We start from the raw sequence: 57,137 nt of genomic DNA, 5'->3' as shown, positions 1-57,137 counted from the left end.
TTAAGTTTGGCTGCCCAAGGAAAAGAAGGAAGAAGGCTCACATTTACTGATCACACTTTGTGAACTAGGCATTTTTATGTATCTCATCTCAATTAACAGGAGGATTAACCTACCAGTATTTTTATTTTTATTTTTTTAAAGATTTTATTTTATTTATTTATTTGACAGAGAGAGAGAGATCACAAGTAGGCAGAGAGGCAGGCAGAGGGAGAGGAAGAAGCAGGTTCCCTGCTGAGCGGAGAGCACAATGCGGGATTCTATCCCAAACAGGCTCCATCCCAGGACCCTGGGATCATGACCTGAGCTGAAGGCAGAAGCTTTAACCCACTGAGCCACCCAGGCGCCCCTACCATAGTATTTTTAAAACATTAAGTCATGAAATCAGCTCAATGGAACATGACCAGTATTTCCTGGAAGAAGAATGAAAGTATAAGAGTGCAAGAGAAAAGGGGGTGAGGGGACAAAGAGATCCAGGAAGGTCTTGAAACACCTTGTCTCTAGGTATTCAAGTTGGAAAGGGCCTGCGCTGAAGCATTATACAAACGTTAATCTCCCCCTCTCAATGTTTAGGCAGGCATTTGATCAACATAAGCGTAGGTGACCAAAGTGGTTACCAAAGTTTTAGTTTCTCAGAAGTCCAATAACTCCAGACCTAAGAAACTGATATGGAGTGGCACCTGGGTGGCTCAGTCATTGGGCGTCTGCCTTCCACTTAGATCATGATCCCAGGGTCCCGGAATCGAGCCCCGCATGGGGCTCCCTGCTCGGTGGGAATCCTGCTTCTGCCTCTCCCACTCCTCCTGCTTGTGTTCCCTCTCTCGCTGTCTCTCTCTCTGTCAAATAAATAAATAAATCTTAAAAAAAAAAAAAAAAGAAAGAAAGAAAGGAAGAAATTGATATGGAAATTCTGAAGGCAACTCTTTGCCCCTACCCCATGCCCATTTAAACACACACACACACACACAAACACACACACTTCAAAGCTTCCATGTTTCTTTGTGTAGCTCTAGATATAAAAGCCTGAATTTGCCTTTGACATTTGGAAAAAAGACCTTGGGCTTTACAAATGTAAAACCAAGATTTCATTCTGGAATAGGGAAGGAGTTAAACAATTCTGCTTGAGGGGACACTAGAAAGGCAAACTTTGTTAAGGAGCTTAGACTGAATCCTAATGGAAGGAGGAATCCTTGAAGTCTTTAAGAAAAGAGGTGACATGATCAGATCAATCTTTTCAAAGATCATTCCAGTGAACTGGGTTGAGGATTTCTTTTTTTTAAAGATTTTATTTATTTATTTGAAAGAAAGAAAGAGAGCAGGCATGCACATGCACACACTCACACACACACACACACACACACTTAAGCAGTAGGGAGAGGCAGAGGGAAAAGAAAACTAAAGCCCAATCCCAGTACCCTGGGATCACGACCTGAGCCAAAGGCAGACACTTAACTGACCAAGACTAACCAAGCCACCCAGGCGCCCGGGGTTGAAGATTTCTATGAGAGGCTATCCATGGCCATGGGTGAACCTGCTTACAGGCAGCAGCCTCAGGAAAAAGACCTCTGCTCCCAGGTATCCTCTACCTGCCACACTAAAGATCTATCATGTCACATTATGCATATTTGAGAGGAGTATCACAAAAGATTGGAATTCTTGTTTAGGCTATGATTTAAATGTAATATTGTTCTGGCAGTAAACCATGTAGTCTTAGAATCATCAATTATAAAGATAATGCTCTTGGGGCACCTGGCTAGCTCAGTCAACTCTTGATCTTGGGGTCATGAGTTCAAGCCCCACATTGGATGTAACACGCAGGTTAAAAAGTACAAATAGGGGCGCCTGGGTGGCTCAGTCAGTGAGTGTCTGTCTTTGGCTCAGGTCATGACCCCAGGGTCCTGGGATCGAGCCCCATATCAGACTCAGCCCCATATCAGCTCAGCAAGGAGTCTGCCCCCACCATCTGCCTGTCCCCCAGCTCATGCTCAATCTCTCTCTCTCAAATAAATAAATAAACTCTTCAAAAAATAAAAGTACAAATAAATAAATAAACCTTTTAAAAAGCCCTTTATAACTGAAAGACTGAAACAGAATTAAAATTTATTGTTATTTAATAAGTTTATTTTACACTTGACATCAGGAAAATGACATTATGAGACGCAGTGATATATTATGTTAGTTCTCGCAAGCTAATAAGAAAAGGATAAGGGCTGCCATGACAGGTGAATATGAATTTGTGTCAAATGAAGGCTACGTGACATCACGGCAAGCAATGCAAAAGCCAGTTTCACAGTGGTTTTCATGTCCCAAGTCCAATAAAAAATTGAAGTTTCTAAAGAAAACTGAATAATGGCCAATTATTTTTTTTATTTTGGCAGGGGTAGGGGCAGAGGGAGAGGGAGAGAGAGAGAGAATCTTCAGCAGACTCCACAGGGGCTCAATCTCAGGATACTGAGATCATGACCTGAACTGAAATCCAATCAAGAGTTGGATACATAAGTGACTGAGCCACCCAGGCGTTGCCCCCCACCTTTCTTATGGTTATTCATTTTTAAAGTTATGTGACTGAATCATTTGAACGTTTATTTATTTCCTTTAATAATCTAATACAAAGTTCTGGGCTAAAACAAGACATTTTTTTCTAACATCTGCAATATTGAACTTGAAGTCCAGATATGATTTCCTGTTACCAATTCTAGCAATAATTGTTATTTGTACATTTGATTCAGATTTAAGGTGACACTAAGTTAATCATAAGAAAACAAAATACTTTTATGAAAATATTAAGAGATATCTCATTAAATTGACTTTAGGAGCACACTCTCTGGCAAAGATTTGTAAAGTATTAAGTCTGATTATCCCAAACAAGTAAACAAACCTTAAAACTATTAATATCATTTTGCATTTTTTGCGTGGTAAGCTTACATGTACAGGCACATTCTGTATGTGTTAATACTACTGAAAATAAATTACACTAGGAGATTAATTAAAGAACCTAAACTGGGCCATATTTTTTCTACTTTTCTCCAACATTGGTGATTGTAGCTTAGCAAACATCACTCATCAATGTGAACTGTTTTGAGTTTATGGTTATTTAATTTATAAGTTTATTCTGATTTTATCTTATAAGCACTAGAAGCAAAAGAAGATTATAAACAATTTATGCATTGAAGTAACTTTGGATAAAAATAACATGTCATCATTGAGGAGGAGGTTTTTTCTGTGTAAAACAGGATGAACAAAATCAAAAGGTGGGACAAACATTAATCATTTTAAGAAATAGTGTTCTACCAAATGCTCAGTCTTGCTTAAAATAGATTCAGTTGGGTGTGTCACCCAAAGCCAGTAAAATCCTAATCAATATACTATCTCTAGAGTTGTAAGAAACAGATGCAAACCATACAGTTATGGTCTCAATACAAATGTGAGATATTGTCTACACAGAATAGATGCTTAAGAAGTGCTTCTACTTAGGTGGGAGATGGTGAAATAAGATAATAATACATAATGTTGTAATAGTTCCAAGATTGGCCCAATAGCCATGAGTAATGATTTTGAGTCTTTAAATCAAATTCTAGGGGCGCCGGGTGGCTCAATGGGTTAAGCCTCTGCCTTCGGCTGAGGTCATGATCTAAGGGTCCTGGAATCTAGCCCCGCATAAGGCTCTCTGCTCAGCAGGGAGCCTGCTTCTCCCACCCCCTGCCTGCCTCTCTGCCTACTTGTGATCTCTCTCTCTGTCAAATAAATAAATAAAAATCTTTAAATCAAATTCTAATTTCTAAAATGATGAGTACATCCTTACTGTATAATCTTCTGTACATAGAAGAACATATAGAAAAAGTGAAACTCTAGCATTCACTTGCCTCCTAATCTTACTCCCCAGCCCAAAAGACTGTTAATGGTTTGATGTCTGTTCATCCAGACCTTTTCCTGTGTATTTACAGATGTGTGCAGGTATTCCATTTTAGCTTGTTACATAGATGGGATTATACAGAGTGTATGCTACAGGTAGCTTTTGTTCTTCTTTATATATCTTGGACACATTTTTTTTTAAATTTTATTTACTTATTTGAGAGAGAGTGTGTGTGTACAAGCAGTGGGGAGGGACAGAGAGAGAGGGAAAAGCAGACCCTGGAATCATGACCTGAGCTGAAGGCAGACGCATACGACTGAGTCACCCAGGTGCCCCATTGCTATCCAGGCGCCCCATTGTTACTATTTTTTAACAGGACTTTGTTTTTCTCTCTCTTTTTCTTAACCTGCTCTCATTCTTCTGTCCTTTGGTGGTCAACAGTAAGAATGAGGATCTCTTAGTCCCAAAGCAGTACATCATATTTCAGGATATAAGTTTACAAACACAGCAACCAAATTAACAAAAATATTGATGGAAATGCTAAATTTCACTTAGGGGATTGTGAAAATAATGGTACTTTTTTCCCTATCTCTATTCGTTTCCTTGGTGTATTAGCTTGCTAGGATTGCCAAAATAACCACATCTGGGGGAGCTTAAACAATAGAAATGTATTTCCTTACAGTCCTGGAGGCTAGAAGTCTGAGATTAAGATGTCATCAGGACTGGTTCTTTCTGCAAGTTCTGGGTGAGAATCTGTTCCAGATCCCTTTCCGAGTTTCGGAGGGTTGCTCCCAGTCCTCAACTTCCAGCTGCATCACTCCAATCTTATCACATCATGCTCTCCCTGTGCATCTCTGTATCCAAATTTTCCTCTGTCTATAAGAACATCAGTCATAATGGATTTAGGGCCCACTCAAATCCAGTATGACCTCATCTTAATTATATCTGCAAAGACCTCATTTCCAAATTCATAGGTTCTAGGTAGACATAACGAGGGGGGACACTATTCAATCCAGTATACTATCTCAATTCACAGACTCCCTGGTTTAAGTAGAATCTGTACTAAGTCTGAAAGAGAGAAATGAAAAAAATAATAATAAAATAAAATGAGAGAAATGAAAAATGTTAATGGTTTCTGTGTGAAATTATGGATTTTTTCCTCCTTATCTCTATTGTCAGAATGTTCTAGAACATGATTTTATTACTTTTAGAATAAAAAATAAAGAAATAATAATATATTATTGACTTTAAGCATTGGCAACTTTTTAGGTAATAAAATTGCCTTTGAACTTGGCCTTGGATAATTTTATTGGCATAAAGGGAAAGGGACCCGGGGAAGTAAAAGGGGTGAGGCTCCTGGTTTATATACCTGTTAAGTTACAGATTAACCTGAAAAGTCTCTTTCAAGGAGAAACATACTGTCATGTTTAATTATTTTAGTGTAAAAAGAAAATGTACAAAGTCTCATAGACTTAAGGGATCCTTGGATAAATACAAACTCCAAATGCCATATAACAATGAAATTTAAAAACATCAGTGAAGATACCTCATTAAAAAGAGGTAGGGACCCCTTTATTTGTGTTCACTGAATTTTTGACAAGGATGTTAAGTACATTCAATGCAGAAATAGTCTTAACAAATGGTGCTTGGAAAACTGGATTTCCACAAGTTGGACTTCAACCTCAGACCTATATATAAAAATAAACCCCAAATGGATCACTGACCTAAATATAAGTTCGAAAACCACAACACTATTACAAGAAACAGAGATGAGTCTTCATGATCTTGGCTTTGGCAAGAGATTCTTAGATATGACACCAAAAACATAAGTAACAAAAGATAAAACAGATAAATTGGATCTCATCAAAATTTAAAACGTGTGCATCCAGGAAAGTCATCAAGAAAGTAAAAAGAAGGGGCGCCTGGGTGGCTCAGTCATTAAGCATCTGACTTCAGCTCAGGTCATGATACCGGAGTCCTGGGATTAAGCCCCATGTTGGGCTGCCTGGTCAACGGGGAGTCTGCTTCTCCCTCTCCCTCTGCTCTTCCCCCAACTTGTGCTCTTTCTCTCTCTCTCTCACACACACTCTCTCTCTCTCTCAAATAAACAAACTTTTTTTAAAAAGAAAGTAAAAAGACAACCTACAGAATTGGAGAAAATATTTGTAAAGCATGTATCTGAGGATATCATAAATATATTTTAATATATCATGAATATATAAAGAGCTCCTAAACTCAACTAAAAGACAACCCAATTGAAAAATGGGCAAAGGATCTCAACAGAAACTTCTCCAAAGAATGGTCGATAAGCACATGAAAAGATGCTTGACAACACTATGCTTAGGGAAATGCAAATAAAAAAACACATAAGATACCACTTCACATTCCTTAGGAGAGCTAAAATAAAAAAAGATGGACAATAGGGGCAGCTGGGTGGCTCTGTCAGTTAAGCCACAACTCTTGATTTCAGCTCAGGTCATGATCTGAGGGTCATGAGATCCAGCCCCACATTGAGCCCCATATCAGCTCCATGCTCAGTGGAAAGCCTGCTTGAGATTCTCTCTCTCTTTCCCTTTGCCCCTCCAACCTCCCCTGAGCAATCTCCTTCCTCTGCTCTCACATAAATAAATAAATAAACATTTAAAAAAGATGAATAGATAAAGATTTATAGGAATACTATGCAGCCATCAAAAGAAATGAAATCTTGCCATTTGCAATGACGTGGATAGAAATAGAGGGTATAAAATATTTTATTTTAAAAATAAAAATGTTTATTTTTAAATAAACATTTAAAAAAGGGTAGGTAGACAGGGGAGCCTGAGTGGCTCAGTAGATTAACCAACACCTTCAGCTCAGATCAGGATCTCAGGGTCCTGAGATCAAGCCCCAAGTCGGACTCCCCACTCAGCAGGGAATCTGCTTCTCCCTCTCCCTCTGCCCCTCCCCACCCCCAGCTCGTGATCTCACTCTCAAATAAATAAAATCTTCTTTTAAAAAGGTAGACAATAATCAATGTTGACATAGATCAATGGAACAGAATAGAGAGCCCACAAATAGACCCTCAACTCTATGTTTAATCTTTGACAAAGCAGGAAAGAATGTCCAATGGAAAAAAGACAGTCTCTTCAACAAATGGTGTTGGGAAAATTGGACACCCACATGCAGAAAAATGAAACTGGACCATTTTCTTAGGCCACTCACAAAAATAGACTTAAAATGGACAAAAGACCTCAATGTGAGACAGGAATCCATCAAAATCCTTGAGGACAACATAGGCAGCAACCTCTTCGACCTCAGCCACAGCCACTTCTTCCTAGAAACATCGCCAAAGGCAAGGGAAGCAAGGGCAAAAATGAACTATCAGGACTTCATCAAGAGCAAAAGCTTTTGCACAGCAAAGGAAACTTAACAAAACCAAAAGACAACTGACAGAATGGGAGAAGATATTTGCAAATGACATATCAGATAAAGGGCTAGTATCCAAAATCTATAAAGAACTTATCAAACTCAACACCCAAAGAAAAAATAATCCAACCAAGAAATGGCCAGAGGACATGAACAGACAATTCTACAAAGAAGACATCCAGGTGGCCAACACATGGCCATGAATAGTATACATAAAAAAGTGCTCCACATCACTCAGCATCAGGGAAATACAAATCAAAACCACAATGAGATACCACCCCCACACCAGTCAGAACAGCTAAAATTAACAAGTCAGGAAACGACAGATGCTGACGAGGATACGGAGAAAGGGGAACCCTCCTAACACTGTTGGTGGGAATGCAAGCTGGTGCAACCACTCTGGAAAACAGTATGGAGGTTCCTCAAAAAGTTGAAAATAGAGCTACCCTATGACCCAGCAATCACACTACTGGGTATTTACCCAAAAGATACAAATGTAGTGATCCGAAGGGGCACGTGCACCCGAATGTTTATAGCAGCAATGTCCACAATAGCCAAGCTATGGAAAGAACTTAGATGTCCATCAACAGATGAATAGATAAAGAAGATGTGGTATTTATTTATAGGAATACTATGCAGCCATCAAAAGAAATGAAATCTTGCCATTTGCAATGACGTGGATAGAAATAGAGGGTATTATGCTGAGTGAAATAAGTCAACTAGAGAAAGACAATTATCATAGGATCTCCCTGATACGAGGAATTTGAGAGGCAAAGTGGGGGGTTTGTGGGGTATGGAAGGAAAAAATGAAACAAGATAGGATCAGGAGGGAGACAAACCATAAGAGACTCTTAATCTCACAAAACAAACTGAGGGTTGCCGGGGGAGGGGCTTAGGGAGAGGTTAGTGGGGTTATACACCAACCCTGGTGTATATCCCCTATACACATAGGGGGAGGGTATGTGCTATGGTGAGTGCTGTGAAGTGTGTAAGCCTGATGAGTCTCAGACCTGTACCCCTGGGGCAAATAATACATATATATTAATAAAATAGTAAAAATTTTTAAAAAGAGGGATAGTTTTAAAGAAGTTTTTTAAAAAATCAGTGTTGACAAGAACATAAAGATATTAGAATCCTTACACTGCCAGTAGAATTATAAAATGGTACAGCCACATTGGAAAAGTTTGAGAGTTTCTCAAAGTGTTAAACATAGAGTTACCAGATGACTCAAATTTTACTCCTTGATATATACCTAAGAGACCTGAAAACATATGTCCACACAAAAAAATTGGTACATAAATATCCATAACAGCATTATTCATAATAGCCAAAAAATGTAAACACAAATGTCCATCAATGGATGGATGGAAAACCAAAATAAGGTATATCCATCGGTACAGTGGAATATTATTCAGCCATAAATAACAATGAAATACTAATACATGCTACATCATGAATGAAGCTTTAAAGCATTATGGGAAGTGAAAGAAGCCAAGCACAAAAAGCCACATATATAAGAGGCACCTGGCAGACTCAGTCGGTGGAGCATGTGACTCTTGATCTCACTGTTGTAAAGCCCCATGTTGGGTGTAGAGATTACTAAAAAATAAAAAAAATTTTTAAAAGCCATGTACTGTATGACTCTGTTTATATGAATGTCCAGAATAGACATATCCATAGTACCAAAATAGATTAGTGGTTACCAGGGACTGAGGGAAGGAAGGATCAGGGAATCACTGCTAATAACTATGGGGTATCTTTATGGAGTGATGAAATGTTCTGGAATTAGATAGTGATGAGGGCTGCATAACCCCATGAGTATACTAAAAACCACCCTATTAAAGGGTGATTTTTATGTTGCGTAAGTTACACATCAATAAAAAGCCCATAAGAAATCAAAATGTTTGATAAATGTGTACCCACTCAAAAACCTATTGTCATGTTTTACAGAAATTAAATTTCCAATAGAAACGTAAATCTAGTTGCTTGACACATTTTTGTACTTCGTGAAATAATTATACTAAGCAAACATAGTATGTTTCACTCATTCTCAAGAGGTCCTACGTAGTGTAAAAAACTTACCAGCAGAAACTTTTGTATATTCTCACATTGAACAAACCACACACATGGGGCACCTAGCTGGCTCAGTTGGAAGAGCATGGAACTCTTGATCTCAGGGATCGTGAGTTGGAGCCCTACACTAGGTGTAGAGATTACTAGAGAAAGTGAATTTTTAAAAACCCACGGGTGCCTGGATGGCTCAGTTGGTTGAGCGACTGCCTTTGGCTCAGGTCATGATCCCGGAGTCCTGGGATTGAGTACCAAACTGGGCTCCCTGCTCAGTGGGGAGTCTGCTTCTCCCTCTGATACTACCCCCTCTTGTGTACTCTCTCTCTCACACTTCCTCTCTCTCAAATAAATAAATAAAATAAAATAAAATAAAAACCCACACAGACAATAAAGACAGTCTGGTAGCTGGAGCTATCAGCAGAGCTCTCAGCTTCCCTGGGATAAACAAAATGAATAAACTGACCCTGGAGTGAGATTAGCATGCCAGAGGGTCTGGAAGTGCACTTGGGATCAACACCATGGAAAGGAGGGGAAGGAAGCATGATAGAGCAGGGGGAGAATGGCCCTTCAGCATTGTCCTAAATTGGGGCAAGAAGGCTGGGCCTTTTATATTATCACTTTTTTTTTTTAAGATTTTATTTATTAATTTGACAGAGAGAGAGATCACAAGTAGGCAGAGAGGCAGGCAGAGAGAGAGGGGGAAGCAGGCTCTCTGCTGAGCAGAGAGCCGAATGTGGGGCTCAATCCCAGGACCCTGGGATCATGACCCGAGCCTAAGGCAGACGCTCAACGACTGAGCCACCCAGGCGTCCCTGTATTACTATCTTGATTAGTCCCTGGATACAGGTGCCTTGGGGAAGGCAAATAGCTCCTTTCATTCTAGGAACTCCTAAAGGAACTGACAGCTGAGGGCTTCTTGCAGGTGGTACTCCCAATGACTGTAGGATATATTTAGTTCATTCCTAAAGGCAGCTCTCGATGGTGCATCACTGCCTCCACAACCTATTCGAGAATGCTTGGGAAGAAAACTAGCACTTACCAAGAACTACTATCAATCATTTGCATAGACATTATCCCATTTAATCTCATAACCAGAGGTTACTCAATCTCAAGGTCACATACCTAATGATGTTAGTGGGAGGAGGAGCCATACCTGACTCCAAAGCTCTTTCCTCCATATCACATTTGCCAAGGGACTCTGGAAATTAGATGTTTCAGAAATATTTATTGATCCATGCCTTAAAATTGGCATCTTTGGGGCGCCTAGGTAGCTCAGTTAGTTAAGCCTCTGCCTTTGGCTCAGGTCATGATTCCAGGGTCCTGGGATGGAGCCACACATTGGGCTCCCTGCTCCCCGGGGAGCCTGCTTCTCCTTTTCCCTCTGCCTGCCTCTCCCCCTGCTTGTGCTTTCTCTCTGTCAAATAAATAAAATCTTTAAAAAATTTTTTGACATCTTCCTGGAGTACCTGGCTGGCTCAGTGGGTGGAGTGGGCAACTTTTTTTTTTTTTTACTTATTTATTTATTTATTTATTTATCAGAGAGAGAGAAAGCAAGCACACAAGCAGGCAGAGTGGCAAGCAGAGGCAGAGAGAGAAGCAGGCTCCCTTGAGCAAGGAGCCCAATTCGGGACTTAATCCCAGGACCCTGGGATCATGACCTGAGCCAAAGGCAGTGGCTTAACCAACTGAGCCACCCAGGCGTCCCTGAGTGGGCAACTCTTGATCTCAGGGTTGTGAGTTTGAGCCCCATGCTGGGTGTAGAAATTATTTAAAAATAGAATCTTAAAAAAAAAGAAAAAACTGACATGTTCTTAACATCTATTATCTACCAGGCACTGGGAAGTTACAGAAAAAAGACAAAATTTCTGCCATAGAATTAACAGGCCACATGAAGTCAAGAATATAGAGACAAGTCAGCATGTCCCGAATTTCTCTTTAGCCATATTCAGCTGACTGGGTACAGGAGCAGAGTTGTGGAGAGTTGAACTCAACTGAGATTGAAGTTCCGCCAAATGAGTACTATAAGGCAAAAGAGGTTAAAGGAAAATTTGACAGGATATTCTTGAAAATGTATCATTTTTCGCTTATTTATTTTGTCTTTTATTATGACACTGTCAACTATACTCAGTATTAGAAAGAATATAATGAACTCCCATGAGTCCATCCCCCAAATCCAACAATTAAAAACATTTGCAACCTCCTTTCTTTTTTTTTTTTTTTTTAAGATTTTATTTATTTATCAGAGAGAGAGAGCGCGGGAGAGAGCGAGCACAGGCAGACAGAATGGCAGGCAGAGGCAGAGGGAGAAGCAGGCTCCCCGCTGAGCAAGGAGTCCGATGTGGGACTTGATCCCAGGACGCTGGGATCATGACCTGAGCCGAAGGCAGCTGCTTAACCAACTGAGCCACCCAGGCGTCCCGCAACCTCCTTTCACCTATTCCTCCACACACTTTCTCTTCAAGAACCTTTTTTTTTCTAAAAGATTTTATTTATTTATTTGACAGGCAGAGATCACAAGTAGGCAGAAAGGCAGGCAGAGAGAGAGGAGAAAGCAGGCTCCCCGCTGAGCAGGAAGCCAGACGTGGGGCTCAATCCCAGGACCCTGGGATCATGACCTAAGCCGAAGGCAGTGGCCTTAACCTACGGAGCCACCCAGGCACCCCTCAAGAACTTTTTTTAAAGGGTGGCTCAGAGGGTTAAGCCTCTGCCTTCAGCTCAGGTCATGATCTCAGGGTCCTGGGTTTGAGCTCCACATCGGTCTCCCTGCTTAGCAGGGAGCCTGCTCCCCGCCCACTCTCTGCCTGCCCTCTGCCTACTAGTGATCCTGTCAAATAAATAAATAATTTAAACAAACAACAAAAAAAGAACTTTTTAAAAAGATTTTATTTTTAAGAAATTTCTACAGCCAACATGAGGCTCAAACACACAACCTCGAGATCCAGAGTCATATGTTCCATCAACTGACCCAGCCAGGCACCCTTCTCTTCAAGAGTTTGAAAGCAAATCCCAGACATCCTACCAATTCACCCATAAATACTTTGAGACATATCACTCATAAGTCCTTTTTTTTTTTTTTTTTAAAGTGAGGACTTTTATTTTTTTTTCAAGATTTTATTTATTTGTTAGAGGGAGAGAGAGAGAGAGAGAGGGCGTGCACAGAGAGGCAGAGTGGCAGGCAAAGGCAGAGGGAGAGGGAGAAGCAGGCTCCCCACGGAGTAAGGAGCCCAATGTGGGACTCGATCCCATGACACTGGGACCGCGACCTGAATGGAAGGCAGCTGCTTAACCAACTGAGCCACCCAGGCGTCCCTGAAGTGAGGACTTTTAAAAACCATAATCAAAATGCCTTTATCACCTATGCCAAACTAACAATAATACTTCAATCTTAACTAATTCTCAGTCCATGTTCAAATTTTGCAAAGAAATGATGATAATGATTGGCAATGAACTTAAGCTGGCTAAGGAGAGAAGGAACAAGGGAGGCTCTGGAGTTAGGAATCCTGGAAAGGTGGCTGGATCAGGAGACTGAAGGTCCTAGGGGTGGGCACATTATTGCAGTTAGAAGCCCTCAGGGAGTGAGCTGGAGGGGTTGGAGGTGGTCCCACTTTCATCTGGGTCTGTGGTTCAGTCACAACAGTCTTCTTTTCCAATTGATTAGATGAGACCAACTCCTTCCAATCTAATAATCTCTTTCCCACAATCTCATCCATGTTAACTCCACCGCCTGACCGTCCCGGGACAATCTGCAGACGAAATGAGGTCCTCCTTGCACACACTTGGCACTCCTTCAGAGCCCTTCTAATCATAATCTCAAAACTATAGGAACACGTGTGTGTTTGAGATCTCACTCCGTTCAGACCCGTCTCCTTTGTTCACTGCTGTCACTGCCAACGCTTAGGACAACGTCAGCAGGGCACGCTCCATAAATACTTGTTGGACAAAGGAGGGAGGGTGTTCAATAACTGCAAATGCCACAGACTTCTAAACCCACCACGGTTTCTAAGAAAGCTTCTAAATTACTCTCAAGTGACATGACATGTCACTTGTAAAAGGATATAAGGTAGGAGGGCCATGTCAGTTAATTACTTTAAGACTAAATTTGGCCCCTCCTCCCTGTCGTCTTGGAGAAACAACGCTCTAAAAACCCCTTATCAGCCCCAATCCGCTCGTGCATAATGAAAACGATTCATGTGGGTTTAAACACTAGGGGCTCCCGTGGTGGTTTACCTCATTCTAAAAAGAGGGTTTACCTAGTTCTAAGATGGCCACGAAGGAGTAGGCCCCGCGGTCAGAGTCTCCGAGTCGCGTGGGCAAACGCGCGGGACCGCGCCTCGGGAGGAGGATCTTAACCACGCAGAACGGAAGTTCCTGAGCCTTCAAACCCGCGGGGAAGCAAGTCGGCAACGGACCAAGATGGCGACGCCCAGTGAGGGGCAAGCTTTTGCCGCGGGGGTTGAAAAGAATTGGGGTGTAGTTGTTCGCTCCCCAGAAGGGACGCCCCAAAAAGTCCGGCAGCTGATAGATGAGGGGATTGCCCCGGAAGAGGGGGGCGCGGAAGCGTGAGTTCGCGGGTCCATCGTGGCTCCGGCGCCGGCGGGTTGGACAGGGTTTGGGGAACGCAGGCCTGGCGGGGGATCCTCTGGGTGCTACTCGGTTGGCGGGGATGGCTACGTCCCGGACTGTGAAGGAGAATGGGTTTCCTACATTTACTCGGCTTTAATCTTCTCGGGATGTACTGCCTTCCGCACCACGCGCGGAATTTTGCCCCCAGACAGGTTTTGGAGGGAAGGAAATAAAAAAGAGGACCGCTAACTGAACATGCACCTGACGTCTCAGTTGGGTTTCTTCAGCTTTTCTTGAGCCTTAGATACCTTTGGCAGCCTGATAAAGCTTATGAATCCTTTCTCAGAATATTTTTAAGTGTATGAATTAATTTACATGGGATTATTAAAAAAAACAGTTACGTTGTAATGCAGTTATCAAGATAGTAGAATTTAAAAAGTGATGCAGTGGGGTGCCTGGGTGCCTCAGTCAGTTAAGCGCCTGCCTTCTCCTGGGGTGGTGGTCCCAGGGTCCTGGGATCAGGCCCCTCTTAGGGCTCGTTGCTGGGCAGGGAAGCTGCTTCTCCTTGTCCCTCTGCCCCTCCCCCCAGCTTGTGCGTGCTCTCTCTCAAATAAATAAAGTCTTTTTAAAAAATAAAACAAAATAATAAAAAGTGATGCAGTAACATGGTTCATTATTAAAGAGTTATCATCTAGGAATGTCTGCGAACTACCATAATTTTGAAGTAATCATAAGCATAAATGACATTTCCAACGTGCAACCTTAATGTGGTGACAAAATATCTGATTTCCATTGGTTACATACTCACAGTTACTGCTGATGGTACTATATTTTGTGGGTTTTTATTACTTTATTACTTTTTAGGAAATGCTAAATTTCAGTTTAGAGGTTAGTAACATAAATGTCACTTTTTTCTCATCCAAGTTTATGGATCCTCTCAATTTCTTTAAAGAACCACACCTCCCTGAGGCTCTCTGACTCTCCGTGAAAGTCTGAGTTTATTTCTTTTGAGTTATAGTAGTTGGTGTAACCCTTTTTTTATTAAAATAACTTGTCCTCAGTAGTTCCTCCCTCTGCCTCCCACATGCTGTTGAAATACCTTTCGCTGAAAATAAGATAATTGTTTTTTTTTTTTTTTTTTTTAAAGATTTTATTTATTTATTTGACAGAGATCACGAGTAGGCAGAGAGGCAGGCAGAGAGAGAGAGGAGGAAGCAGGCTCCTGCTGAGCAGACAGCCTGATGCGGGACTCGATCCCAGGACCCCGAGATCATGACCTGAGCCGAAGGCAGCGGCTTAACCCACTGAGCCACCCAGGCGCCCTAAGATAATTGTTTTGTTGGGGTTTTTCTCCTTGAATATTTTTCATAAAATTGCCTGATGATCTTTACTTTTTTTTTTTTTTTTAAGATTTTATTTAGTTATAGGACAGAGAGAGCACAAGTTGGGGCGTGGCAGGGAGAGGGAAAAGCGGGTTGCCCTCAGAGCAGAGAGCCCGATCCGGGGCTGGATCCCATGACATTTAACCAACTGAGCCAGCCAGACACTGCTAAACATCTTTACTTTGATTTGAGTTTTCAGATTAGTTCTTTTTTGGAAGAGTGAGTACGAAGAGTCAACCCAGGTAGAAATATCAAAATTATTCTTCCTGTGTTAAAAGACTTAAATTTCTAAGGTGGTTCAAATTGTATAATGTATAGACGCCTTGCGTCTAATTTTGTGTTTACTGAAATTATGTGAAATACTATTGGAGACCAGTGAGTGAGCTAGACCAGTTTGCTGGTATAGATTAGTAGGTATGGCCAAACTGTAAAGAGATTTGAATGCCAGACTGAACAATGTGGATTCTATTTAGTCAGTATTGTGAAGCCATTGATAATTTTAAGCAGAGGAATGACATAACTGAAATGATTTTTAGAAAGGTTAAAATCTAGTGTGGCGTGATTGATGCTATGATGTGCCTCAAAGTGAAGTACAAAACGTTTGGGCAAAGTGATGCTCTGGAAGGATTACCAAGAGTTCTGCCACTTTATTTTAGGAAGGACACATCTGCCACATTCCAGTCAGTTAATGGATCGCCCCAAGCAGAACAGCCTCCATTGGAATCTACAAGCAAAGAAGCCTTCTTCAGCAGAGTGGAAACATTTTCTATATCCTTTTTTCTTAGGTCATGTGAGCTGCACTTTCTCCCTGCTCCTGGAACGTTACTCCTCCCCTTACTCTGATGTTTTAAATTCAAAATTAAACTTGGTAGGGGGCAACTGGCTGGCCCAGTGGGTAGAGTGTACAATTCTCGATGTCAGGGTTGTGAGTTCAAGTCCCATTTGGGCATGGAGCCTAGCTAAAATATTGAAAAAAGATAACTTGATAGGAAATTTTATAGGAAAGGTAGCATCATAAAATGTTATTCCTCAAAGGAATATTTGAGATGACCTGACATCGCTTCTGGGTCTTTTGACAACAATCAAGTGTTGAGATGACCTGACCTGTTCACAGAAGAAAACACTAAGAACTTGAGAGCAGAAGAAATAATAATAACACTTTAATGTAACATGTTTTCACATATATTATCACATTTGATCGTCCCCTTAAGCTTGTGAAAATAGGTATTATTATTATTATTATTTTTTTAAAGATTTTATTTATTTATTTGAGAGACAGAGATCACAAGTAGGCAGAGAGGCAGGCAGAGAGAGAGGAGGAAGCAGGCTCTCTGCTCAGCAGAGAGCCCGATGCAGGGCTCGATCCCAGGACTCTGGGATCATGACCTGAGCCGAAGGCAGAGGCTTTAACCCACTGAGCCACCCAGGCGCCCCGGTATTATTATTTTTATACTTATTCACAGAAGAGGAAACAGTTTCGGGTAGGTTATGTTACTTGCCTCTGGTCAAGCTGCTGGCAAATGGCAGAGCCAGGGTTACAGCGTAAGGCTATTGGTACCTAAACCTAATGTTTGTTTGTTTGTTTGTTTTAAGATTTTATTTATTTATTTACAGAGATCACAAGTAGGCAGAGAGGCAGGCAGGGTGGTGTGGGGTAAGCAGGCTCCCCACCAAGCAGAGAGTCCAATATGGGGCTCGATCCCAGGACCGTGAGATCATGACCCAAGCCGAAGGCAGAGGCTTTAACCCACTGAGCCACCCAGGTGCCCCAAAACCTAATGTTTTTTGAGACTGCTTACTACACTTCCTGTCTCTTTTCGTATTTTCCTCTATATATTATCTATTATTACATAAAGAAATTACACTACAACTTAGTGGTTTAAAACAACCAACCACTTATATCACAATTTCTGTGGGTCAGGAATGTTGGTTGGATCCTCTAGTTTAGGGTCTCTCACAGGCTGCAGTCGAGATGACAGTTGACCTGTACTCATCTTCGAGCTCCACTAGGAAAAAATGCACTTCCAGGCTCACTCACGTGGCTGTTGGACTGAGGGCTTCAGGTCTATAGTGGCTGTTGGCTAGAGACCTCCCTACGTTCCTTGCAAAATGGGTCTCTCCACACAGACATTTCACAACTTGGCCGCTGGCTTCCATCAGAGCCAGCAAGGGAAAGCATGAAAGAAGCTAGACTCGTGACCTGATCTCAGAGGTGACATCCCATCACTTTTGCCCTTTATTCACTAGAGTGATTTTTTTCAAAAATACGAAACAATTACTGACTTGCAGACTTTGTTGCACAGGTTACAGAAAACTTCCTTTCTGAACTACTGGTAAGTTGCCAGAGTGATCCCTCACTACCCGCAAATGTTTTCCTACAAACAAGGACTTTTTCCTACAGAACTGCAACACAGCCATCAAAATCAGGAAGTTTCACTTAATAAATTACTACCATCTAACCCTCAGCCTCTAGTCATTTCAGCAGTTGTCTTAATAACATTCTTTATAACAAAAGGAACCAGTTGAGATTCCCGTTTTTCCTTGAGTTTCATGATTGTGATGCTTTTTGTAGATGACAGTCCCTTTGTTTTGTTGAGTGTCGCTCCCATCCGTCTGCTCTTTGCTTCCAGTTAAATTCAGGTAGTGTAGGAGCCTCCCAGAATGGCGCTGTGTCCTCATTGCATCTCATCACGTGGCACAATGATTTTGACTTTTCCCTTTCCTGGCAGTGATTCCTTTGAGCACTTGATTCAGGGACTGTCTCTCATCTTTTCCACTGTAAAGTAACTCTCTTCTTTCTTTGTAATTAAAAAGTGCTTTGTGCAGAGGTGCTTTGAAACTACACAAATAGGGACGCCAGGGTGGCTCAGTTGGTTAAGCAGCTGCCTTCGGCTCAGGTTATGATCCCAGCGTCCTGGGATCGAGTCCCACATCGGGCTCCTTGCTCCGCAGGGAACCTGCTTCTCCCTCTGACTCTGCCTTCCACTTTGTCTGCCTGTGCTCACTCTCGCTCGCTCTCTCTCTGACAAATAAATAAATAAAATCTTTAAAAAAAAAAAAAAGAAACTACACAAATATCCCTTTCCTCATCAAACTTTGTTAAGTAGTAATATTCATAGCAGCCTGGGCTGCTTTTTTTATTTAGTGGATTATAATCCATTATTCTCATGATATGTTTTGATACTCCAGTGATCCCTGATTTGCTAAGTGGGAGCCCCATGGGGATGGTCTTTCCACCCTACTTGGCTTCAACACCTCAAGGTGAGCAGCCCCTTTTACCCACCTTGGGAACTGACACCTGGCCCTGAGCTGCCTCCCCTCACCCCCCTGGCTGTCCTTCTTGCTCACCACTTGATGGCTTTATGAATAAATTGCTCAGGAAGAGGACGGTATTTTAAACATCCTTCTACTGCTGCTCCTTGGAATAATTCCTGATTTTTTAAATCATAATTTTTTAAAAGATTTTATTTATTTATTTGACAGAGAGAGAAAACAAGCACAAGCAGGGGTAGGGGCAGAGGGAGAGAGAGAAGCAGGCTCCAGGGGGCCCGACATGGGGTTCAATCCCAGGACCCTGAGATCATGACCTGAGCCAAAGGCAGACACTTAACTGACTGAGCCACTCAGGCACCCATAATTCCTGATTTTTGTTTGGTACTTAGAACCATTTTCTTTGGGTCTTTTTCGTTTTCAGCGGATATAAATTGATCACCACTTTAGATGTGACAGTCATTTATGTAACACAGCTGGTTAAGTAATTCTGTTACTTTTATTATATTTTAATTTTTTAAATTTATTTATTTACTTACTATTTCTTTAAGAAGATTCCCAGCTTGGAGCCCTTTAACGTTCATATCTAAATTCTGTTTTCTAGCCTTCTTTCTGTTTTCCAGCCCTCTTTTGCTGAAATTGAAACATTTTCAAATTCTTACATTTTGAACATATAAAATACACAGGGCTTTGTAGAGAAAAAATTCATAATTGTTCCCCTCTGGTCATTTTTCAAACAACTTTCATTATTCTGTGAAGTATGTGTGCTTTAAAAGTAGTTTTTTCACACTTTTCTTAGTGCTTTTCCTCTTAATCTGTTTATCCCCATATATACAAAAGAATGAGTTAAAGTTTTAATTTCTGATTTACTCATTTTAATATACCTGCAGCATGTTTTTCTTAACATGAATACTCTCTGAAATGGGCAGGTAAGCCCTCTGAGCTGTCTCCACTCGTCTGTGCGAAATACGGCTGGGTCACCGTGGAGTGTGACATGCTGAAGTGCTCCAGCTGCCAGGCTTTTCTCTGTGCCAGTTTACAACCAGCTTTTGATTTTGACCGATGTGAGTATAAAGCACAAATTATACTTTCCTCCATGTTCACAGATACTAGACGAATTTTTCCTGAAAGACCAGTCACCAAAAACAAAAACAAAAACAAAAAAAAAGTCACCTGTGTTGGATTGAAGAATGTGTACTGTCTCATAGATCAAGGTGAATTTGTGATTGTCTTCATCTTAATTATTAGCTTCGGTTACTAATTTTTTTTTTTTTTTTAAAAACGAAGCTACTTTAGAGTGTACCTGACTTTATGCATTCTGAGGAACTAACAGCAGGGTATGTTTACTTTATGGTTCCAAAATACATACTCAGACAAAGAGACAAGGCACTTTGATGAAGCCTGGTGCTTGGAAATACCCTGCCTTATAAGGTACATGCTGTCTCCTTTGTTCTTGATCTTAGGATCTTGCTCTAGAACTTGTTCTGTGAAAAATATTAAGATTATATAGTGCTAATATTTTCATATATTTTAACATTATCTTAGTCATTTTTGTTTTTAATTCTGTCTATATTCTTAAAAGTTCTTGGCCATTTGATTTTGAATCTATATAACGTTTTCTAATTCAGTACTCCCTTTGTGGGTTTCAGATAAGGACCGATGTGCTGAGCTGAAGAAAGCCTTGTGCACCGCCCATGAGAAGTTCTGTTTCTGGCCAGACAGCCCCTCCCCAGGTACTCATTTCCAGGATCTCCCATTTACCATGTCTTCTTGCTTATTGCATTTCTAGTATTGCCTGTATCTTTGTGAAAATCTAGTCTTTGAGGTTTCTTTTCTTTCTTTCTATTTGTGCTTTTCAAGAACTTAACATTCATCCACTTGTTATTACTAAGCTTTATTATAGGCAATCAGCATGCCTATAGCTCAGCCGTGTAGACATTATCCTACATAATTCTCACAGGGGCCCTGGGAGCTAGATTCTTAACCCAGTTTTGGGGGTGAAGAAACAGAATCAACTGGTGAGGAGGCAAAACTATGGTTTTATCTGATTTCAAACTGTCTGCTTTTCCCACCATAGCAAGCAATCATGTTCTCCCCTGGCTTCCTTTGGTGCACTAATGGTGGCAGTTAAAGGGGGTTCCGTAGCTAAAGCAGACCTACAGGAAGCCAGATGAGAGTGATTACAAACATAGTTTATCACAGTGAAATGACACATTGTGACAACAGCACTGAAGCTAAAGACTGCCTGTAGAAGGGCCTTGAAAGGCACACGCCCTTCAATCGGGTGACTTTGTGATTGTCTTCACTCTAATTATTAACTTCAGTCGTTCCTTTTTTTTTTTTCTTTTTAGAACTAAGCTACTTTAGAATGAACCTCCCCACTCCCTCTGCTTGTGTTCCCTCTCTCTCTCTCTGTCAAATAAATAAATAAAATCTTTTAAAAAAATAAAAAAGAGAGAGATTCAAAGTATCTATAGAGTGCCATTTACTGATAATGAAGGGAAGATAAAAAGGGACTATTAAGGAATAATGTTCTTAAAGTGAAGATGATGTGTAACAAGGAGATTCTGCTGTTGGCCTAGCTATTTCACTGTGTAGTAGGACTGACCTCAGTCCCATGAGGATGTAAATCCTCCCAGTATACCCAGTCCAGGTTTTTAGGATCTGCCCAGGACTCTGTTGGTGGTTCTCAACTCTTATTACTATACACTATGATTTCTTGGTCCACCTCCTTGCCAACCTCTAACTCCTATCCTGACTTTTTTTTTTTTTTTAATTTGACAGAGATCACAAGTAGGCAGAGAGGCAGGCAGAGAGAGGGGAGGAAGCAGGCTCCCCACAGAGCAGAGAGCCCCACACGGGCTCGATCCCAGGACCCTGGTATTATGACCTAAGCTGAAGGCAGAGGCTTTAACCCACTGAGCCACCCAGATGCCCCCTGACTTTTCTTTTGAGCTTGACTCATTTTCAACTATCTTCTAAACATTTTCATGTAATGACTTGTTGTAGGCACCTGGAACTCAATATATACAAAAGTGAAGTCTTCATTTTAGACCCAAACCTTACTTCTCATAGATTTTCTCCATCTTAAATGGTACTGACCCCGCTCCCCCAAGTTATCCTAGCTAGAAACCTGGACATCCCCTTAGATGCCCTTCTCTATCTATCATCACCACCCACTCCTGTGCATTCCACCTCCTAAATAGATCTCAAATGTGACCTTTCAATTATACCACCCTTGGTTTTTTTCTTTCCAGAAACTTTAGTGTGAAGAGAGGAAGACCTAAACTATTTTTACTTTAATGCTTGCATTTATTAAGCATATGTAATAAATATAATTTTGAAGTAATTTTTTTCTAACATTTACCAACCTAAATTAAATCCCTTTAAACATTTTAATTTATAATTACTAATTTACTGGACTGATTATTTTGAACACATCAAACACTGAAGTACTGAATACTCACATATGTTAATTATAAAACATAATTTTAACTTATGTTAAACATAAATTTAACTTATGTTAAAACATTTTCATGGTGGGTTTAAAATCTTCATTGCTCTTTTGCCTTCATCAGTTTTTACTAATATTTTCTTAGGATTGTAGGCATCAGACCAAACCGTAAATTGGAAAGTGACCAGAAAGATGTTGGTACCTGGTTTTTTCTCCAAAGTTTTGTCAAATCAGAGCCACTGGTCATCAGAACATGTTTCCTTCTTATTGTTAAACTTCACTTGATTTTTTGTTTTATTTTTAAATTTTTATTTATTTTTTTAAAGATTTTAGTTAGTTTGTTTATTTTTTTATTTATTTTGAGAGAGAGAGAGAGAGAAGACAGAGAGCAGGGGGAGGAGCAGAGGGAGAGGGAGGAGAAGGGGGAAAGAATCTCAAGCAGACTCTCCCGTGGAGCAGGGAGCCCAACCTGGGGCTTGGTCTCACAACCCTGAGATTATGACCTGAGCCAAAACCAAGAGCTGGACACTCGGGGTGCCTGAGTGGTTCAGTCATTAGTAGGTCATGATCCCAGGGTCCTGGGATTGAGCCCCGCATCAGGTTCCTTACCTGGCTAGAAGCCAGCTTCTCCTCCTCCCGCTCCACCCCTGCTTGTGTTCCATCTCTCACTGTGTCTCTCTCTGTCAAATAAATAATATCTAAAAAAAAAAAAAGAACAACAACAACAGTTGGACACTCAACGCACTAAGCCACCTTGGTGCCCCTTCAACTTGATTTTTTAAAATCCATATCTTTTTTGTTGGTTGTAGTTTTTTTATAATTGGACTTTCCTAGTAAAATGATACATCTTTTTAAATCGATGGCAAGTGTCTTGACATATTTGGTTACTTGCAACAGCTTTTAATAATTTGAGAATATTTGGGGCACCTGGGTGGCTCAGTCATTAAGCGTATGCCTGCGGCTCAGATTATGATCCCAGGGCCCTGGGATTGAGCCCCAAATTGGGCTCCCTGCTCTGCAGGAAGCCTGCTTCTCCGTCTCCCACTCCCCCAGCTTATGTTCTCTATCTCGCTATATCTCTTTCTGCCATATAAATAAATAAAATCTTTTAAAAAAATAGTTTCAGAATATTTAATAACATTAGAGACCAAAATCTGGTTGCTAATGATATAATAAATGGTGAATAAAAGTGCTATTTTTACTGCTTTTGTACCTATTAAGAACAAAAGTAGAAGAGATTTTTTCCTTTCTCTCTTTTTTTTTTTTTAACGCATACTTACAGTTGAGGGATAATTGACATAAAATAAACTGCACATATTTAGAGGTACAGTTTGGTAAGTTCTAACATATTTGTATGCTCGTGAAACTGTCACCACTAGATTTCTATTTAATATCATGAGTTTGTATTCATCTTCCCAATTTAATGCTGTATATTACTGTACCCTATTTTTCTTATAGTATGAGGTTTCATTGATCATTAAAAGTTTTTTTAGCAGATTCTAACTTTTTTTTAATTAATGAATAAATATCTTTATTTTTTTAAATTACTTTTTGAAAAAATTTTTATTTATTTATTTGAGAGAGAGAGAGATTACAAGTAGGCAGAGAGGCAGGCAGAGAGAGGGAGAAGCCGGCTCCCTGCCCAGCAGAGAGCCCGATGTGGGGCTCAATCCCAGGACCCTGAGATCATGACCTGGGCCAAAGGCAGAGACTTAACCCACTGAGTCACCCAGCCGCCCTGAACAAATATCTTTATTAACTAAAGTCAGTGGTAGATATTAGGATTCACTCTGTTGTACATTCAGTGAATTTTGACTATATATATATATATATATATATATATATATATATATATATAATGACCCGTATCCACCATGACATTATCGTATAGAACTGCCTCACTGCCCTGAAAATCCCCTGTGCTCTACCTCTTCATCACTCTCTCCTCCCCTCCTCCTGAATCCCTGGCAACCACAGATCATTTTACTGTCTTCATAATTTTACGGTTTCCAGAATGTCATATAGTTGGAATTCCACAGCATGCAGCTTTTCAGACTCTGCTTCTCTCTACATAGCACTATATATTTAAGGTTCCTCAGTGTCTTCTAGAATTCACTTTTTTTCATTGCTGGATAACATTACGTTGTATGGACATGCCACAGTTTAATGTTATTGCATTCTGTTTCGTTAAAATAACTGGTTTATAAATTAGGTAAATGATAAACTGATTTCAGAACCTAAGAAGGGGTCATAGCTATAGTTTTAAAGCTATTGCCTAAAATACAATATTAGGTTTTTGCTGGACACAAGGGTCTAGACAGCTTGATCCCTGTTTTAGGAGCTTAGATATTGTTGGGGAAAAAAGTCTATGTATATGAGATATTCAGTAACAAAAGGGTAACAACAAAACAAAAGTAAAGGAGCTATAAGAAACTAGGAATTTGGGGTGCCTGGGTGGCTCAGTGGGTTAAAGCTTCTGCCTTTGGCTCAGGTCATGATCCCAGGGTCCTGGGATCGAGCCCCGAGTCAGGCTCTCTGCTCAGCATGGAGCCTGCTTCCCTGCCTGCCTCTCTACCTACTTGTGACCTCTCTGTCAAATAAAAATAAAATCTTAAAAAAAACAATAAAAGAAACTAGGAATTCCCTAGTACTGTTGAAAACTAGAAAGAACTGGCAAGTGCTGTAATAGAAACTCTGTAAAAGCAGGAGCTTTTGGTCACTCACTGGTAATGAGACCTGGGTATGTTACTTTCATATTCCTTGGATTCCTTATCTGTAGAATTTGTATGATAATAATACTATTGCACTGGGTACTTTTAAAAAATTTAAATTCAATTAATTAACAAACAGTGAATCATTAGTTTCAGAGAGAGAGGTCAGTGATTTATCAGTTGCATTTAACACCCAGTGCTCATTCATCATGTGCCCCCTTACTGCCCATCATCCAGGTACCCATCCCCCACCTGCCCGGTCATTAAGAGCTTTGTAACATTGATGTTCCTTCTCTCCATCCTTCTGCCGCTGGTGTCTAACAGGGATTATTATTACCTTAAATCACTTTAATGTCTGCTAAGCTTATTTTTTTGCATCCCAACTGACGCCTTACAATCTCTACTCTAAACTAATGCATATTATCTATAATATCACTCTTTCAGGGGTGATGATCCCAGTGACCTGGAATCAAGTCCTGCATCGGCCTTCTTGCTCAGGGGGGAGCCTGCTTCTCCCTCTACCTGCCACTCCTCCTACTTGTGCACAGTCATGCTCTTGCTGACAAATATAGAAAATATTAAATAAATAAGCAAATAGAATATTTTTAAAAATTATGTGAAATTTTTAAAAAACTTTCAGTAATTTCTCATCATATATGTTAATAAAGTTGTGGTCTAGTTACTCTTTACACTTTAACCCCATCTTCTGCTCCTTTCTATAGGCACATTTTGTCCCAGCCCCGTGAAGCTGTGTAGAATTCCCCACCTGGGCCCTTCCTTTGAGCCTTAGCTTTTACACACTGTTGTTGGTCTTCAAATTCAGCTTAGCCTGACTGCTTCTGAGAAACCTTACTCGCCTTCAAATACTTTATCAATTTTATCGGTACCTGTCCCATATTGTTTTATATATATCTTTTATTTTTTACTATTTACACCAAATGATCTTCCAGTGTAATTTGTCTACAGATCGATTTGGGATGTTGCCATTGGATGAACCTGCTGTTCTTGTTAGTGAATTTCTAGATCGTTTTCAAAGCCTTTGTCACTTGGACCTCCAGCTTCCTTCCTTGAGGCCAGAGGACTTGAAAACTATGGTGAGTTTTTCTTGGCTAGCCTACAGTGGCCTTCAGTTGTCATTGCCAATTGCACATGAAGGATTTCTTTACATGACAGAGGATTTAGATTGCTATGAAGAGAACTAGTTGTTTGTACCTCAACTGACCTTTTCCAATCTCTACCAGAAGGGCAACTATGGAGAGATTAAGTAAATGAGATCCATTGAAACTTCTAGATAGGCTTCTTTAAATGGCATTACATTCAATTTTATCCTGATTTGCTACTTAAACTATTTAGCAGAAGATACTGAAATGTGACCTCGTATGGTTTATTGCATATCATTTCCCAAAGAAAATACTACAGGAGAAGTTACAAACTCCCTTCTCCCCTGTGAATAGAAATTAGAAATGCTCTGGCCCATGTGTACTTTGAAACTGAATATCTAGTGTCCCGTTTCCTCACCCTGTAGACACGCCAAAGACGAGCTTTACTATAGGAAATAGAAGCTATTATTTTGCTTCTTCAAGTTGAGAGGCTGTTTGGATTTTAACCAAAGTTTAACTTCTGTTATTTATTTATTTAAGATTTATTTCTTTATTTTAGACAGAGAGCATGGGAGGACGGGCAGGGGGAAGAGAGAGTGCCAAGCAGACTCCTTGCTGAGCACCAGGCTCGAACTCAAGACCCCAAGATCATGCCCCAAGCCAAAACCAAGAGTTGGGCACGCAACCAACTTAGCCACCCAGTTGCCCCAACTCTGTGCCTATTTTAAATGTCCCTTGTCCCTAGCCAAGGCAGCTTTTCTGTTCCCCTTGTCAGTTCTTTATTATTCTTAGAACAAAAATAAAGACCTTGGCAAGCTCTCTTGTTCTGTCAAGAAGTAAATCCAGCATCAGGTTAAGATATAAATAGTAATCTGTAGAAGTTTATAGGTTTCAGAGAAAATCTGCAATTGGTAAATTGAAAACAAATTAGAACTAAGAAAAGATTTGGTAGTTCTAGGACAACTGCTACCTTTCTCAGCTGATGCAGGGCAATTCAGAAAGCTTCTGTCTAAAACCTTTTCCCTGTCCTAAAAGTGAGCCTTCCGTAATGAAGAGAATTGTCTTTGTGTCTGGGATTTCCTTCATGATTTTTGCCTTATACCATCTAGATAATATCCTCATTTGTGATTTTTGTGGTTGGAAATTTCAGTTTGTTACCTTGGTTCCATTGTAGTGCTTGACAGAAGACAAGATCAGTCTTCTCCTACACCTGCTTGAAGATGAACTTGACCACCGAACTGATGAGAAAAAAACTGCAAGCAAATTAGGCTCAGACATCCAAGTCCACGTCACTGCCTGTGTCCTCTCTCTGTGTGGCTGGGCGTGTAGGTTAGTCCGTGACTTTGCAGGGTACATGAGCTCTGACAACATCATACACTGGCATACATCAGTCACTAATAGTATTAGAGGTTCCATGATGTATCCTGTCAGAAAAACAGACAAAACCTGAGCAAGTGGCGAGGGGACAGTAAGAATCACTAACAGAATTCAAACTCGGGAATTTTTGGATACACCTGAACTTTGGGTTGTTTTTTTTTTTTTTTTTTCACTGTCCCAGCTGAGAATCTGTGCTCTTGGAAACAGTGAAGCTCCTTTCTGTCTATAGAAAGGAAGAAAAATCTGTTGAATTCATAAAAACTACCAAAGGAAATGCCAGCTGGAGTCCTCAGACCCCCATGTTGGTGTTCCCATTCTAGTTGCTCAATTTGGCTTAGCCTCTCTCTGGTATAGAAAACTGTTGGAACCGGGGAGGGGAGGTGCAGCGGGTACCTGGCTGGCTCAGGCGGTGGAGCACTAACTGACTTATCTCAGGGTTGTGAGTTTGAGCCCCAGGTTGGATGTAGAGATGACTTAAAAATAAAATATTTAACAACAAAAAAAGAAAGAAAGAAAGGAACCAGTCTAGACTTACTTTAAACATACTGTCTTTGATAGATTAAGGAATATTTTTCATTTAAAAGGAAAAAGTTTCAAAAGGAATAGGAGAGATTTATAAAACATAACCTTCAAAATAGTCTTGCCTTAGAGCCTACACCAAGACCCTTAGATCTTTCTCTGGGAACTTTGTGAGAGACAATGGAGTTGGGGGCCTGAGATGACATGATTCCCAGTCCACTGGGCTGTTCCAGAAATTTGTTTGGCAAGACATAGAGTTCTCACGAATGAGTACACTTAGTCCCTTGGAAATGTTACCTTTTGAGAAAACTCTTTTCTGTTCCTGCCTAGTTCTTCTTTGGAACCGCTGCAGCTCTCCCTGATAAGCTGTTCACAGTGTATGAGGAAGGTGGGGCTCTGGGGCTTCCAGCAGATTGAGTCCTCCATGACGGACCTGGATGCGTCTTTGGGCCTGACCAGCTCTCCCCTCCCAGGCCCTGAGGGGAAGCCGGAGCGCTTCCCTCTTGTGCCTGAGTCTCCTCGGAGGATGATGACCCGGAGCCAGGATGCCACGTGTTCCCCTGGCTCAGAGCAGGTATGGACTTAACTGGCTTGCTCGGGTGGCCTTTGTAAAAGCAGCACTCTTGCCAGAAGTGTTGTGGCAGAGAAGTTGGAGATTACCTGAGGCGGGTGGGCCTCGCTTCTGACCACATTGATCAGAAAACCACGTGTTTTTCTGAGCCAGTGGCAGTGCAGAAGCTAAATTCGTGATTTTGTATCAAAATTGATGATTTTTTGGGAGAGTTTAGTTTTATTGACAGTTCAGAAGGTAAATTCTTAAGAGTTTAAACTGTAAAGCATTAACTTTCACCTGCTTCTAGGAAAACTGACCATTATCCGTTATGTCATCTTCTGACCCTTATTCTTTATGTCATCTGTGTACTACTGTTACCTCTTCTTTCCTTCAGGCCGAAAGGAGCCCTGGTCCCGTCATCTCCCGAACTCGGAGCTGGGACTCTTCCAGTCCCGTCGACCGTCCTGAGCCAGAGTCTGCCAGCCCCACCACGAGAAGCCGGCCGGTGACCCGCAGCATGGGAACGGGAGACAGCACTGGCCTGGAAGTGCCGTCAAGCCCTCTCCGGAGGGCCAAGCGCGCTCGCCTCTGCTCTTCCAGCAGCTCGGTGGGTCTACCTATGTGTAGAAATCCCAAGTAGCACGCCGGGCCCCCGCCGTGTAGCACAGGGAAGCAGGCAAGATCCCTTCCTGGGGCCTGTGACTCTAAAGGGATAATATGAATTAAGTTTCAAGGTGGGACAGCTACGGTTGGGTGCCACATCTTTGCAGTAAATTCCAGAGAGGTAGTAAATACTTCAGACCCATGGTGGTGGCAGTGAGATCAGGGGAACAGACCTGACCACTTACTGTTGGCTTAACACAGAGGGAATGAAAGTATTTATAAAGAGAGTCAGCATGACACAGGCAGTGTTTAAAGAGCATCAAATTGGAAATGGGGGCACTTGTGAGATTCTGGACTGGACGACTCCTGGATTGACATGGCTTCTGCCCTTCATCAGCAATGTTTCTCTTCCCCCTCTCAGGATACATCATCCCGAAGCTTCTTTGACCCCACCTCTCAGCACAGAGACTGGTGCCCGTGGGTGAATGTCACACTTGGCCAGGAAACCAGGGAACATGGCGGAACAGAGGTAGACGCCAGTGCCACCTCAGAACCAGGCTGGAAGGCCGTGCTGAACATCCTCCTGGCCCACAAGCAGTCCAGCCAGCCGGCCGAAACAGACTCCACGGTGAGAGAAGCCGCTGCCTGTGCATGTGCAGCCCTTGCTGTTTATGGGATGAGGAACAAGAGGCAGTGCTATAATTAGCACCCTGCCTGCCCTCAGCATTCAGAAGTCAAGTTAGACTTAGGTTGGGTCCTAGAGACTCGGCATGGAACTGATTCAGTCTTCCTGCAGTTGGTTAGCATTTGGCATTCCCTCAAATTCTGGTAAATTCTTTGTCTCCTCAACTAAAATGACACAAAGTAGAGAAGGGTGTCAGAACAGAACCGGATGGGCAGGCAGCTGCTCCGGCCTCATGTTGCAGACCAGCTGCTTTTTCTGCCAGTTGCTGTCACTTGCGTTTGGAGCCTGGCCAGACAGACCTTAGCTGTCGGGAGCTCTGTACTCCAACCCCCAGATTACAGTTCCGTTCTGCACAGGGGACATGTTACTTTGCTCTGTTCCACAGCCCCGGGCTCGTGCACCGAGCCTCAGCTAGCTGTTGGAGTCGTGATCGCTGCTGCTTAGGGAATGTGGGTAGATGTGAATCCATCGTGACAGCTGAGAAAACAAGGGTTCACTCTGCGTCGAGGCTGCACTCGGTGATAGGAGGGTGGGCATTAAGGGATCATGGGAACTGGGTTCTCTTTCCTCTGCTGGCTCCTTCCCAAATTTGCCTTACAGCGTGGTATGAATAGAATAATTTCTGACCCCCGTCCCGTCCAAGGACAAAGTAAAATAATACTCGCCAGTAGATGTTTACAAGAAGCACTCCCAGGTTTGTGGGATTCTGCTGGAGAGAACTGTAGAATTGCTAAAAGCCCAAGAATGTACATTTGTACCCTTAGTAAGACAATGCAGATGAAGAAGGAAAAAAAATCTTCCTTTTTCCAATTTAAAAGCTTTTGAAGAGGGCGCCTGGGTGGCTCAGTGGGTTGGGCTGCTGCCTTCGGCTCAGGTCATGATCTCAGGGTCCTGGGATCGAGGCCTGCATCGGGCTCTCTGCTCAGCGGGGAGCCTCCTACTTCCTCCTGCCTGCTTGTGATCTCTTTCTGTCAAATAAATAAATAAAATCTTTAAAAAAAAAAAAAAAAAAAAAGCTTTTGAAGATACATAAAGCTATCTGAGGGCAAATGTCTGCACATATATTCTGTCCCCAGATCTTCCTGAAATAGAGTCTTATTGACTGCCCTCTGTCACTGTTTTACAAACAAGCAATCCCACAGGATTTTTGTGGGGTTTTTTGTTTTGGTGGTTTTTTTCATTTCATTTTGTTTTGTTTTTATAGTGGGAGAAGTTGGCCTCATAATTGGCCCTGGGTTCCAGAACTTTTGAGATCCTTTTTGGTGGTTTGTCTTTAACCCTCCCACAGCTGCTATGACTGGAAAGTTGAGAGCTTAATGAGGTTGGTTAAAGAATCTTGATGTTAGAACAAAGCTTATGTTGTTTTTTCAACTAAAGTTTCTTTTAACTTTGTCCCTCTATTCACTAAATTCCCCTCCATCATTAGTAAGAGCTCAGATTCTTCCCAGCTCCTGCCCCGGGACTTTTCTTTTACTGAAATACTCATCCACAAAGAGGATAAGAAGACAGTGAAAATGTCTTCTAATACCCGAAACTGGAGGTAACTTTATGGATTATCTTGCTAGATGATCATTTATATTCTCACTGAGACCCTGTGCTCTTCATTGTGACTCTCATAGGCAGAGGGAACCAAGCGTTCTGATTCTCTGAGAACTTTTATCTTTTAGTGCATTGCTTCGTCTCCCTGTAACACCATTTCTCAGAATCTCAGATCACCTCATAGGCATGATCAAGTGGCCGTGAGAATCTTCCTGTTATTAGCTCTGCCGGCTATAAATGGAGCTGAGAAGTCCAGGGTCATAGTTTAAACTTTGAAAGAGTCATTTAACTTTGTTTTACCCCTTGGTCTTGGATTATACTGTTAACCCCAGCGAGGTATCATGTGAATGTGAATCCTTATTCACAAGAAATAAGGCCCTGGGGCCAGTTCAGCATCACGAATGGAAACCAGCGCAACATGTGTGCTGCACGAATGATGGGTCCCAAGTGTCCGCTTCACACACAGAGATTAGGACAGATGCAGATACTTGGAGAGAGGACTCGGGGCGTGTTTGACAGGCTCAGAGTGTGTTAGCAATAGTCTGACTGTAGAATGCAGGAGTTTTGATGTTTAGTCTGGTTTTAAGTGTATATTAGGTATACAAAATAAAAGTAATAATATAAAATTCACTTGTTTTTCTCAATCCTAGACCCCATCCCTGTGAGAGCCTTCAAGCTGTTACCCCACCCTTCATCTCTGTAAAAGAATTTAATCTCTAATAATGAGCTTTTCTACCTACAGAGTCTCTCGGAGAAATCAAGGAAGGTATTCCGAATATTCCGGCAGTGGGAATCGTTATGTTCATCCTGAAGCTATTCAGGATGAATATATTCAGCCCTTCCTGGAGAGAAGCGGAATGAGTGACTTTGAGAAATAAAGTCTGAATTCCTTTTCGGCCAGCTGATGCTAAGTTTTTCTCCATTCCGGTTCAATCATAAGGAGCCCCTGTCCTTGCAAAAGGCAGTGAGTGTCACTGTCTACATCTGACTGAGGGGGCGCCTGTCTCCATGCCGGGGTGGGGACGGGTGGAATTCAGCAAGCCCACTTCTGTTAAAGGAGTGCGGGGTTATTCCACCATCCAGAAGACCAAGGACTTGAGCACTTTTACCCTCTTTCAGTACGCGGCAGTGTTTTGAGGACTCTTCTATCCCGAGAATATGACAGTATGTATTAATAAAACATTTGTTAAGATTCTTACTGCTGGAGAACTGCCTTCCTTCTTCTGTCGGGGCTGGTACAAACAACAAGGCAGACACTGAGAAAACTCCAGGGGAGCACGAAACAAAATCAAGGTTTCAGTTTGCAGATTGGCTGCAAAGCCAAAAATTTATTAATTTATTTATGATTCTAGTCAAAGAGGTATTTCTTTTTTTTTTTTCTTTTTTTAAATTTTTTTGGAGGTGGGGGAAGAGTAGGGAGAGAATCTCAAGCAGACAGCACTCTGAGCACGGAGCCCTACACAGAGCTCGATCTTGCAACCCCAAGATTGAGACCTGAGCTGAAGTCAAGAGTCAGACGATGACCTGACTGAGCCAGTCCTAATTTTTAAAAGGTTGCATCATGTTGCTATCGCTCCTAAGTCAACACTCTATGAGGCCAGTAGAGCTGTTTCCAGGTTGTGTTTGTAGGGGTGCTCTTTTGCCTTTGGCCTGAGTGTTCATGGTCACTCTCTGTGGTCCCCTTAGCGGTTGACTGGTGGGGAGCTCTCTGACGTTCACAGAAATGAGACTTTGGGCCCCAGGTGGAAGCTTTTTGTTCACTGGGGACTAAGTGAGTTTGGAGTCTGCCCTCTAGAAGCTCATATCCTCCAGGTCACCACTTCAGGAGTGGTGTAGAATCATTAACACAAGGTGTTCAAAAGGATTACAACCCTAATTCCAGGGTATAATAATGTGGGTAAATATTTTAAATTCCACTGTAATTTTTATTTTTATTTTTTTTAATTTTTAAAAGATTTTATTTATTTATTTGACAGAAAGAGACAGTGAGAGAGAGAGAACACAAGCAAGGGGAGCTACAGAGGGAGAGGGAGAGGGAGAAGCAGGTTCTCCACCGAGCAGGGAGCCTAATGCGGGGCTCGATCCCAGGATCCCGGGATCAGGACCCGAGCCAAAGGTGGACACTTAACCAACTGTGCCACTCAGACGCCCCTCAAGTTTTTCTTCTCTACCTGCCTCCAATGAAAACACATTTCTTTAAAATAGGCAAAGCTCCACAAGCTTGTTTAGTGTGTGTGTGTTTCAAGTATAAATGCAAGCAGATTGTGATAGACATGGTGTACTTCAAGAAACGGTCTCTTCCATGTGGGAGGCACCGTGCAAGCCCTCGTGTAATACACACATCATCACTACCCATCTTGGTCCTCCTGAAGTCTGTCATTCAGGCTGGAAGACACATCTGTACACAAATGTTGCACAAGAATGCTCAGTATTGGGGCACCTGGGTGGCTCAGTGGGTTAACACTCTGCCTTGGGCTCAGGTCATGATCTCAGGGTCCTGGGATCGAGCCCCGCATCGGGCTCTGCTCAGCAGGGAGCCTGCTTCCTCCTCTCTCTGCCTGCCTCTCTGCCTACTTGTGATCTCCATCTGTCAAATAAATAAATAATATCTTTAAAAAAAAAAAAAAAAAAAGGAATGCTCAATATTCTGGGAGGAGTATAATAGAAGAATTGAGGGGCACCCGGCAGGCTCAGTTGATAGTGTGTGACTTTTTTTTTTTTTTTTTTTTTAAGATTTGTTGATTTGAGAGAGAACTAGCACGATGGGGAGGGGCAGAGAGAAAGAGAAAGAGAGAATCTTACGCACACTTCCTGCTGAGCAGGGAGCCAATGCGGGACTGGATCTCACAGTCCTGAGATCATGACCTGACCAAAACACGGTTTTGGTGAGTCAGATGCTCCACCAACTGAGCCACCCACATGCCCCAAGCATGCGACTCAGTCTCAGGGTTGTAGGTTCAAGTCCCATGTATGGTGTGGAGCTTATTTAAAACAATGTTTTGAGTGGAGGGAGAGTCAATTCTCATGTGTGGAATAGGAAAGAACTTCCGGGAAGGTATAGATTTGAGCTGGACTTGGAGATGAGTGGGAGAACTGCGACTTTTTCCTTTTTTTTTTTTTTTTTTTTTGAGTGAACTCCATCTCCAACATGAGGCTCTAACTCATGACCCCAGAATCAAGAGTCACAGGCTCTACCTACTGAGCCAGTCAGGTGCCATGTTGTCTGTCTTGTTTAGACAACACTTGAAACTGCCTGGCACACAGTAGACGTTTAATGAAATAAGGACATTTGAGGCTGAAGGAGTGTTGTGAGCAAATGAGCAGAATTTCTTATGTTCCTGAAAGAGCCAGCATTCAGTTGTGGCTAGGCCTGTACACTGAGGAATAGAAGAGAACAAGTAAGAGAACAGAAGTTGGGCAAGACTAGAGTCTTGTGTGTTCTGCTAAGGAGTATGGTCTTGATTCTGTGGGAAAAGGGAAACTTTTTGAGCAAGGGAATGACATTTGTACTCGGGAAGATCACTGTGGTGGGTGTGGATAGCACCTTAGGGGAGACAGGCTCTAAGGGAGTGTGATGGCAGGGGCAGAGGATGACTTGACAGGAAGGTCGGTGACAACTTCAACGTGAACAATTTGGGTGTGACAAAGAGGGAGGAATCCAGGGCGACCTCAAGGTCTGCGGCCAGCCATTCCAGATCGAGAACCCAGGTGTGGAGGGAACACAATAGTCGTATTTTTAACATTTTGAGTTCAGTATCTGTCTACAATGTTCTAGAGGTCAGGAGAGGAGGACCCTGTGTATTAAAGTCAAGGGTCATTGTTTCAAATGCTCCAAATCTAGAGACTCGCATAGAAGTAAAGCCATCCACCTTATGGTCAGCCTGTGTAGCTACATACCCAAGGCTCGAGGCTACTCCTCTGAGTTTCTGTTGAATATGCTGCAAGGCTGGACTGAGTGTACTTTCAAGCAGTACCGGTTGTTCTCAGATGGGGTGATGCTCAATTTTATGTGTCCACCTCACTGGGCTGAGGGATACCCAGATAGCCGGTAAATTATTATTTCTGGACATATCCATGAGGCTGTTTCAGGAAGAGATGAGCTTTCAAATCAGTGAAGAAGTAAAGTAGATCACCCTCACCAATGTGAGTGGGGAGCATGCAAACCATGGAGGGCCTGAATAGAACAAAAAGCAGGGGAAGGGTGAATGTGTTCTTTGTTTGAGCTGCAACATCTGTTGTCTCCTATTCTTGGACCTCAGAGCTCCCGGTTCTCGGGCCTTCGGGTGTGGGTTGGAATGGCACCACCGGTTTTCCTTGGCCTCCAGTTTGCATGAGACAGATGATGGGGTTCCTCGGCCTCTATGATTGTGTGGCCCAATTCCCATAGAGAAGGCATTTGTATGTATCTGTACATACCACACTAATTCTATTTCCCTGGAGAACTCTGACTGATACAGTTGGAATTGACCTCATGAACTTCTTCCCAAAGCTGCTGTTCTTGTCCACACGCTAGGACATCACTCCAACCACAGGCTACTCGTTTTCTTATGAGTTGTTCCCATCAAAGTTATTGGTGTGATCTTTCTAGGAACCCACCTTTCCTGATTTGAGTCTTCTTTTGAAAAAACAATTTTTCTTCTTTTGGCAGATACTTCAAAGAGAGGTAATTGGGATTGCTCAGTGGATTAAGCGTCTGCCTTTGGCTCCGGTCATGATCTCGGGGTCTTGGGATCGAGCCCCGCATCGGGATCTCTGCTCACTGGGGAGCCTGCTACTCCCTTTCCCTCTACCTGCTACTCCCCCCTGCTTGTGCTCTCCCTCTCTCTCTGTCAAATAAATAAAATCTTGAAAAAAAAGATAATTGCCTAAAATTTCATTTTTTGCTACTTTACTATCCTCAGAGTTGGTGCTATAAATCATCACGGTAAGGAATTTACCTGCTTTCACGAGCCATAGTAGGTCACTTACAAGGATGCTGTGTAATCTCTGTGCTAATCATCTGCTGACAAATAGAACTTCCAATGCCTTCCTCTCTACCTCACAGGTGAGAACCTTCTTTTTCAGTCTTGGTCCCAGCATCAGGGTGAGCAGCGGTATCCTGGAGACTCCCTAGTTTGGCCAGTCCTCCCTGCCTTCGGACTCCCTTTTACTGTTCTTCTCCACTAAGGATCTCTAGGATCCTACATATGGTTTTAACAAAGATTGTACTCCCTATCCAAGGAGACTTTGTTTTTACAGAGGGGAAAGACTGAAGTTCAATGCCCTTTAAAAACGCACGCGCCAGGGCACCTGGGTGGCTCAGTCAGTTGGGTGTCTGCCTTCGGCTTGGGTCATGATCCCAGGCTCCTGGGATCGGGTCCCACATCAGGCTCCCTGCTCGGTGGGAAGCCTGCTTCTCCCTCTCCCACTCCCCCTGATTGTGTTCCCTCTCTCGCTGTGTCTCTCTCTGTTGAAGAAATAAAATCTTCAAAAACAACAACAACAACAACAACACACATACACAAGCGCAATCATACAGCTAGAATGTGGCAGAGCTGCCACTAGATCCCTACTCCCCAGCGTGCTGATCTTTCCATTACAATACAGCCAGGAATCCCTTTCAGCAATGGTGGTTCTGTGAGTTTCTTTTCTGAGCACAAAGCTGAGATCTGCGTCTCACAGCTGAACAGACTCTCTCACAACTGCTCATGGGATACTGGTATCCAGAAGTGAGTCTTTCACCTGGCTCTTTTTAAATTAGCCAACTTTCACAGACTTAACAGGTGCAGCATGTTCCTTGGGGGCTCTCCTCTCTTACTCAAACCCTCAGACCAGTTGTGGCTGCCTCAGAGCCCACTTTTAAATCCGTTCCACCCTGTTCTGTCATAGCAACAAAACCAGCTGCTTGTCCAGCTCGACCAACAGCAAAAGGACAAACACTTCCTCCTCAGTTTTCCTTGCTATTTATAGTTTTAGTCCTGCTCTGGGTTTTCTTTGGCTTCCATGTAGCTGTCATCTGGGTCAGCTGACCCGTGCCCTCTGCAGTGACTCCCGCAGCTTTAATTAGAGACTGCTCCTTCCATCTCTGTCCCATGCTCTCTTTTCTCTCACGGTTCCTTGGCCAAAGTGTTGCTGGAGGTTACTGGTTTTCTTTCTAGAGTGCCGCTCTGTGCAAGTTGACAATCCTGTAGCAGAAGCCAGCAAGGAAGAGAGGGAAAGGGGGGAACCAAGTCTGTATGAAGGTCTCTGAGAAGGAGGTGTAGGCAATGGAGATGGTTTATCCAATGAGTCAGGCCATTTTAATTTTTTTAAGGTTTTATTTATTTATTTGACAGAGAGAGATCACAAGTAGGCAGAGAGGCAGGTGGGGGGTGGGGTGGGGGCAGGAAGCAGGCTTCCTGCTGAGCAGAGAGCCCCATGCAGGGCTCGATCCCAGGACCCCGAGACCATGACTGAGCCGAAGGCAGAGGCTTAACCCACTGAGCCACCCAGGTGCCCCCAGGCCATTTTAATAATATACTTTTCAGCTTTCTGTCCTCCTTTCTGTCAGCTGTTGTACTATCACATAGGTAGATATGAAGGAAAAAAAAAAAAAAGGACTGTTCCCCACAGTAGGTCAGTAACAGCCCTCAAGAGAAGTAAGGAATAAAACGTCTGACCAGAAGAAATTCCAGGTTCACCTCCAGGATGCTCACAGTTCTCTTGAAACTTGAATTTACTACTGCTACAAATAGTTCTCATTCCAAGTCAGCCCTATGGGTCCGTACTATTCTAAACACTACATATTTTAACCTCGTAGCAAGTGAGGGGGACACAGTTACTATCTCTGTGTTACAAATGAGGAAATTAAAGCATAAGTTCATTGCTCTCATAACACTCTGTCTGCCTCCTAATCAAGAATACAGTTCAAAGGAGGAAAAGCGATCTATAGGAAGACATTCACGACACGGTCAGTTACTTAGAAGAAGAAGAAGCTGGACATGACTTAAACATCTAACTGCTGAAGAGTGATTAGCTCCACAGAGTACAGATCAGTGGAATACGATTCAAACTATTAAAAGGATCACCATAATAAACCTGTTGTGGTGTGGAAAGTCGTTCGTCGTTCGTGACATCCGTGGGAAACGCAGCCATGCACCTCTCTCTGCCGTGATTTAGATAGCCATAACTGGAAGAGAACTTGCGAGAATGGAAAGTTAATGTATTCAAGCGGTACACAGGATGTCCTTCAGATTTTTTTTTTTTAAGATTTTACTTATTTATTTGACAGAAAGTAATACAGTGAGAGAGGGAGCACAAGTAGGGGGAGCGGGAGCGGGAGAGGGAGATGCAGGCTCCCTGCTGAGCAGGGAGACTGATGTGGGGACTCATCCTACGACCTTGGGATCATGACCTGAGCTGAAGGCAGATGCTTAACCAACTGAGCCACCCAGGCATCCCTTTTTTCACAGTTTAGAGACTGGACTGGACAGTCAACCTGTTCTAAATCCTAGGGAAGGGATTTAGAGAGCGCTCTGCCCTGCTTCCCTCCCTTCCTTCCACTCACCTTCAATCCACCTTCACTCCACTGTGGAATTTAGTTCATCTTTTTCTGAGCTGAGTCTCTTCCTACCTGTTAGAAAGGAATGGCTACCCTCCCATGTTCCCTGCAGCATTATTCAAGATAGCCAAGAAGTGAAAGCAAACTAAGTGTCCAAGGAGAGATGAATGAATAAAGAAAATGTGGTATCTGCATACAATGGAGTAGTATTCAGCCATTTAGGAAAAAAAAAAGGGGAAATCCTTTTTATTTTTATTTTATTTATTTTTTTTAAAGATTTTATTTATTTATTTGACAGACAGAGATTACAAGTAGGCAAGAGAGGCAGGCCGGGAGAGAGAGGAGGAAGCAGGCTCTCCGAGGAGCCGAGAGCCCGATGTGGGGCTCGATCCCAGGACTCTGGGATCACGACCTGAGCCGAAGGCAGAGGCTTTAACCCACTGAGCCACCCAGGCACCCTGGAAATCCTTTTTAGACACTAAAACATGGATGAATCTTGAGGGCATTTTGCCGAGTGGAACAGGCCAGTCATAAAGACAAAAACTATACAATTCTGCTTCTCTCAAAAGGAGTCAGACTCATAGAAACAGAAAGTAGAATGTAGTTACCACGTGCTAGGAGAAGGGGGAAATGAGCTCAGTGGGTATAGACTTTCAGTTGTTCAAGACAGAACAGTTCAGTTGTGCAAGACAGAAAAGGTCTAGAAATCTATGCACAACAATATGCATGTAGTTAATGGTACTTACTATACTCTCAAAAATGGTTAAGATGGTATGTTTTAGATGTGGTTTTACACATTAAAAAGAAAAGAAATGGCCACTTCTGCAGAACCAACAGCCACTTGAATTCTGTCATTTAAATTCTTTGCATCTAGGTGTGGGCAGCACCGTTCATCATCCCTTTTCCTTTCCATTGACATGTCTTTACTCTGAGACCCTCCAGCTGCCCCATGGTCTTGGTGGTCCGCGAAGACTCCTCTAACAGGGGAAGAAAATAGATGTGAAACCTTTCTCCTATAGATATAAGGAAATTATCTGTCAAGTGAAAGGCGACTTATCAGATATTAAGTACCTAGAAAATCTCCCTTCCTTAACCATCATGCCACGTCCGCCAGAGCCCAAATCCCTGTAGCCTACTTAGAAGGTCAAGATCAGGTGTGTGGCTTTGGTGCTGGAGCAGTAATGCAGCAGTACCTTCCAAAGCCACTAGATGCCCCTCCTGCTCCACACCTGACTTCCTGGCAGGCTTTCTGAATTCTATAGGAATTGCAGAGACAAGACAAACCTACAAGCCTGGCCTCCAGTCTTTTATATTCATCACTAACAGACCCACCCTGGCAGGCATGACAGCCCTTGCTTTCTCACTGTGGCTTATTCTCATTTCCAGCGTCATTCTTACATCATCCTTACTTTGCAACCTGTCTTCTCTCTTAACCCCACTGAGGTTCCTTGAAGGCTGAAGCTGCCTTGCTTCTTCCACAGGCTTGTACAGAGATGGGAAAAGAGATGGACAGTGAGCACACGACATCAGTAGGGAGAAGAGAGAAATGGAGAGAATGGGTGTCTACGGAGGAGCCAGGGAAGGAAAAAATTTAAGGTAGGTGTAGGACCCTGTGTGCAAGAGCCACAGGGATGACAAGCAGATTTGAGCAGGAATTCAGCCACAACAGGAAAGCCAGGGGGCCAGAAGCCATCGGCAGGTATCATCCTCGTGCCAGTCCCAGCACCAGCACTTGGAGCTGGGTCACCTCGGGGTCAACCCACAGAGCCACTAATGAAGCTCTGAGGACATGTTCCCAGGGGCACGGGCCAGCATGGTGTGTCATCATGGCCACAGTGCGACCAGGACCCAGCAGATGACCATTTTCTTGTGAGGATTCCAAAGCCTATGACTAATACTAATTAACCCTGACTCATTGTGACACTGAGCACAAAGAGGTCATTGTCTCCTCCGAATCCAGTGGGCAAACGGACCATGTGGAGTGGGGAAGCAGCTTTGTTCCCTTAGTCAGTGGCACCAGGCCACGAGTTCATCACAGCCCTGCTCAAAGGCCCTTGAAGCTGCCCTTGATGATCAGGAGCAGACACTTCCCAATGGGCTGTCCCGACGAGGAGAGGGGGACTTTTCCTCAGGGCTGTTTCCATGTGGGCTAGAGCCACAGAACTAGAAACTCCTGGTTGCAGAGACTCCTTGGCCCCACTGCCCCCCAACCCCCTCTGCTTCTGCAGGGAGGCATCTGAAGGCCAGAGTGACAGCCAAGATCACGCGTGGGTGTTGTGACTGGGCCAGGCCTAGAATCCTAAGGTTCTGCATGCGGCACCCCCTGTGCAGCCCCAAAGACAGCAGAAGAGAGGAGGGGTGTGGGAGTCACCTGTCCAGCCTTCAGCTCAGCAGCCCGGGTTCAAATTCCAGATTCATGGGTTACCAGCTATGTGGTTCTGAGCCAGCTATTCGATGCCCAGTTTCCACCATCTATAAGATGAGACGAGTGCCAGTCGCTATGTCACGGGGGTATTTTGAGAAGCAAAGTAAATAGGTAAAGTGCTCAGTAAATCATAGGTATTTTTTTAAGTATTATTTAAATAAGAAAGGTACCCCAGTCGTTAACTGCACCCAGGCCCCTCCACAACCCTACTGGCTTCAGCCCAGTCATCCCTCTGTCTGTTTCTCTGCTATGCCTGGTCTTCCTGGTCCCCTGAGGGAAGGGAGCCCTGAAAGGACAGGTGTTGGGCTCCAGAGAAAGAGACACACCAGAATTTCTTCCCATTACCCTTGCTCTGGGGAGGCTCTTTTCGCCCAGCAGCCTCCATGACATCACCCAACAATGCAGGTGCTGCTGGCTCAGCTCCAAGCCCAGCTCTAGAAGCATCAGGAAGAATCTTGGGCAACAAGATACAGACCAAGATAACCACATTCCTGCCAATCTGCTCGGGCCCTGGCTCCCGGCCTGGCAAGCCCACCCTCAGAAGGTGGGGGTATAATGACGACAGGAGAGCTAATTACTGTCATCACCCTGCTGGGTTGAGAATACTGGCTTGTTTGTCCAGCGCGGCTTACCTGAGTCATCCATCCTGTAGCCTGGAGCCCCCTGGGCCTGGACCTGGACCAGCAGGCTGCCAGGAGTCTAGAACGGGCCGCCGAAGCTGGCGAGTGCCTGCCCTTCCCCCTTGCTCTCCCCTCAGAGGGTAAGTCGCTGCAGCTGGGCTCTGGAGACACAGCTCGAAACCTCGCCAGGAGCCTGGCCCCGGTGTCTTTCTGGGGTGAGCACAGGCAGAGTGTAGGCCTCACAGCCTTGGGAAAATCGCCTCCACGGATCAGAGATGAAACCAGGAGTTAGAGAACTGCCCCAGCTGCAGCTTCCTCACAGCCTCACCACGGAGGGGCTCCCTCTGCCCCACTCAGGGGGTCCCCCCAGTACTCCCCAGGCCAGCCTTGAGGGCCAGCAGCCATCGAGGCTCAACTGGGCTTTGTTCCAAAGCCAGATGAGGAAGCCGATAAGTGCTCTCTTTGACAAAAACATTAAAAAATATATATATATGTTATTTATTTATTTATTTATTTGACAGAGAGAGAGATCCCAAGTAGTCAGAGAGGCAGGCGGGGTGGGGGGGGAGCAGGCTCCCCGCTGAGCAGAGAGCCCGATGTGGGGCTTGATCCCAGGACCCTGAGATCATGACCTGAGCCGAAAATAGAGGCTTTAACCCACTGAGCCACCCAGGCGCCCCCTGACAAAAACATTTTAAAGGGAGAATTAGGAAATATATTTTTAAAATATCAAAAAATGAGAACCCAAGTCCTCTACTCCCTGTCTCACTCACAGAGTGAGAGAAACAAGAAGCATGGGACAGAGAAGACATGTGGGCCCCTTCCCTGCGACCGGAGGAAGAAGTTTACAGCCTTGAGGTGATTTCCACGGTAAGAACCATCTGTGGCGCAGCTGGTGAAGGGAACCCGAGAAGGCCAAATGGGGACACCTGTGGGTGGGACAGGAGACACAGGAAGCAGTGTTTGAAGGCAGCAATCCCAGAGGCCTTGGCATGTGGCTCTCTCCTTCCAGAAAAAAGAGCAAAAGAGCCCCATAAAATGCAGCACAGGCCAAGAGGCCAGCTTACCCTCCCGACTGCCCCCCCATACCTCCTGGTGGGGTTGCTTCAGGCCCCACCTCTCCACAGCTGTGGCCACTGCCTGTCTCCCTCTTTCCCTGCAGCTCCCCAAGTAATTGGGGGCTTGGCAGGAGTACCTCCTGCTGTGCAATCTGTTCCCCATTAAAGCCTCAGCGTTCCTGGTGCCACCCATCGCCCCTCATGCTTTCTAGTTTGGCAGGAAGGGCGTCTGATGACAGATTATCCCCGGAGGGAAGGGAGAGGCAAGGCAGGAGAGTGGAGAAAGACCTAGTTGTGGCCTTGCTCACTAGAACAGGACCTCAGCGTCGTCACCACGGGCTTTCCGGTGAACCTGCCCACCGAGGGTGACTCCCAGCCCTGACCTTTCCGACAGCCTCGTAAAGGATATTTTGGCTCCTGGTAGGCAGGCAGCCATCCTGGGCCTTGCCTCACAGAGCTCAGGGTGCTCCTCCTCCACGAAACATGGCCTCGGGGCTAGACTCCTTGGTGGGGGGGGCAGCTAGACCCTGTGACTCCAGAAGACTCTCCCTCATCACCACATATTCTGAGGGAAAATTTAGGACGTGTGATCCAACAAGGAGGACCGAGTTCATGAAAACACGGCCATTTAGAACAACCCACGAGTCACCCAGTCTGTGTGGGCCCAGTGCTCTGCAGGCAGGAAGTACTGTGGTTCAGGGGACGACGGGGCTGGAATGGGGAGCCTGGCCTTTCCAGGGGCCCAGCACTGCATCACCATGAAGACCTTGGACAAGTCAATCTCCATTTCATTCTGTCTCTTCAGATACTCAGTAATTAGAATCTAACTTGTTCAGAACTTCCTGTTGATGCCAAGAAGCCTCTGGGAAAATTGGCAAGTGTCTCTCTGTCTGTCTGTCTCTGTCTCTCTCTCACCAGCCCCCCACCCCCAACATGAGCTGTGAGGAGTTACAGAAGGATTTGATTTGGGGATGAGAGGTGCTACCACAAGGGCGGGGGTGGGGTGCAGGCAGCAGCTGGTGTCTAAGCCAAGAACAGGGAAAAAGAGCAGAAGTGAGAGATGACAGTGGGAAGTCAAGGACCAAGGAAAAAACCCTGAGAAGTCAGGCCTAGAAGCTTTGGGCTGTGGTTTGGAAGAAGGAGGGGGAGCGGGTGGTGCCCTGGGCAAAGGGACGTTCCTTCCCTCAGCTGAGGTTTCCCCTTCCAAGATGCGTGCAGACCTGACGTCGGTGCCCAGCCTGCCCACTGAGGAACAGGATGTCTGGGTGCTGGGCTGTGCCCCATCTCTGAGCACTGCCTGCTGAGCCAGAAATAAACAGAAACCTCCGGATTGTTCCCGGGGGTAATGCTAGAGCCGGTGTTAGCTCTACAGGACAGGTAAGGAGGCGAGCAAGACGATCCTGACAATTCTGATTTTTTTTTTTTTAGAAGATTGCATATATTTTTATTTTTAAAGATTTTATTTTTTTTGAGAGAGAGATAAAGAGCATGAGTGGGGTCAGGGGGAGAGGGAGAAGAAGATTCACCGCTGAGCGGGGAGCCAGCCTGTCAAGGTGCCATGGTGTCATGGTGCCACCAGCTGACGTTGGGTTCTGTGTCTCTGGCTTCTGCTCCCACTGGCTGACCACACATACCCCAAAGCCACTTGAGGAAGTATAAACTGCCATGCTTCGGGCTGCCCCGAGAAGCCGGGCTCTCTGTGTGGGGATAATGCCCCTCAGCCCGATTCAGTGCCAAGCATGATCAGTGCGCCCCAAAGCCAAAGGGCATGGTCCAAGTCTCCCAAAGCCATTCGTGAACAGTCTGGTTAAGCTTCCAGCCCCTGTCCTCAAACCGGGGCGGTTACCCAGACCAGGGATCCACTGGCAGAGACACGACCTCTGACCTCTTCCTCTCCGCAGCCCTCTGCCCCTGTCCTTCAGCACCCTGAGGCCAACTTAGCCGCTGGGAGTCAAGACACAGCCAACATCCCCATTTCAGAAAAAAAGCTCTTCCTTTCTATTTCCACATCTACAAGACCAATTTTAGGGCTCTTTTTCCTGAAACAAAGGAACTGGGTGCCCTCGAGCAGCTTTCCAGTGATTTTGATTGTTCCCAGGGCTTTGGGAATCTTAGGCCCAGGTTTCCACAGCGCACACCACGCACACCACGTTACAGAAGGGGGTGAAAATGAAGAAGAGGAAGCACCCAGCGCAGGCCTGAAAAATGTGAAATCACGTGTAAGCTGACTTTCAGGTGTTAGAACTTCTCAGCTACTTCATCTGGTCCAAGTTCCTTTATTCCCAGTACGGGCCTGCTCCTGACCCAGAGAAAGTGCTTGGGGAAATACTTGCTGCCTTGGCAAGCGAACAGATGTCACTGGTACAGGAGTTTGGAGACAGAGCTCACTTGGTCTTGCAGAATGGACAGCGTGAGCTTGAAGGGTTTCATTCTGGTCCCTTGAAGAACTTACTTCGATGGCGTTGATAGGGGCCTGGAAGACATGATTCCCCTCCCCCCACCCCACACCTTGATGAGAAGGGGGAAGACCAGGTGGGAATTGGAGGGGGAAATTAGCTGAGGGCGGGGAAGGGGAAATGTGGGGCTAGGTTTAGACTTTAGAAGTGAAAGGGGACCGAGAGCCCCAGCAGGTGTGTGGCCTGACTTCCAGAGCGTTAGGAAGCTTATAACAGAAGATATACCTCTGTAGCTCCTCTCCAGCTCATGTGATGTTCTCAGCATGGATGGGGGCATGAGAGAGCTTCTGTGCAAGCTTTAGCTCTTGGTTTTTGTTTGTTTGTTTTATTTTGTTTTTTAAGACTTTTTTTTTTTTTTTTAAGTAATCACCACACCCAACATGGGGCTCGAACTCACAGCCCTGAGACCAAGAGTCCCATGCTCCACCGCCTGAACCAGCCAGGTGCCCCATTTAGTTTTTATTAAAATAAGGGTAACTAGCTTGGCAAAGAGCTTTATCATTCACAAAACTCCCAGAAGTGCATGGTCTCACTGACCCTATAACAACTCCATAGAATTAAGTGAACAGACATTAGTCTCAACTTCCTTTTACAGAAGAGAAAAGTGGAAATGGCAGAGTCAGTATATGGAGTAAGGACCTGGGCATATCTAACCCAGGACCCTGGACTCTTTCTACTATGGTATACTTTTTATTTATTGCATCACTACTATTAAAACACTACAACAGGAAGTTAAGGAAAAATGTAGTTTCAAAAGCACCTTCTAAAACATAAAGCTTTACATATACATATAATATTTGTTTTAATTGTGATACAGCCTCTGGTCAGGGTTACTGTGGGCCCACCCCTATGAAGTCTTCCTAGCAGAGCATGGGCTGCTGGCATGGTGAACAACCTGCCCAACTGTACAGGGCTTATCTCTGAAGTATGGGGCAAGGTAATAATAGATTTGAGGTCATGAAACCCGGGGTTTACTCCCTATTCTGCCCCTATTAGCTTTGCAGAATTAGGCACATCAGTTCACCTTTCCGAACCTCGATTTCTGCATCTAGGAAATTTAAATATTAATTACACTATTGCCTTTATCACAGCATTACGAGGTTTAAGTGAGGTAGGATACTATATGTTATTTTACAGATTAAAAAGGTGTGTGTGTGTACAATCTATAAACTATAACTGGTTTTTGCCTTTTGTTATTTTCTTTTGGGTGTGGGGGGGTGTTAGCAATGGGCACATTTCCTGTAGTTTTCTAGTATAGTGGACCAGTCATCACCTACCCACCACCCATTTCCCTTTTTCCTTTTCCTTCCCAAAGGACCCGGATTTTCTTGAATCCAGGGGTAGGCTTGTGCATCTACCTCCCAGCATTGGAAGGTAAGGATGCTACAGCCTCATATCTATCGAGAGTGTATATTTATTTAACCTGCAGGCAAAGATGAATGCCCTTCCCAGTTTCAGGACTGTGATTTTGCAGGGTGGGTAACAGAGGATCTGCATAATCTGAGTCTTGCTTGCCCTTCATTTAACAAAGAATGATGATCAGGGTTTGGGTGTGAGCTCATAGAAAGGAAAAGATCAAGAAAGGAGCATATTTGAGGGCGTGTCAAGAGTTTTAATCCAGCCGTAGTTAACGTTGAGATACTCATTTGAAACCCATGGAAAGACATCTCCAAAACAAGTTAAGACCATGGAGTTCATCGTTCTGTTCCCCTTTTTTCCATAGATTTGATTTTTTCCATAATCAAAAGAAAAAAAGAAACAGAGAAAGAAAGAAGAGAAAAGAAAAGAAAAGAAAAAAAGAATTAAGGTGTATGACCTGGAACCCCAGGAAGACGCTGGGTTAGAGGTGTAAACTTGAAGGAGGTCTGAGTACACTTGGTGTTAAAGTCTTGGGCCTGGAGGAAGTCCCCTGGGAGAATCAAGGAACAGAGCTCTGGCAACCCTGATATTTAAAAGCCAAGATGATAAGAGGTGGAGGGACACAGGACATAGAAGGATGTGTTCTGAAAGGTGATGAAGCAGTTTTCAGGAGGGGACGATCAATGGTGTCCTTTGACTAAGCTGAGGGCTGGGGATCGACTGTGACCTTGGTAAGCTGGAGGCTGTGATTTCAGTGCAGTGGTGCGGGCAAGTCTGGATCAGGCGGGGGTAAAGAGACCAATAGGGAGTGTGTGTATGCATGAACAATGACAGATACAGGTAACACCACTGATGGGCTTTTACTTGGAAGAGAATGGGAGTGGTGGCTAGAAGAGCAGTTGGCTTGTTTGTGTTACAAGAGAAAAGCTATTACCTAGTGTCTTTATGCTGATGGGAATGATCCAGTGTTGGGGGGGGAGGGGAAAAAGAGTGAACAGTGCTGATAAGAGACAGAGAGAGTTAACTGCAGGAGCAATGCCTAGGAGTAAAAAGTAGGGAAGAGTAGTATCCAAGCAGAAAAAAGCCAGAGGGGGAGACAGTCTCTCTGCATTGGCACAGCTCATGTCTGTATATGAACTGGGGACCTCCAGGGCCCTTTGCAGCCAGCCTGAACATGAAGTCTGGCTAAACATGGTAGAATGGAGACACAGAAAGAACCTAAATTCTCTGACATCGTGGGGTCGCTGGACCACTAACCTACTATAGCCCGTCCAGCCCCTGAACTTGCTCTTACAAGAGATAATAAATTACCTCACTGTGTAAGCCTGTTCGAGTCAGATGGTGGTAGTTGCCTTTAACTTTATTTTTTAAATAATTTTACTTTCAGAGAAGTTGCAAGAAGAGTAAAGAAAACACTCGTAAACTTACCTAGAGTCCCCAACTTCTAACACTTTGCCATGTTTGTTTTCTTTTAATGTTTTGAAGATTTATTTATGTATTTGAGAGAGAGAGAGTGAAAGAGAGAGGAAGACAGAGCATGAGTGGCCAGGGGGAAGAGGAGGAGGGAGATAGAGAGAGAATCTCAAGTAGACTCCGCACTGAGCAGGGAGCTCAACACGGGCTCAGTCTCATGACCCTAGGATCTCGACCTGAGCTGAAACCTAGAGTGGGACACTTAACCGACTGAGCCACCCAGGCACGCCTGCCATGTTTGTTTCCTAATTCTCCCTTTATACACACAATGTCCCCCATCCCATCCCTTGAGAGCAGACTATATATCTCATGTCCCTTTACTACCTATACTCCTTCTTCAGTGTATTTCCTAAGAACTTGACTCTTGCCTCTTCCACAGTCACAGTACAGTTATCAAATCCAGGACAATATACTGATCTAATAATTTTATTTAACCCACAGTCCATATTCGAATTTTGTCAACAGTCTCAATGTTGTCTTGTAAAGTATTTGTTTTTCCCAGCACAGGATCTAATTCAGGATGACATATTACATCACTGCCATCACTATTCAGTCTCCTTTAATCTGCAACCATTTCTTAGCCTTTGGTGCTTTTTTGTTTCTAGTCTTTGAAGAGCTCATGATCCTATTTAACAGGCCACTTATTTGGTTATTTTACTTTATAAGATGTTCTTCAACTTGGTTTGTTTGACGTTTCCTCATTATTAGTTTCAGGTTACAAATTTTTTTTTTTCCTCAAACTGGATTTTGTTTGTTTGTTTGTTTAGTTTTATTTATTTATTTTTAAGTAATCTCTACACCCAGCATGGGGCTCGAACTCACCACCCCGAGATCAAGAGTCAAGTCACATGATCTTCTTCTTCTTTTTTTTTTTTTTAAGATTTTATTTATTTATTTGACAGACAAAGATCACAAGTAGGCAGAGAAGCAGGCCGAGAGAGAAGAGGAAGCAGGCTCCACACTGAGCAGAGAGCCTGATGTGGGGCTCAATCCCAGGACCTTGGGATCATGACCTGATTTGAAGGCAGAGATTTTAACCCACTGAGCCACCCAGGCGCCCCATCACATGCTCTTCTGACCAAGCTAGCCAGGGGTCCAACAGATTATACCTTTCTGACCTGAATATTACGTAAGTGATTTGTTGTCCTTCTCAAGGTACCACAATGGGAGAGACAAGGTTTCTTTTCACCTCACAGCAAAATGTTAATATTGGTCGCTTGGTGAGGGTGTTGTCTAATTTCTGTACTGTAGGTTAATATTGATCCTTTTGTAATTAATAAGTAATTTGTGGGAACATAGTTTGAGACTACATAAATGTCCTGTTCCTCGGGAAGCAGCCCTCCCCTATTTAGCATCCACTGATCACTCTTGTCTGAGTTAATTTTATTGTGATGAGGGGTGTTTTGGTTTCTTGCGGCTCAAAACCTTCTAACTAACAGATCTTAGAAAATGTTTGGTATGAAAAATGCAACTGTGTCCTTTTGAAGTGAAGAGAAAGGACATGTTTGCACCCTAAGTTGGGCTGGGGGGACCAGCCTTCCACGTAGGTGGCCACAGGAGGGTGTCAGTTCCTCGGCAGGCCTGGGCCCTCTGGCGGATAGGGGCCAGAGAGCACCAGGGCTGCAAGAGGGGCTCCGGGGGGTGGAGGAGGGCGTCTTCTCTTGAGAAACACTTTGTTTTCTTTTTAAAGATTTTATTTATTTATTTGACAGAGAAAGAGAGAGAGAGAGAGATCACAATTAGGCAGAGAGGCAGGCAGAGGGAGAGGTGAAAACAGGCTCCCTGCTGAGCAGACACCCCAACATGGGCCTCAATCCCAGGACCCTAAGATCACAACCTGAGCCAAAGGCAGAGGCCCAACTCTCTGTTTTCTTTATAAGATTTCATGCAACTTTTCTTTCTCTAGCCCAGACTTTTTGCCTGGCTCTTTGTCTGCATTTCTTTTTTCTTTTTTAAAAAAATTTATTTATTTGACAGAGAAAGAAAGATCACAAGTAGGCAGAGAGGCAGGCAGATAGAGAGGGGGGAAGCAGGCTCCCCACTGAGCAGAGAGCCTGATGCGGGGCTTGATCCCAGGATCCTGAGACCATGACCTGAGCCGAAGGCAGAGGCTTAACCCACTGAACCACCCAGGCACCCCTCTTTGTCTATGTTTCTAACAACTTCCTGGATGTTTCCATTTGGATGCCCTATTGTCATCTCAAATTCAATGTGACCAAAAGTCACTTCTTGGCTTCCATCACTGTCATCATAATTATCCCAGTCACCTGGGCTGGAGCCTCAGAGTCGTCTTTGGTTTTTAATGTGTCCTTCTCCCTGGGCACTGTCTGTCTGTCTCTCTCTTCCCTATTGCCTGGTCCCTCCTGCATCTCTCGCAGCCTCGTGCAACTCTTTCCCACCTGACCTGCCCTCCTTTGGCCCAGACCTCCTTGGTACCCCATCTAAACTACTGTCCAGATTGGCTCTGCCTGGAGACCTTGCCTAATCTAACCAGCCCTGCACACGCTCTTGCCAGAGGAATCACTCCAAAATACGTGTTCATCCAGCCCCCATCACTCTCAAAATCTGCCAAGGATTCCCCATTACCTATGGAACTGGAGCTTTCCAAGTCTGATTTCAACATCCACTGCAAATTAATATTCCACAAGAGTCTGCCTAGCCAGGCTAGTCTACATATAAACTTCCTGAACAAACCACATTCAGGCCACCTCCATGTCCTTCCCCTCTCCCTACCTAGATTGTATCCACCCTTTAAGGTTCATCTTTAATCCTTAGGGGTGCCTGGCTGGCTCAGTTGGTAGAGTATGCCACCCTTGATCATGAGTTCAAGCCCCATGTTGGGTGTAGAGTATACTTAAAATTGAAAAAAAAAAAAAGAGAGAGAGATACAGCATTAATCCCAACTTCACATCAGCTCACATGATTCTTTGCTCTAAACTTCTGTAGTGTCCATTGCTTATAACACCCACCTTTATTTCTTGATTGCTTATTAACTTGCAACGTCTTTGCTCTACCATGGTGATTAAGAATGTGTGCTCTGGGGGTGCCTGGGTGGCTCAGTCGGTTAAGCATCTGCCTTCAGCTCTGGTAGTGATCTCAGGGTCCTGAGATTGAGCCCCACATCAGGTTCCCTGCTCTGCAGGGAGTCTGCTTCTCCCTCTCCCTTTGCTGCTCCCTCTGCTTGTTCTCACTCTCTCTGTGTCAAATAAAATCTTTAAAAATATAAAGGGTTTGATGTGATGATTAAATAACTTATTACACAAAAATACTTATAAACATAGAATTACCATGTGATCCAGCATTTCTACTGTTAAGTATATATCCCAAAGAATTAAAAACAGGGATTCAAACAGATATGTGCACACTGATGTCTACAGCACTGTCCACAATGACCAACAGTTGGGAACAATGTAAAATGTCCATCAACGGATGAATGGATAAACCAACTGTGATATTACATACAATGGAATACCATTCAGCCTCTAAAAGGCCTGGAATTCTGACATCTGCTATAACATGGATGAACCTTGAAAACATTATGCTAAATAAATGAAACCAGCTGTAAAAGCACAAGTATTGTATGATTCCTCTTCTGTGAGGTACCTAGAATGGGCCAGTAACAGAGAGTAGAACAGAGATTACAATGGGTTGGGGGAAGGAGAAATGGGCAGTTACTGGGTAGGAGGTTCTGTTTGGGATGATTAAAAAAAACTTCAGGGCGCCTGGGTAGCTCAGTGGGTTAAAGCCTCTGCCTTTGGCTCAGGTCATGATCCCAGGGTCCTGGGATCAAGCCCTGCATCGGGCTCTCTGCTCAGCAGGGAGTCTGCTTCCCTTCCTCTCTCTGCCTGCCTCTCTGCCTACTTGTGATCTTTGTCAAATAAATAAATAAATATCTTAAAAAAAAAAAAAAACCTTCAGAAAATGAATGGTGGTGATGATCGCACACTTAAAAATGGTGAAAATGGTATATTTTATGTTATGTATATTTTACCACAATTTAAACCCCCTTCTACCCAGAAAAGTGCTTAGAACAAAACTTGGCATACAGTACATGCTCAATAGTGGTTGCTGTTATCATCTCTCAACTTACCGTCTTTGCTAAAGCTAAACAATGTTGAAGGTCGAAGGCGGCAGTAATGTGAGGAATGACTGTGTCTCTAGGCTGGACCAAACAGATCTGGAAGTCTGATTTGTCAGTGCATCTGGAGTTCACCAGGCTCAAGAGAATCCACTCATATAGACTCATGTGGGTTAAATTCCCTGGAATTTGGGGGAGGAGCAAGATGGTGGAGGAGTAGAGACTGAGAATTTCTCTGGTCCCAGGAATTCAGCCAGATAGTTATCAAACCATTCTGAACACCTACAAACTCAACAGGAAATCGAAGAAAATAGCAACAATTCTATGAACAGAAAAACGACCACTTTCTGGAAGGTAGGACATGTGGAGAAGTGAATCTGAGGCAATATTTGGAAAGATAGACATGGGGTCAGGCAGCTTCCATCAGCCAGCTACCCACCATCAAGTGAGAGAGCAGCAGAGCACAAAATCAGAACTTCTAGACATCTGCTCCACTGAGGGATGTCGCTCCAATGACTGAGCAGGAGTGGGGGAATGGAGCCCTCATGGGAACAGTGTGGTCTCAGGAACCATGGGGTCACAAAAAGACTGGGGGTGCCTGAGTGTGGCAGAGCACAGGTATCAGAGGCTCTGCAAAAATGGAGCTGAGGAGTGAGCTCTCAGGTTGGGGTTACCTTACACCAGGGTCTGAGGCACTGTCAGGCCACTGCTCTTCGAGCACAGATCCCACAAGTAGCAGATCTGGGGAGACCCCCCTCCTTCCTCCTCTGGGAGGAACGGCACAGGAGCACACAGCAGGAATCTGCTGGGTTTGGAGACTCCAAACAGGGCTGAGCACCAGAGATTAGAAATGCTTGGTCACAGGCTGGATGAACATGGAGCGGGCCGGAGACCAGGGAGACGGAAGAGATTGGCTGCTTTTCTCTGAGGGCACGCTGAGGAGTGGGGTCCTGAGCTCTCAGTTCCTAAGGGGCGCAGAGATTGGGAGGCCACCCTTTTCATTACCATCCTCCAAAGCTGTAAGGAAAGTGTCCAGGGAACAAAAGCTTCCAAGAGCAAAACTGAGCAGATTACTTAGCCTGGCCCCTGGCAAGGGCGGTACAATTCTACCTCAGGCAAGACACTTGAGAACCAATGCAATAGGCCCCTCCCCCAGAAGATCAGCAAAAACAACTGGCCAAGACCAAGTTCATCAATCCATGAGAACTGTGGAACTCCAGAGCTAGGGAAATGTAACACATAGAATTCATGGCTTTTTTCCCATGATTCTTTAGTCTTTCAAAGTTTATTTTTATTTTTATTTTGTTTAAAGATTTTATTTATTTATTTGACAGAGATCATATGTAGGCAGAGAGGCAAGGACGCAGGCTCCCCATTGAACAGAGCTTGATGTGGGGCTTGATCCCAGGACTCTGGGATTATGACGTGAGCCGAAGGTAGAGGCTTTAACCCACTGAGCCACCCAGGTGCCCCTCAAAGTTAATTTTTAAATTTTTCTTTATTTTTTCTTTTTCTATTTTTAAAATGTTTTCTTCTTTCCTTTTTCAACCAACATCTTATCAATTCCTTTTTAAAAATCTTTTTTTAATTTCCATTTTTATAGTGATATTCTATCCCTTCAGTGTATTTAACCTTATTTTTTCTATATATATGTTTTTCTTTCTTTAAAATTTGGAATACAGTTTTTTTCTAACAGACCAAAATATACCTTAAATCTAGTGTAGGGCTTTCTTCTAGTCTCTGGCCTGATCACATTCTCTCCTTTTATTTACGTTTTTAAAATTTTTTCTTTCTTTTTTCAACCAACTTTTATCAATTCCTCTATTAAAATATTTTTTAGGGGTGCCTTGGTGGCTCAGTGGGTTAGTCTCTGCCTTTGGCTAAGGTCATGATCTCGGGGTCCTGGGATCAAGCCCTGCATCAGGCTCTCTGCTCGGCAGGGAGCCTGCTTCCCTCCTCTCTCTGCCTGCCTCTCTGCCTACTTGTGATCTCTCTCTCTGTCAAATAGATAAATTAAATTTTTAAAATATTTTCTTTATTTATTTGAGAGAGAGAGAGATCATGAGAGGAGAGAGGTCAGCAGGAGAAGCAGACTCCCCACCAAGCTGGGAGCCTGATGTGGGACTCGATCCCGGGATTCCAGGATCATGACCTGAGATGAAGGCAGTTGCTTAACCAACTGAGCCGCCGCAGTGCCCCAAATAAATTAAATTCTAAAAAAAATTTTTTTTAAGATTTTATTTATTTATTTGACAGAGAGAGATCACAAGTAGGCAGAGAGGCAGGCAGAGAGAGAGGAAGGAAAGTAGGCTCCCTGCTGAGCAGAGAGCCCGATGCAGGACTCGATCCCAGGACCCTGAGATCATGACCTGAACTGAAGGCAGTGGCTTAACCCACTGAGCCACCCAGGCGTCCCTAAAAAAATTTTTTTTGAATCTTTTTAAAATTTTCATCTTTGCAGTCATATTCCATCCCTTCATCATCATCATCATATATATATATATATATATATATATATATATATATATACATGTATATATAAGTTTTACTTTCTTTAAGATTTTGGGGGGCAGTTTCTCCTAACAGACCAAAATCTAGTGTGTGGCTCGGTTTTATTCACCAGCCTGATCATATTCTTTTTTTTCCTTTCTTTCCCCCTGGTATTGTGTCTCTTCTGATCTGTTTGGTGTATATTTTTCTGGGGTCATTGTTACCCTTTTAGCATTTCATTCTCTCATTCATCTATTCTTCTCTGAACAAAATGACAAAATGGAAAAACTCACCTCAAAAAAAAAAGAACAAGAGGCAGTACCAACTGCCAGAGACCTAATCAATACTGACATTAGTAAGATGTCAGAACTAAAAGTTCAGAATGACAATTATTAAGATACTAGCTGGGCTTGAAAAAAGCACAGAAGATACTAGAGAATCCCTTTTTGGAGAAATAAAGGAAGTAAAATATAAGCAAAAAGGCTATTAATGAAGTGCAATAAAAAATGCAGGCTCTAGGGCGCCTGGGTTTTTTATTGCACTTCATTAATAGCCTTTTTGCTTATATTTTACTTCCTTTATTTCTCCAAAAAGGGATTCTCTAGTATCTTCTGTGCTTTTTTCAAGCCCAGCTAGTATCTTAATAATTGTCATTCTGAACTTTTAGTTCTGACATCTTACTAATGTCAGTATTGATTAGGTCTCTGGCAGTTGGTACTGCCTCCCGCATCGGGCTCTCTGCTCGGCAGGGAGCCTGCTTCCTTCTCTCTCTCTCTGCCTGCCTCTCTGCCTACTTGTGATCTCTCTCTGTCAAATAAATAAATAAAATCTTAAAAAAAAAAAAAAAAATTTAAAAAAAAAAAAAAAAAAAAAAAAAAAAAAAAAAATGCAGGCTCTAACTGCTGGGATTAATGAAGCCAAAGAGAGAATTAGTGATACAGAAGACCAAATGATGGAGAATAAAGAAGCTGAGAAAAAGAGAGATAAAAACAACTACTGGATCATGAAAGGAGAATTCAAGACATAAGTGATACCATAAGATGAAACAATATTAGGATAATTGGGATCCCAGAAGAAGAAAAAAGAGAAAGGGGGGCAGAAGGTATATTGGAGCAAATTATAGTGGAAAACTTCCTTAATTTGTGGAAGGAAGGAAACAGGAATCAAAATCCAGGAGGCACAGAAAGTCCTCCTCAAAATCAATAAAAATAGGTCAATACCCCCATCATCTTATAGTAAAACTTACAAGTCTCAGAGTCAAAGAGAAAATCCTGAAAGCAGCTTGGGGATAAGAGGTCTGTAACTTACAATGGTATAAACATTAGACTGGCAGTAGACCTATCCACAGAGAAGTGGCAGGCCAGAAAGAACTGGCATGATATATTCAGAGCACTAAAGAAGAAAAATATGCAGCCAAGAATACTATATCCTGCTAAGCTACAATTGAAAATAGAAGGAGAGATTTAAAAAAACTTCCAAGGCAAACAAAAACTAAAAGAATTTGCAAACACCAAACCAGCCCTACAGGAAATATTGAAAGGGTCCTCTAAGCAAAGACAGAACCTAAAAGTAACATAGACCAGAAAGGAATGGAAACAATATACAGTAACAGTCACCTTACAGGCAATGCAATGGCACTAAATTCATATCTCTCAATAGTTACCCTGAATGTAAATGGGCTAAATGCCCCAATCAAAAGACACAGGGTATCAGACTGGATTAAAAAAAAACAGACCGATTGATATGCTGTCTGCCAGATTCATTTAGAATCATGCAATTCATTTTAGACCCAAAGATACTTACAGATTTAAAGTGAGGGAGCAGAAAACCATTTACCTTACTAATGGACATCAAAAGAAAGATGGGGTAGCAATTTTTATACCAGACAAATTAGATTTTAAATCAAAGACTATAATAAAAGATGAGGAAAAATACCATATCATACTTAAAAGGCCTATCAACAAGAAGATCTAACAATTGTAAATATCTATGCCCCTAACATGGGAGCAGCCAATTAATAACAAAATCAACAAAACACATTGACAATAATACAATAATAGTAGGGGACTTTAACACCCCCCTCACTGAAATGGACAGATATTCTAAGCAAAAGATCAACAAGGAAATAAAGGCCTTAAATGACACACTGGACCAGATGGACATCACAGATATATTCAGGATATTCCATCCCAAAGCAACAGAATACACATTCTTCTCTAGTGTACATGGAACATTCTCCAGAATAGATCACTTCCTGGTCACAAATCAGGTCTCGACCAGTACCAAAAGACTGGGATCATTCCCTACATATTTTCAGACCACAATGCTTCGAAACTAGAACTCAACCACAAGAGGAAAGTTGGAAAGAACTAACATACATGGAGGTTAGAGAGCATCCTACATCCTAGAAAGCATTCATCCTAAAGAATGAATGAGTCAACCAGGAAAACTAAGAAGAATTAAAAATTCATGGGAATAAATGAAAATGAAAGCACAACTGTTCAAAATCTTTGGGATGTAGCAGTCCTAAGAGGAAAGTATATAGCAACACAAGCCTTTCTCAAGAAACAAGAAAGGT

General features: G+C 43.3%; 1 protein-coding gene across 3 annotated transcripts; it reads left to right on the top strand.

Moving 5' to 3' along the window:
- The first annotated feature begins 13,699 nt into the window (after positions 1-13,699).
- On the top strand, positions 13,700-35,844 carry ZC3HC1 (zinc finger C3HC-type containing 1). Of its 3 annotated transcripts, XM_059171853.1 has the most exons (11): positions 13,700-13,884; positions 15,927-16,038; positions 19,454-19,604; positions 20,190-20,273; positions 25,672-25,799; positions 26,980-27,134; positions 28,032-28,275; positions 28,649-28,861; positions 29,279-29,485; positions 31,824-32,245; positions 35,730-35,752. In XM_059171853.1, exons 1-10 carry the CDS (start codon positions 13,739-13,741, stop codon positions 31,890-31,892), a joined length of 1,509 nt encoding a protein of 502 aa, XP_059027836.1. In that variant the 5' UTR covers positions 13,700-13,738; the 3' UTR covers positions 31,893-32,245; positions 35,730-35,752. The 3 variants fall into 3 exon arrangements, with proteins under 3 accessions (XP_059027836.1, XP_059027837.1, XP_059027838.1); XM_059171854.1 differs by lacking the exon at positions 15,927-16,038 and having other exon boundaries at positions 13,705-13,884; positions 19,470-19,604; positions 35,730-35,840; XM_059171855.1 differs by lacking the exons at positions 13,700-13,884; positions 15,927-16,038; positions 19,454-19,604 and adding an exon at positions 19,615-19,754 and having other exon boundaries at positions 35,730-35,844.
- Positions 35,845-57,137: the final 21,293 nt, after the last annotated feature.

The sequence above is a fragment of the Mustela lutreola genome, chromosome 4 (genome assembly GCF_030435805.1).
Source record: "Mustela lutreola isolate mMusLut2 chromosome 4, mMusLut2.pri, whole genome shotgun sequence".
NCBI lineage: Eukaryota > Metazoa > Chordata > Mammalia > Carnivora > Mustelidae > Mustela > Mustela lutreola.
Note: the sequence above shows the minus strand (reverse complement) of the source record. Positions and strands in the feature narration are given on the sequence as shown.

Excerpts from the sequence above, each read along its gene's own strand:
- ZC3HC1 (XM_059171853.1), top strand. The coding sequence starts at position 13,739 with ATGGCGACGCCCAGTGAGGGGCAAGCTTTTGCCGCGGGGGTTGAAAAG. Across the intron at positions 25,800-26,979 it reads CAGAGGACTTGAAAACTATG|TGCTTGACAGAAGACAAGAT; the intron begins GTGAGTTTTTCT and ends GTTCCATTGTAG. Across the intron at positions 29,486-31,823 it reads CGGCCGAAACAGACTCCACG|AGTCTCTCGGAGAAATCAAG; the intron begins GTGAGAGAAGCC and ends TTCTACCTACAG.